At 36.4% G+C, this 60,948-nt stretch overlaps 3 protein-coding genes across 6 annotated transcripts in view; all 3 read left to right on the forward strand.

Moving 5' to 3' along the window:
• LOC105430578 (uncharacterized) overlaps positions 1 to 9,534 on the forward strand; it is a 10,823-nt gene extending 1,289 nt beyond the window's left edge. The window contains exons 1-4 of one of the 4 annotated variants that reach the window (XM_089083871.1): positions 379 to 1,352; positions 1,930 to 2,119; positions 3,570 to 3,752; positions 8,010 to 9,534. In XM_089083871.1, the coding sequence (XP_088939997.1) occupies positions 2,063 to 2,119; positions 3,570 to 3,752; positions 8,010 to 8,192 (423 nt within the window). In that variant the 5' untranslated portion in view covers positions 379 to 1,352; positions 1,930 to 2,062 and the 3' untranslated portion in view covers positions 8,193 to 9,534. Of the gene's footprint in view, positions 1 to 378; positions 1,353 to 1,412; positions 2,120 to 3,569; positions 3,753 to 8,009 lie in introns of those variants that run through there. The other 3 variants (XM_089083869.1, XM_011644198.3, XM_011644200.3) reach the window with 3 other exon arrangements.
• Positions 9,535 to 26,317: 16,783 nt separating this feature from the next.
• On the forward strand, positions 26,318 to 56,676 carry LOC105430577 (ras-related protein Rap-2a). The gene is made up of 4 exons (XM_011644197.3): positions 26,318 to 26,662; positions 50,443 to 50,556; positions 51,962 to 52,388; positions 52,978 to 56,676. The coding sequence occupies exons 2-4, from the start codon at positions 50,459 to 50,461 to the stop codon at positions 53,281 to 53,283; spliced, it is 831 nt and encodes a 276-aa protein (XP_011642499.2). The 5' UTR covers positions 26,318 to 26,662; positions 50,443 to 50,458; the 3' UTR covers positions 53,284 to 56,676.
• A 558-nt stretch (positions 56,677 to 57,234) lies between these two features.
• On the forward strand, positions 57,235 to 59,713 carry LOC105430576 (uncharacterized). Its single transcript, XM_011644195.3, has 5 exons — positions 57,235 to 57,606; positions 57,729 to 57,886; positions 57,972 to 58,630; positions 58,703 to 58,808; positions 58,867 to 59,713. Exons 1-5 carry the CDS (start codon positions 57,317 to 57,319, stop codon positions 58,995 to 58,997), a joined length of 1,344 nt encoding a protein of 447 aa, XP_011642497.2. The 5' UTR covers positions 57,235 to 57,316; the 3' UTR covers positions 58,998 to 59,713.
• The last annotated feature ends 1,235 nt before the right edge of the window (positions 59,714 to 60,948 follow it).

Raw genomic sequence — 60,948 nt, forward strand, 5'->3', positions numbered from 1 at the left:
TTTCGAAACTTGCGAGACAAGAAGATAAAAGTTGTATTTCTATGTTGAACGAACCTTAGCAGCTATATTAATATTCTAACGTTTCTTTGTTAAAATTTGAGCTTAATAAATGATTTGAAATATATCGTACCTTTATATCTACGGATTATCAAAGTTATATACAAATTTATGTTTTTACTCGGTTAAAAGCTAGATATAAAAAAAAAAATAAACAATTTTATAAAAAAAAAAAAAAAATAAAGTAAGATACTTTAAGTATAATACTTTTGATACTTTCCAAAGCAATATAAATAAAGTTAAAAAAATGAAAACTTTTTAAAAATCCTTTTAAAGAAATTAACCTCAACTGCCTACACGCGAATTTTGCTTTCTATTCAATAAATATCCGCGAGCTCGTCTTTCCTTCCAAATCAGATCACGTCTATTTACCTTTTATCACGAATTTGATGAACGACGCGATTTTAGCAAATCACCAAGCCGCCGCACCGAGATTCCGCGAATCATTCCGACGAAAGGTTAATCTAATTTTGGCGAAAGCCGCGTGCTTTTCAATTCGTTGCTCGATGCGCGTATGTACGCCGCCCTCAACGGCGGCGGCTCGCACACATGTATGGTAGGTGTGTCCGTGGCTCATCGCGTTATTTGTTTATTATGCCAACGTTCTTGCCTGGCTTATATTGTGCCGAGCGTGTAAATGCGCGATCCGCCGTCGCTGCTCTCGAAGCTGCGGCGATACACAGATCCTCCGCGCTTTTCGTTTCTACGCCTTGCCGCAAAGTCGGACGGAAACCTCGCGACGACGCACCGAGTTATCTCTCGAATGATCGCTCCCGAACGATCGCGAACGAATGATATCGCGCACGTTAATACGTACGCGGCGCGCGCGAGTGCGAGAGAAACGGATCATCGCCGAACGAACGCTTGAAATTCCAAACGTGTAAAAAAAAAAAAAAAAGAACGCACGACGATTTTATCGCGTTTCATTTCAGGTTAACTGTGTGAATTACGGAATTTGCCGTATCTCGCGAAATAATATTCCCCGGGGAGAAGTGGCCGTCGTCCTTCGGTGGCTCCTTTTTCGTTTAATTAATCGCGGACTGTAAACTCACCGCGCTGCGCGAAAATGTGGCCGCTTTAATTTTTCCCCTGATAACATTCGTAAATTTGCGAATAAAATTCTGGTGTATCCGCAATTCACGCACAATTAGCACGATATAAGAGAATTTCGACTGTAACAATTATTCGACGAATATACGTAATCATATTACAAGAGGAGGAAAAAAAGTGAAAACGTTAATCGCTATGATTTATATGACATTTTTTTATAAATGCGCCTGAAAGTTGACATAATTGTGAGTTTAAATTTATGCCGGGTTAGCTGTGTGACACATTTTAAAAAAATAATTTGCATTTAATAGCAAAAATTTTAAAAATTAATATAAAATGTTAAATAAAATAATAAACATATTCGTTTGCATATTCCTTTTTTTTCTAATAACATTTGCTTATTACTATGATAATTAAACATTAATTGTTACATTAAATGTTAAATAAAGTAGCGTCATCGTTACGAGATGCGAACTCGATGCGACCGGCGGTTTTTAATTATACGGAAATATTTTACGTGCCCTTTTTCGCGCGTAGCATTTAATTAAATGTCGTCGTTTTTATGAACATAATGTCCATCTTAATATAATGACGTCTACAAATTTTACAGTGGAATTTTAGCAAGCTTTTGCTTGTTTGGACCTCTTCCTAGAAAGGAAAAAAACTTTTTGTAATACATCTTTTGGCATTCCTCGAGTCGAGTACGTGAAAGTGAAGCTTTTACGTCAAATGTCTAAAGGCAAAGGAGCAATTCCGGGAGAGAGAGAGTGACTTTTTATTTCGTTTAATTTGTCAGATAATCAAGGACGCTTATAATCGCAGATAAAAATTTACCGAAACGGCAAAGGTCATCTTATGACTCGGCGACGGAGTGTGTCACGTATCATCAAACTGGATCGCCTTTGTGGCAAAGTGAACTTTGGCTCGGAAAAAACTTTACGTTACCGTCAGTGCCATGCCGCTTAAATCGGAGCTCTCGTCGAGGGACAACCTTAATACCCTCGCACAGCCGGTTGGTTTCCTGAAAGAATATTCGCGATGGCGATGTTATAACCGCCTGGGTAATCGCAATATCGTCTCGTGTGGTTACGCGCCGCGGATTTTGCATGAAATCGTCGATCGAGGCGAAACGTTTAGACAGATCGAACTCGCATATATGCGAGTTTCTCCGCTTTATGGCCGCTCGACGGCTACGGCATTTCTGCTCGCGCGCCTTCGAAGCGCAAAATAGCGCTCGTTGGACGTTATCCCATTTCGCATCCGGCGCGTATCTGCTGCCATCCGGCGGAAATACAATTTGAATGCGATAGCGAAGCAAGGTGTTCGAGCATCGTCAGACTAGATTTACGCGCGAATTGTTGCGACTGCGCGATTTAAAAAGACAGAGAGAGAGAGAGAGAGAGAGAGAGAGAGAGAGAGAGAGAGAGAGAGAGAAGGAAACAGAGCGTGAATTATTGTACGTTAAAGAGTGTGGAATTAACGCGCGCGAGAACGGGAGAAATTGCGCATCGGAAAGAATGGGAATGGATCTGCCGCGCCAGAATTTAACGCTCGCGCTTCGCTCGCCTCGAATTGTCCATCGCGCTTGTCGCTCGCAGACGCCGCCGCGTCGCATAAAATCGGCGACGTTAAATAAATGAATTCTGGGGCTAAATGTGCGCCTTCCACCAAAGTGGCGCGCGTAATTTGTTTCGCACATCTGCTACGAAACCGAAACGTAGACTTCGCCACTTGAGGGAGGGGAGGGGGGGGGAGAGGATTAATTGTTTATCGCCTGGCGAAAGGTACGGAGCATTTGTCTCTGCTCCATAATTTTAATTAAGCAAAATTTATTCAAGCAAAATTCTTTCGTCTCAACGTTATATTTTTCGAGATGAAAAAAATGCCCTTTCACACCTGCCCTGCTAATTTCTACGATATTTATCATTTATAATTCATCGATTTTTATCATTTGAATTAACAAATTATTAATAAGACTTTATCATTTAAAATTTATTGTTAAAATTTATCATTTTGAATCCCACCGATATTTCATATAATTTTTTAATCAAGACATCAATATTGACGAATTATTTAATTTTCTTCATTTTTTTCCTCCTACGCTATCCTTGAGCTTAAAGTTAAATAAATACGAGTGGGAAGAATGAACGCGACGCTATTTGGGCAGCCAACGACGGGCGGTCAATCTTAAAAAAAAAAAAAATAATTCTCACGACTGTGTGAGCTGTTTCGTACGTACTATTTGCATTGTAAGAACAAATCGTGTTTAAAAGTGGCGACGTTTGCATATCGATAGTCATCTCAAATAGCGAGACACGTCATGGGGGATAAAAATAAAGATCTGTAGAATTTCCCGCCATCGATCCATCGAGATGCAAAGCGAATACTAATACAATACCATAATGTTCGCTTGTGTCGGAAAAACGTCGTTAAATATGCGCATGTAATATTTCTGTTGTCAGGAGGATCGCCGTCGTACCGGAAGATACGTCGCGGGTGGAACGGTTCTCGCAGTCACGTTGCTCGGGCTGCACCATCTACTTCTACGGGGTGCGTCCACCATAGCGGGGGTGTGCGTGCCCGCCGTCATAATGGCTTTGTACATAATCTGGGTGCTGTACTCTGCTCGCAGGGACAGGCGGAAGGTAGCGTAGGACTCGCTTTGTTGTCGTTCGCCACGCTCTTGCCACGCTTCGCCGCGATACGCGGCGAGCGAATTCGCGATATATTGCGAAGTCAACACATCATGGACACCATAAACCGTGAGATGCCTTTTCGAGATAAATATCGACGGGATATAATATATCGCCTACGGACAATCGCGCTTCGCACTCAAAATCGCGATCGATATTGAATCTAAAACTCAGCGGTCGCGCTTTATTGCTACACGCGCGACTGACATTTCCCGAATTTTCGTTCATTTTCATTATCACCTTTCACCTTTACGCGCCTCCCCACGTCCATCTCGCCGTTAATGGAGCCTAGAGGAAATTAGGAAACGCGCTGGTTCGCCTGGTGGCAGAAGGTGACTTTCACGCAAAACGCGAATGAAAAGAGTACTCTGTCGGCTCACGGATCTACTTTGCAAAATAATGAGTTTCTCGATTGATTGTCGCCGATTTCGTGGGGCGATGATTATGCCTAGAGTGAATTTTAAAGCGGATAGGGCGGTAAAAGCGAGGGAAGTTTGCGGAATTCGCTGTTGTTGCGATACTAACGGCTCAATAACATGGCCCGCAATAAAACATTCGCAACAAAATTATAAAATTACGACAAAAAAAAATGTTGCGTATCGCTCGTTTTGAAGTGCGGGGGTGCGCGTCACTTTTTACCACCCTTTTATTGATATATTGCAGCGCTCTCCGCATGCCCGTCGCGCCACTTTTTGCGCCGCGTTCCTCGTTAAAACTATATTTTACTATCTCTCTTCCGCGTTCTTTCACAAAATGTAATTAATTTAACGGATATAAAATGGCGCGCTATTTGCCATTTTCCATTTGCGAGGTAAGTCCGCTCCATATACTACATAATGGCAGATATTTTCATACAACACAAAGACTATTTTTAGAGATATTATTTATTAACAACATTACATGCGGTGCATAAATTTGATATTAAATTACAGAGATTCCACAACATTAAAAATGATATTTAAATTTTAATTAACATAAATATAATTCACGCAAAGGTAATTCATCACGACTTTAATACTCCATATTTGCCTTAATAAGAGCATCGTTATGAGTCATTTGTATAATTGTATAAATTTAAATTTAAAGAAAAGGAGCTATGATTTCGACCTTTCACGGAATTTTAGAAAACTTTGGGAATCGAGAGCAATTTTAGAGTCGATAAACCGGGCGAAACGTTTCCTCGCAAGATTCCATAAACAATCATACGATCTGAGCAAACGGAACCAAAATACCTGCAGCCGTATTCCGTTTCCTCCGCGATGGCAACCGGATATAAATTCCAATGGACCGGAACAGTCCCCAGACGTTACTTCGCTGTCGGACATCGGGATTACTTGATACTCATATTGACACGCAATGCGAGAAGGTTAATCTGTTGGGGAAGCAAAAGCGAGGTGACGTGAATAGGATCATCGATCCTATTATGGCGTCAATCAAAAACGAAATCGCGGGTAATACGCGAATCCAGACAGAAATAGAATCGTTCGTTCATTCGATCGTGATCCATTTGCGATCTATCCGTTAAACAACTTTTCCTGCGCTCTTTCAATCTTGTCTCGCCTCGTGCCGGCCAGCACGGTATTCGGCGTGTGTCGCGTCGCATCGACACATCGACGATGATGGCGCATAATGACGTGGCCAATTAAATTGGCGCGAGACCAGCTCGGCATATCGGGCCTGTCTCGAGATCGAATTACAGCGCGTTGTATTCGATCGCTTCCCGTCGATGCAATTCGCGACGCGATTGCCACAATCGGGCGCGCAATGCAACTGAGACAGCTCTCGCCAGACCGGGGGAGTGCATTTGTCAATATCCCTCGGCAGGATTTGATAATCCCCGTTCTCTCTCATGCGGAGAAAGAGAAATGCGAAACCGATTTTCCGTTTCGAGAGCGCGAAATTTATTTCGGAAAATTAATGGAAATCGCGAGGATAAAAAGAACTGTCCGCGGAATATTCCGAATGAACGCAGGTTTTCCGGTCGCCACCGTGAGGGAAACTTTGATTTTAATTGCGTATCTTTTGGTTCATTCAACGCACTGTTATTCCTTTCGAGAGTAGACTATCTCGCTGGGTAATACGTATACCTTATTCGGCTCTTTGGACAGTATTGTATGGCCGACGATAACCGCATATAAATGCACAATCGACGCGCGCTCGGGCTTGCCCGATGCATTATGCAGGCTTTGCCAATCATGCGTGGTAAATGTTGCATTGTCTCTATTTTGATATACGCGTACATAATTACGCCGCATGATGCTCGTGACAAGCAGTATACGGTAAACACGCGTTTGTACCAAACCCCCCCCCTCTCCCCCTCCCCCGTTATTCCCCCGCATAACCGTTCACTCGACGAATTTTCCGTGTCAGCCACAGGCACAATAACTTTCCACGCGGTTCGAGTTGAGTTGTAAATCGTAATTTGCGATTAATTAAAGAATCACCCGGGTTGAATATGCGTGAAAAACAAATCGCGACAGGATGACGTCAACAAAAATAACGAACGTGCAAATTGAACGTCGATGATAAGTTACGGTTTTTGTTTAAAAAGTTTCCCACGCGCGGGATACGTACGCGGAGAAATTTGTTGCTCGTTTATTGTTCATTTTAACATACCGATATTGTTTTCGCGTGAAATGTCGATTATCGAGTGCGGTAAAACAATTTGCGCGTCGAATGTTGCAGGCGGATGCTTACGCGGTAACTGCGATTGTTAAATAGACCCAGAACTAGGACAGAATCAAAGGAGCGAACGCAATTACATCGCGCGTTCCGCGTGTTTACATGATCTTGTTTGTCATTAATTTGTTGATTGCTCTGTGGCACTAACACAACCTCGAACTGCTTTTGTCTGTCCTCGTAATACATAATTGGAAACATTTTTTGAGAGAGAAAAACACTTAACATCATTTTGCGTAATTGAATTTTAAGATTATTGGATAAAAAGTTAAATTAAATAAATACGTATATATACGTAAATTAAATAAATATAAATAAATATACGTAATATCTAATAAAAGACTTTATTGAATCAATATTAAAACAAATGCATGAATGAATTTATTTATCAGCTAAATAAATATGAGATATTATCAGAATTTAACACGTCCATTCATGTAATAAATTTTAATTGATAAACTAAAATTAAACAAAATACAAAATAATACTTTATTCGAAATATCTTTTTTTTTCGAATCTTTCCTTTTCATTTTTCATCAGGAATCTTTTTTCATTTGTATAAAGATCATACGATTTTATCTCAAATTAGAATACATAAAGATATTGTTTTTAGACAGTACGAATATCTAAGGATCGATTTTTATGAGAGAAAATTGGCCGTGGCCTACACGTCGATATATATATAAAATATCCGTCGAATATCGAAAATCAAGTGAAATAATTTTGCTACGGGATTGGAAGAAGCGTCGGATGATACATCAGCGGAATCATAGCTTTGAACGATATTTTTAATTTTTACGGCAATAACATATATATGCGGGACCGGAGTGTGTGTGTGTGACAGCGTGGGCAATTAAATTGGCTCGGAACCAAAGCTGCGTCGCACGGATTGATCCAATTATGCCGGACGTCCGTCTCGACGCCGACGCTCGCTTGATGTTCGCACGGATTGTGCACTTCACGTACATGTCAGCGTGAACGTTTTGCGGTTTTTTGCATACACAATTATTGTGTGTAAATATATATATGTATATGTACAACATATATACATGTGTATACACACACATGTATATATATATATATATATATATATATATATACACATGTATATATGTTGTATATATATATATATATATGTGTGTATGTAGGATATTTCATCAAATATATCTCAAACTTGAGCACCTTCAATAGCTAAATTATACGCAAAAATTGATACGTATAAAAATTACATGATTATTTTAAAAGGATTATTACAATCTTCTCCATAAATATTATATAAAGTTGTGCTTTAATATTGTTAATTCAAAAATTATTTTATATTTTATTTTGATTTTATTTTCACATCAAATACGAAATATCTCGAAATATCTACGAAATATAAAGTATTCACTTTTTGATTACGTTACTTTTATAAAAAAAATATGAGGCAAGTCTGTCCGATGTAAATAAAATGTAGTTGCTTTAACAACATATTGCATTTTGTAATGTACAATTGTATACTTTTTACATATAATTGATTGTTAATTTTAGGCGCTAAGATTTGCCGCGGTGATGCAGCTGACTGAGGTGATCAGTGTCCCTTCCAGATGTAGATCCGATGTTATTTGCAAGGATGCTAACAGCGACAATGGCTTTAGGAGAAATTCGTCCAATTCTTACAAATCGCAGAGCATTCGTGAAAATCCAGCTTTCTCCACCAGGGATGAAGTGTGATCAAAATTTGAAAAATTGCGAATATGAACGTGATTTTTATTAGTAAAAGTGTTATACTGTTAAAATCAATGCTGTTTAAATTTTCGAAACTTTTTCTAAAAAATTTTATGTAAGACACATGTATGACATATACGATACACTTTATAATTTAAAAATTACTTATGAAATATTTTTAGAAACTTATTCTAAAAATTTCACATAAGATATGTAAGATATGTATGATAAATACATGACATACTTTGTAATTTAAAAGTTTCTTATAAAATATTCTAAAGTATGATAACTTATTTTACTATTTAAAATTTAAATTTAATACAATACGTTAAAATTGTGAGATTCTGCATTAGCTCATAAATTTAATATCCCAATAAAGAAATGCTTTTAAAACTGAATTTGAAAGCAATTTCAAAAACATGTTTCATTAATAAATAAATATAAAGTTGCTAAAAATCTTGTTTAAATTTAATAGTTTTATAAATTACATGTATTTCTTTATTAAAATAATATTCATAGATTGTGTAAGACTGCAATTATAGTTATTACTTAATAAGTTTGCTATATTTAAAAATATTCTTAATAAGAATAAAAATATTCTTAATAAGAATAAAAATATTCTTAATAAGAATATTTTTAAATATAGCAATATATTCTTTTTTAAGTTTATGATAAAAGTAGATTAAAAGCTATATCGGAAAGTTTAATTGTTCGAAATTTTATAATTAATTACAAAATACAAATTTACATTAGTTTTTAATATGTAACGTATATTTTATATATCGTTTAATATAATTTCAAAAATTTTCTGAGTATTTTATAAATTAGATTTTAAATTACACATTTGACATTTTAGATTACATATTTGATATTATTATTATTATTTTAGATTTAAGAATTAAATTAATTTCTAGTTCTCTTCTCTTAGCTAGAATTTTACGATTATAATCATTATATCATTACTATGGTCTTACTTATAATGTAAACATTTATACATATAAAGATTAACAATTAAACTGTTAAACAGTCTGCCTAATGAGTCATATTAATTCAAATGTCCATGATATTTAATATTAAAATTACGTTTAACGAGCGATGGTGGCGAGACACTGTATAAATTTATTTCTCAAGACGTTTGTGCAATTAAATGGTTTATTAAACCTCTGCGAAGAAAAAGACATGAAAGTGAATTCGTTATCACGTCCCGTGCTGCAATTCATTTTCGTTGCGCAATATAGCGATCAAAGAAAAGTACGTTTTTTACTATTTCCTCCTCATCTCTCAATTATTTTACGCAACTCAATTCGCAAGTTAGATACGCCGGTTTATTTTTACAGAAAAAAAAAAAAACCCGGTATTTTCTTCATTGAAAGCGAGATCGATTGAAGACGTACGCGCATAACGATGACGTTCGTAAACATTCGGCGGGCTATATTTCGCGAATTGATCGAGCGGAATTCTGCGCGAATCGCAGACGAACTGTAGCTCATCCGGATTCCATTTTCGCGTGATAATAAGATTCGTCTCGTTTGCGGTACGCGATTGCATCGTCTATCTCTTTTGAGAGCAAGTCTCCGTTCGTCGTCTATCTCTTTCATTGCGCACACCGGAAAGTGGGGTTTTTCCTCCGTTGTTGCTTTCGCGGACTGCGGAACGCAATACTACTCGCATCTTGTTTATCGGATAGCTCTTGTTGTTGAAAACAGAGAGAAATATATCAGGGGCATCGTCGCTAAGAAAACAATCCCACACGTCTTTCCGTAAAAAGAGAAAAATTTGTTGTTCAGATAATCGCGTTTTTAAAACTTGTGAAAATCGAATAATTATATGCGCGAATAAAAACATTCGCGCGTTTAATTAACCAGGCGTTAAATATTTATTCTAGCTCAACTGAGACGTCTAGACTATTGTTACAAGATCCCTGAATCACGTTCCATTTGCTGGCTTGATGACGTAAAACAGCTCATGCATAGTGCCGATGCGATCGATCGTGGAGAAGTCTGACTCGATGTCGTACTTAATTCGTTGTACTCCTTGTTATACTCTCGACGGAGGAAGTTCCGTATTGTTGTGATAATCAAGTTGTTGAATATAACCGGAGGTCTCCCGGAGGAAGTAAGGTCGCCGATTAAACTCCGCTGCGACGGAGAAAGTTCGAGGCGCATTCATGGAAAGGATGTGCCGAGTTATGGAAACTGCGAGGTTTGATAACTGATAAAGAAATTCATATATACTAATCAGGCTAATAGAGGCTGTATCAAGTTCTCTCAGATGTTCTCCGGAAGACGAGTCGAGAGGAACGGAAAGAGAAAAGCGCGCATACTATATTTTAATTCCCCGGGAAAGATTAAGACGATTTTATTCGTCGGAACATTTACGCTTACACCGAACAAGAACAAGACGGCGATGGATTTTATGTGACTCGTTCGTCACGCGAGCTGCGTAAATTCACGCTGATATCTAATAAACCGCATTGATTGAATCCCAGTGATTATTCGCACTCAGGGCGGCGCGTTGAAAGTCGGGTCATCCGGTTTAATGATCTCTGTGCAGCCGCAACATCCACAAGTAATCACGTACGCGATCGCTATAAACGCATGATTCACTTCCGTTGCATAAGCATGTGATTCTCGGCATTAAGCGAATGATTCAGACAAAACACATCGCACAGTAGAAATAGTTTCGTGTTGACGATTCGATATCCATTTCTCGCGGGCCTTCACCCGTTCCCGCGGAGGAATTTTTTTAATATAAAAGCGTTAGCGTTTAAAACGATTCTTTAAATAAATTTAAAGACACCGCGAAGCAACTTTGGCAAACAATTGTCAAAGTTTTACCTTACTATAGAAGATCTTTTTTTATAGCGTGCTTTCATTGCTATGCCTGATGCGAACTGCCACCTGCGGTTGAAGAAAGCTTTGTACAATGCCGTCTGCGCCTTTACACTCGGATATAATGGCGCCTCGTTGCTATTTTACAAACATAAATACCATATGAGTCGCAGAACATACGTACCTAGATTTAAAAAAAGTCCAACTCGCGCACATTTTATATGCGTAATAATATGTAGCGCAGCAAGGCATACTACGTAATAGAGCGGTGCAATATATTATGTAATTGCACTTCTATGTAATTGCAACATGTGTCGGGTTTCATTCCTTGTATTGAACAATTAATGCGACAATGAGATTATACCTTCTTGCAAATGTCAGTCTCAGATAACAATGAATATCAAATTGGTCGATTGAACTTTCTAATATAATAATTAACGGCCGTTACATCAGACATCAAGAAGGATGTATAACGAGTCGTTTTATTAACGACTTCGAAGTTGACTTTTAATCCCGAAGAAATATCAAATATTCTTTGATATTTCTTCGGGATTAAAAGATTCATTTACATTTGTAATTACAGAAAGTCTGATGTATGATATAAAGGAAGGCTATAAAGTTAGTGAAAATTACACGCTTGAAATAATTCTGATAATGTCACGATGTAAATAATGTCGACGTTTAATTATGCAACAGCTGTTCATTCGTAATCTTAATATATAACATTCAAGCATCATTCCTTCAATTATACACACACATATATATATATATATATATATATATATATATATATATATATTAAGAGAACATAAAAAAATATTACAATTTTATTTAGGAAACTATAAAATTCACATTCAACACTGTTTGCAAATAAAAAAACAAAAAATAATCATCAAAATCAAATCATCAAATAAAAGTATCTCTTTTATATATTATATATATATATATATATATAAAAGAAAAGATAAAAAATATTACATTTTATCTTCTCTTTTTATATATTATCAGATTTATTTGGGAAACTATAAAGTTCATATTTGTTTGATATCCTTTTAAATTGAAACAACTTTGATAAGTACGTCAAGTTTTATCGAGATATAATGATAACCGTGTATATACAGTCCCATCGCTTACAGTGTGATATTTAAGAAATAAAGCGCTGATAGCGCTTGGAGCTTGATATCGCGCAAATCTGCTTCTATAAGACGAACGAAGGGCTGGTTTTAACAGCGCTATGAAACTTTGTAATCCACCTCGATAAATCGACCGTTCATCTTACGCGCAACTCGTATATCAGCTTTACAACACGCTTCAACGCTAAATTCCATCTCTTTAATCACTGCTCGTAGTATCATCCTAATTTATGGATGGCAATCCAATTTTTCTTTTTTAGTTCTATACTAACTAGAAGGAAATCGTATGAGATGAGATAACTTTATGTTGTTGTCGCACTTCGTGCGACATTGTAATCTAAATATCGTATTTATAATTAATTATTAAGATTAAATGAAAATTTTACGTGTTAATATTATAATAAAACGCTAGCTTCGTAGTTACAATAATAAGTAATAAAAATGCGTCGATTTATCCAAATACAAATTAAAACTTTCTTAGGCCGATAATTATATTTTTGAATTTTCTCAAATAGAAAAAGATTGAACTTTTGTCAAATAAAGTTTTCCTGCATTTTTATCGATTAAATTATACGAATGCATAGACTGAGAATTTTGATATGTACATCAGCATTGTTTGCGAGTAAAAAAGACATCAAAATAAAAGTGCCACTCTTGTAATAACACAGTCAAATTGAGAGAGAAGTACGATAATTTTTTTGTGTTTAAAAAAAAAAACATGCGAAAAAGAAGTTGAACGGTACAACTCGTCGTGATCGTTAGAAAACTTTTTTCACGGTGGGCGAAGAGTTATTGGTGATTTTGTAACAGTCTTGACGCTGAAAAAGAAATAACGCTTACATATAACTTTGTCTCGTACACTGCTTTTACATCAGAGATGGTAATTTAAACACAAGGAAGATAGCCTTGGTTTTGCAGCAAATTATATCGCTTCCTGGCAATAGAGAGTAAAAGAGAAAAAGAGAGAAAAAAATGAGAGAGAGTTTTAAAATTAAATATTACCCCCCATGTAGTACTTTTATTATTTATTTACGAAAATTAAGTAAAGGATTAACAGTTGGATGTAAAATATTTAGATATGCGATCCAGATATTTCTTTTATTTATATTTCTTTATTTATCTTAAGAATTTGCTTAAAAGTTGATTTTTCTCTTATAAATTCTACAAGTGTAAATATAAACGAAAGAATTATTTTTTTATTTAATTTTAAATAAACTTTATCATTAAATATGCTTCTTCAAGTCCTAATATTTTAAATTTGAAAAATCTGTTACACAAAATAGTACTCTATTGTTTCGTCAAAATCATTTTCAACGAGAGACGAAAAGAGGTAAATAGGATGATGCGTAACGTGTCTAACGATAAGGCGTACATACGATAAGAGTATCTATCGCGACCTTTTGATTCATCTGTCAATTCAAAGTAGGTCAGCGTCTTGAGGAAACGGAAGTCACTGTTGTTGCTTTGATTTCTATACGCGCATCGCAACAAGATGCAGCTGCATCGCGGAAACAAATGTCCCGCGGGCATACACACATGTCACACACACACACACACACACACACACACGTACGATATCGTAAAATATACACGTTATACAGATTTATAACAATATGTCCGCGTAATATATATTTCTAGCACGGATCATAAGATGGGACGGGGGATGCTCACCCTCCGTTGCGTTCATTCGATTGAATTGGGGATATCGACACACGATGATGAAGCACGAAAAATGAATTCCGCTTCCCGAGCGGCATTCCGCAATCAGCAGCGACATACGTTTTTTATGGCACACATGTATCGCGTTTTTCAATACCGCGTAAATAAAATGCATTCAATGCGTTCGCGTCGTTTTACCGCCGCCGTCGCACATTTCTTTCCACACGGAAAGAACACTTTTGCTGGCAAATCTAAAAATTTGGCTAGATACAGATCTGAAAACGATTTTGTTGGGCCTTCAAAATTATTATATACGATGTTCAAATTAATTGTTCAGAAGAACAAACATTTTTGCAGTATTATATCATCGTATTTAAGTGTTCTACAAAATAATTTTGATGGGCCAACAAAATTATTTTCAGATCTGTATCCGGTCAAATTTTTAGATTTGCCAGCAAAAAGTGTTCTTTCCGTGCACGCGCAAGTTGTCGGACTGTTTTGTCTGACGCGGGAAATTATTGCGTGAGAGAGGCCGTTTTGTAGCACGCATCTTGGAGTGGAATTTTTCACGCGAGCTTGCACTTATGGAATTTTTCACGTCGCGTTATTGCGCAGGTGAGAAGGATCGCACGCGAGTTTCGCCGCTCGGCGTCAGGCTAAAAGCTTCTGCGAATTTGGGCAAAATGCGACAAATTGCGACAAACGAACACGCGATCGACTTGTAACTTCGCATTATCGTTTGAGTTAAAAGCTTTTAGAGTGCGACCGAGACGGATCGGAAGGGAAATACGAAATGTGTATTTGTAACATATTACATCGTGAAAGTGCGTTTTCGAAATTCCATGTATTGCCGTTTCAAAAAAGTTTCTCTGATATCAAATGAAGTTATATGAGAAAGTGAAGTGTGATGGGAATACGAATTACTCCCAGAGAACGGAATGACAATCTCCCGGCAGTTTGGCTAACAAGTTTGACCAAAGTATATTACAACAGACAAGTCTGGATTCTCAGCGCTCACCTTGGCATTCCAAGATTACCGCGCGAATTTTATTTTTATCCTATTTTTAACTTATAAATGTTGATCTTTTTATGAAGTGTAGACTAGTTCATTAATAATTCGAACGAGATGAAAACAACAACATCTAATCAAAATCACATCTATTCGAAATTAATCGAAATTAAGCTGTACAATCGTCGGGAAATTTTAAGCAAGCACCACGCGATTGTCTTCATAAATCTTGTTGCAATTTCTTCATTTTCATTTCGACGTTTCTTTGACTTTTATTTTCAAATTGATATCACGATAGTTCTACGAGTGGATATTTCCCGTTTTATCAAATTGTTCGACGTATGACAAATTCGGTCATGTCGCGTAGTAAAATTAATAATTCAACGGTTGACCGTTAAAACTGCTATAATATTATTACATTATTCAAATCAGCCATTGCACAAATCGCTAATATTCCATCATAACACATTTGTGTGTAGGTTCATCGAATTTATGTTTAATCATGGGGCACGTATAATTTAATTCCCAAATTGCGGTAATATACTATATAGGCAGTAGCGCTGATCGGTACCACTTCAAGTTATTTATATTGCATAAAATTGGATAATTGATTCTGTATAAAGTAGCATAATAGAAATACAACGGAATCACAAATTTGTCCAGAGTTTACGTAGCAAGGAATAATCCTCTTTCACTTTAGATCTAAACTAACTTTTAACAAGAATACCAGGAAACATTAATGTCTCACAGTGTAATTAATTTAGAACAGCTTGTAAATAAATTATAATAATTGCGAATGTGAAAGCTTTAGAATTTCTCTTTATCGTTAACTTTATTATCAATGCAAAATGCACCCGTGTATCTGCTTTATCGTTTTACGATCGTTTCCCCGAAGCAAAGTCTTGTCACTAAGATGATTTCAAAATGGAAAATGTCAAGCACGTAAACTTCTTCTAAATATATTTCAAAGAGTTAAATAACTTGTTTCTTTCAGTGCGGTCGATCTTACGCTAAATAAGAAAATTCCTTTCACGTGGGGAATTAAGCTGAGCGTTTTAGATGAAGTTAATTTTTGTTATACATAAAAAAAACATTTCTTATTCTCAAAGGATATTCTAAATTTTCATGTTTTTTAATAGCAAACGAATTATTAATAAAGAAAATATTTTACATATGTATATATATACACATACATATATGTACACAAAATAATATATACATTATATTTATCTAAATTAACAATAAAAAATATATCCATTTATTTATAATACGTATGTATAAAGTAACATTAACAATGACATTATTTTTATTAATCCTTACGTACGCAGTTGTAAAAGTAAATTCATCATGCAAACGAAAAAACGAGCAACTGGGTATAATTACTATTATTATGGTTATTATGGCTATTACGATGGAATGAAATTTGATGGCGTAATGCCACCAGGAGGAAAAGGATAGTAGTTTTAAGCTCTAACTGCTTTCATAACACAAAACAAAGAGCAAAATTAATTTCATCAAGAAACTGAAAAAAGTGCCGGAAGCGAAAATATCTTAATAATATAACGATAAAAAAAAATGGCATAAGCTGTACAAATCATAGATGCGTATTATTATAAAAAGTAATTGGTATCGACATATAGTTGCATTTTCCATATTTGTATTCATTTATATCGCGAATACCGTGTTTTCACGTCGCCTTTAATGAGGAGACCTTAACGACGTTTGCCGTGCAATTATACGTTAGCTTTGAGAGGTGTATCGTACACGTTGGCGCAGTCATTTTTATGGAAATGACGCAGTCCTGTAGGATCGAAAGGACACGTTAATGTAATTATATCTTAGTGGCGCGGCAAAATATTCTTTGTGAATGACGTTTCTATATTTACGTCCGTTTTCCGTTTTCCGTTTGAAAAGTAATGACATTTTACAAGAGTCTGCGCACCTTTTTTCGCGCAAACGTAATTTCTAGATGTGTACTTTGGAAGAGTTGCAAAAATGACTTGCATATGATATCACTAATGATATTATACACATAATATAATAACATCCGATACACATGTATTAAGCAAAATGTAATATCTTTTAACCTTTAAATTTCCCAGCGGAGAGATTAGCTTTTACAAAATATATAAGATTTCATCTCGTATATAAAATGGTATATACAATCGATGACATCAGTGAGTTTGTGAATAAAAGCAATTTTATTTCACAAAAATAAATACCTTGCGACGTTAATTTCTATTTACGTTGTTTGTTTTCACATTATGTTATTTATATTAAAAAATATTTTTAGCCCAACAAAACTCGTAATTTTTGTAAAACGTCTGTAAAAGAGCGTAGTATTTTTATAAACTATATTATGCACAAATTTTAGAAACATTTTAATGTGTAATTACTCTTCCTTAACGATATTACGTCGCAACAAGCATTTTTATTTTACCAAATGCTTCAACTAAAATTCTGAATGAAAATTTAAATTCCCTGTTAAAAATTGAATTAAAACATTTATTGTTATTTATATGCGTAATTTAAGCTTAGTTTACAAAGCTTTTTACTTTCACAACTATTTATTACACAAATGCTATTCTGACATTTTTATCAACGAGAGGAGATCAATCATCTATTTAGTGTTATCTTTAAAGACATATAATGGAAGTTTATTTAAATAAAAGCGGATATATTACAAGTATTATGGCGTTGCTTGAAATGGTGAATGTATTACTATTACCGGAGCTTTTAAAAAATATTTTTCATCATGCTTTTACGCACGCTAAATAACTGCGGTAACAAAACATCGCGGCTCAGAAGGAACAGTCGCTTTTCCACGTTGGATGCATTCCTGGAAGTTGATATGTCAACAGCATATATTCATCACTTTTGCTCTGAATATTTTGCTGCCGGAAGTAAGTGAGCGCGATATTAATGTGGCATTAATACAGGAATATCGACGTTACCAATTATACGCGAACAAATCGTTTTTCAGAGCTCGCGAGCTGTAACGCCCTGGAAGTTAGAAAATTGCGGAAAAAGTAGGATATTTTCCCGATCACGCGTATCCGCACGGATCGCAAAAAATCCGATTGAACACAGAATGGTTCTCAATAAACGGTTGAAATAAAACGTCCAAAAAAAGCACATAACGGTAGCCATCGAATATGGTTTATAGCGATTGGAATAGATCGACGCGAGAAATAAATGCAAAAGAGGGGAGGGAGGGGGGGAAAGGAAGAAGAGCTGGAAACTGGCGACTATTACCGTGCGAATGCGATCAACTGCGAGCCGAGTGTATTGCAACAGGTATCCACCAGGTTGCTAGGCTCGTGCAAGGCCAACATTGTTGCAGTTAATTAACTCTGTGCGGGACACGTAATTAGATCGGCGACGCGAATGTAACGATCTTTCGGAGCAGCACGCGAACTAAGAATCGACGGCCGCTCTTCCGCTCGAGGTTCGCTCCTCCTCGCCGGAGAGGAGAATAAATCGAATACGGGAATAAATCAAAACTGACGCTGACGTCACATACGAAACTTGCCATTTTTTTCTTCGCCGGTCGAACGTTCTTCAATCGTTCATCCTCCCTCCGGAAATTAACTGTCGGCACTTGCACATTCGTGAAAATTCGAGCGACGGTTAACCGAGAATCGCCCGAATGTCTCTCCATGCGTCACGTGCAGTAAAAAATTCACAATGATATGTGTTCTTACGAAAGTATGTCTTTTTTTTTTTTTTTTCCTTTTGTTTGCCGGAGTAATCGATGGAGCTGGTAAGGAGAGACAGAGAAGGAGAGACCGCGACAGAGAAAAAGAACACGCGAAAACGCCAACGTCGAGTCCAGGATATTCGCTTCTGCGCACAGTCTGAAGTCGGTAGCATGACCTGGCGAGATGCATTCTTTTTGCAAGATCGGTGCACGGATTGTCTATAATTTTTCCAATTAATCCCAACACTCCCAACTTTTTAAATATATATATATACACTAGTGCTTGTACGTTCCTGGACACTCTTTATAATATAAAACACGCACAATTTCTTGCCTAATTTTTTTATTTTGGCAACATAATTATAATTCGGCCTTTGTTAATTGCAAAATAATAAAAATATCTATCACGAATTGATATTGTTTGGAAAATTTATAATTTTATTTTATTTTAATTTTAAAAATGTTTGAGAATTTGATGAACGATTGTATATACGTAAATACGTATATCTTAATTAAGAGAATCAATTAATAATAATAATAAGATTTTGGAACGTATTCTTTGATATCAGCGTTGACTCTCTTAATGATTCCATACAACTGTTTAGTATCACAGTTTCGAGAATTTTGATATTAAATTTTCTGTAAAGAGAAGGAGAGAAAGAGTAAACATCAAATAGAGTCCCACATAAAATAGAAATAAAGTTAAGAAGAAAGTCTTGTTACCTGTCTTCAGACTCGTTGCTTAATTCACTAAAACTTCCCTTACTTTCTACATAAAACGTCTCCGCGATTAAAATCACTCGAGAAACTGAAAATCTTAAATTTTAGAAATTTAAAGTTATTTAAAAATTTAAAAAGCTTTACGCGTGTAGAACGAATATAGTTTTCACGAGTTTTTGCAACCGACTAATACCGTATAATATTTTTCTTCCTTTTGTTTCATTCACGTTAGCTTGAAATTACACACTAGAGGGTAGTTTCCAAGACGAGTGTTAATGAGAAGAGTTACAGATAGCTGCGCATTGCAATATATCGAGGCACGATGAGATTCGCGGCAAAGGACGGTCAAAGCGTGCTTAATTATTTGTGTTACGGGAATCCGTTATTTACCGACAACTCAGGACGATTTGGGGATTGAATGTGCAGGGATGTTTAGTGAATTAAAGTGGATCTGCCGTGGCTAATACGCTTGAGTTGCCAATAAGGTTACCAATGCTGCCTGGAATCATTAACGTTAATACAGACTAATAATCTAACATATTAATCACGGCATGTTAATGCCGAAGTAGTTATATGTGCACGGTTAATTCTACAAAATTCTCCTTAATAATAGATATTCATATGCACAGATGCGTGCACGATCCTGTTAATTGCCTGGGGATAATTCAGTAGGAAATACATGCGATATAATAATTATAAGTATAAAAAAATAGACATGCTACAGGGAGATCTCTAACGGTTCAATTTTTGAAGCGACATAATCCCTAATGATCGCCAGTGTGAACGAAACGGATTAGAACAGACTTGCCTGCAGTAAGCGCATTTAAGCGGACCTAAGGCCATGCAAAAGCCATGCAAAATGCTCAAATGGGGGATGCTTTCGTGTTTCTAGCAGCTTCATTATAATCAAAGAAATATCACCGTGCGATAAATCCGCGTCACGGCAGGTTTCATTTACCGTCACGTCCGCAACGCAAAAGACGCATAATACAAGAGTGAGTAAATACAATGGCATTTAACTTTGCGGAAAAGATTAAGTAATAAAGAAACGTCGAGATAACTGAATCGCATCGCTAATGAAAAGAATTTCCGACTGTAATGTAATAATAAACGAATTCGATAATGCCGGGATTAATGATATTTTATATTCCATAATCCCTGGCGGGACAGAAGCTTCTGCACAATTCCGTGATCTTTCGGGCCTGGGATTATTTAAATGCAAAATGCATTTTGCACCGTCGAATACACGGCTACTCCCGTGCACCGTCACGTTTTCTCGTATACGAGGAAATCTAGAGGAGATCCGTTGCGCTGTTACGAGCGGAGTTCAGAAGAGCTTGGCTTAAAGCGGTAAACCCGGCTCAAAGATTTCTTGCGTGGCCTACCGAGTAGCGGAGTTTCTTAAGCAATCTGTGGGATCTCACAACGTAAATGACCTCGCTGACAAATAATAGCTAACATCGAGGATAAGACACATCCTCGGCTGTTTGGGCCGAGAAAGAATTCTCAGGTCTCAGGAGGAAACCGTGAGGACGCCGAGGAGTCATCAAGGAACGCGATAAAATCAAATATTGCTCATCATCATTTATGTCCATCAACATTTACTCGGATGGGGGTTTATCGAGCTTCCTTTTTCTCTCCATTCGTGAGATATAAAAATACCCGCGATCCGGATACACGCAGGTTTCACCAGCCTCGTACCGCCAATAAAGTAAAGATTGCCGAATTACGTGGGATCTCCTCAGAGATGAGAAACGTTTCTCGAGTCGGCGGAAGGGAGAACATTGCGAGATGGAGGATGAAGCTCGCTCTTCAGCGAAGGCTTACAACGACGTATCCTCTTTAATCTCCCATTGGAAGAAGAGTTAGTTCTCTCTCTCTCTCTCTCTCTCTCTCTCTCTCTCTCTCTCTCTCTCTCTTCTCTCTCTCCAGAACGCGTGGCCTCACGCGCGCTCGTGCGTAAAAACTTTCGCAGGAATTTCGAGTAGCTCAGCGTTGCTCAGCCATGGGCCATTATCGAGCCATTGATTTTACATCGCTCAATCGTGCAAAAGCGCCCGTCAGGGCGTTCACGTTTTTGCCCGTCGCGCTATCATCAGGACGACAACGTTCGACAATTTGGTCCCTCCTGTTTTCTCGCGCGCCGCCCCCCGTAACATCGAAGTTACGGTTGTTGTACAATTCCTTTCGGCACCCCGCCCCCCCTCCCCCCTCCCCTCCCCCGCTTAGAACTGCTGCCTCGGCCTCGTCACTCATAGGAGCGAAATTTTAACGACGGCTTCTAAGCGTCGGCGCTTGAGTATATTCCGCGCGCGTAACGCATAATAACGTCGGGAACGCAGTAAAGATGCGTCTCAGGTACACGTGCAGTATTTACGAGTACGAAATTGGCTGAACGGAGAATGTGATCGGAAAGGGAGTATCCACCAAATTTTCACGGACGACAGGGAGGGAGGGGGGGAGGGGAGAGAATATCGTTTATCTATTCAAGGATGATGAGTATTTCCTTTTCCGTTTCACGGAATGGATTGAAAATGTGTGCGCGAAAAATGTTTAAACCTTCTGTTGTTACAAATCATCGAATATTCCCTTCAATACAATTCCACTCCGAAACATTTCAGCTGCCGTCATCTGTCTATTTGACAGAGATAAATAAGAGATTTGACTTTTTTAAAATAAAAAAAAAATATAATTTTCTTTGTAATAATAAGTATGTTGTAATATTTTTATGTAAAATATTTTTAACATAATTTTCACTCGACTTGACATACGTGTGCATATATGTCATAAAATAAAATAAATTCAACAAAAATTATAAATGTTAAATATATCAAAATTTTTATATATGTATAAAAATAAATGTAAATAAAAATAAAAATAATAAATAATTTTTATATATGTATAAAAATATAAAAATAAATTTGCAGTGATTTCAACACGATATTATCGTGTTTTTTTTTTGTTATTATTAAAATAAAAAATCACACACATATATATATACACAAAACAATTAAGCCATCTTTAAAAAATAGTAATAACCGAATATAGAAATAATAGAAATACTGAAATATACTGACATATTTTATAAACGATTTTTCCCATATAATTACATAAATTATGCAAAGGTATCAGAGATGTATGACTTGTTTATTTCAATTAATATATACAGATTTATTTATAAAGAATCAAAAGTTTCAAATTCAAATTCTATTCATTCTTAAGCTTGCGTCCAATGTACGATTCATGATTTACCAAAAAAAAAGAAATTACTTAATAACTAAGTACAGTTATTTTACACTAAGTTATTTTACACAAAGTTATTTTACTTAAGTTATTTTACAAAAATAAGTTATAGAATACATGTATATTGATTATACGTAAATAATCATTTAGTTGCAGATACTATATATATAATTTCCAAAAAAATGATATATGTTATGTCATTTTTTTTTTGAAAAATACTCACTCTAGAAAGAATTCTGTGCGGAAGTGTATTCGTGAAGTTGCTCAATCGCGTTTATTGTATCTCTCGTTTGATTTGTAAAGCATCATTCGCTTCGCAGCTTGCAAAGATATGCGTCACATAAGATGAATTGTTCAAACGCAGAAGAAAATTAGGCTTTCCCCTTAATGGAATATTGAGAGGACCGTTTAGCGAGCGATCATGCTAGGCGAGGCGGAATGCGTACAATCTGCGAGAATTTGTGGTTTCATGATGAAAAACGATTGGATGAGGTCGACAACAGCTCTGCTATTGAAGAACATCGCGAGAGCCTCTTCGAAGACTTATTCTGTCGGCGAATGAAAAAAAAAAAAAGGAGGATTGAAAATTCTTCATCAGATTAGGAGCTGCTTCACGGCGATACTTACTATACATTTCGAGAAAGCCACCGATATTTCTTGTCACGCTCTAAAATTCCACGATACTAAATAAAGAGCGAATTTTTTTATTTCAATACTTTCCCCAGGCGACTCGATGTTTCGCGATGAATGAATTATCCGGTATTGGAAAATGGTACGTTATTTACTACGTGACGTTACATAAAAATGGCTTCTCATTCGGGGAAATGTGAAAAAAACCTTACCAGATATTTTTAATTCGCCCCTTTCTCTTTTCTGAGACATTCGCTATTTTAAGGAATACTGTAAAAATCAGCCTGAAAAAAATTGCCTAAAAAAAAATCATCAATACAAAATTAATCGTGTGACTTAATAAGTGTTACAATGTAGTGACTTAATGAGTGTTTACAATGTAAAATTATGTCTATGAATCAAACTATTTCATCATATTAACATTATCCATCGCATCTCGTTGATCAAACAACGTTTATGCCTTCCGGTTAAATTTATTCTAATTATTAAAGATTACATTTACATATCGTTAATCAAGAGATCCCGTATCGGTTTTCTTCGGTTCAACGGCTTGGCTAATGCCCTCTCGATTTTCAATGTCGTTGCACTTTACTCCTAATGCGATGGAATTAAAGATATAGAGTGTCTATACATCGTCGAGGGAAAAAGTGGTACCGCGCTTCTCGCGATCTCCCAACTTCTGATTCTCGGAAGAGAAAGAAAAAAATCGGAACGCGGCGTCATTTGCGAAAAGGTCTGGCGCGTGGGCGTCAGACAGTGCGAGAGAATTAAATCCCCGTCGGAGGAAAGTTGTTGTTGAAAGTCGTCGAGATAATGTACTTCCGACGGAAGTACGCATTCGGGGATAAGTCAAATTCTTTCGGATGGCCGGAATGGACGGGCGAAATTTCGAGCGCGCATTGCGCGCGCTCGGCCTTTCTCTCTCGCATTCACAAAGCCGTGAAACATTCGATCGCAACAAAAGCGTACAACACACGTATAATGTCGATGTTTTGTCGTCGGCGTAGCTAAAATTTACTATGAGACTATGAGCGCGCGTTTATCGCACGCTGATGAAGTGTCACTCCAATGTGCCGCTTGAAGTAACACGTTATACATGAAATTTCATTTAAGCTGTTATAAGAATGACAGGGACTTTAATTTTTAACTATGCGCAACGACTTCGAGTTATTTATTTTCCAAGATTAATCTTTGTTGTTTGTGTCGCTCGCTTTAATTTTTCTTGCACACCTTCCGAATAATGCGAATTAAATAAATATACAGTAAGGGACGTTTCATTAATAAAATTTTATTTTTTCGACTTTTTTTCGATTTTCCTTTCGTGGAATATGAATGTGCGTGATACATGTTGCTGAAAACAAGTATCTTTTGTTTGAAATAAAATTTTGCAAATATTTGCGGTATCTCTGATTTGTAAATGAATCGCGCATTGAAACAAGAAGTTACGCAATAGAGGATTGAAACATATGGACCGAAGAAGCTGCTTTTTCCGTAGCTTTTTCTCTCATATTTGCAAAGCTGCATGGAATCGTAGAGAAACAGAAACCGCAAACGAATCGTAAGATCTTTTTTCTCTGCTGAACATTTTTCTCGCTTTTCTCAAGTAGTAGCTACATCGGTATGATCAGACATAAAAATAGACGCGTTGATATTTTTCTTTTTACATGGCTGTACAACGCAAAATGAGAGGTAGAATTTTACTCATATTATTATGCTACAATAACAACATAATAAAAATGCAATTCGGTAACGTAAATGTAATTAACTCGGAAAAATTGCTCGGAAAAACGTTAATATCGATCAGGCAAAATTGAAGTTTTGAATAATTTATAGGATGCATTGTAATCGCGAAGGTGAAAAAAATTTAATTGAAAAGAAGCATATATGACACATGATTTAATCGATGATACGCTTATAATGGTTAAAATGCCAACGTGAAAATCGTTAATTCTCATCTGTTTGCTGAGTTCACGTGAGACTGTGTATCGAAACTAATAGAGTAGTGCTAAAGAAGCCTCGATCTCAAAGTTCAGCGTGCAAACATTGACCTCGTTCCCAAGTGAATTAGTAACTTTTGAGGACTCGAGGGCAAGTTGATCATAACAATATGCTCACGGACGTTTGAGCATTTGATTTTCCTTATGATACGTGAAATATGCTAATTCAAGTAAAGTAATTTCTAAAACATTTAAATATATTGGAGAAAGTTACCCGTTCTTTATGAACAATATAAAAATTGATCGTACCGAACGCAAATTAAAAAATTGTGTAAACCTCACGCTGAAGAAAGTCACCAAACGATGAATAAACAAATTGGATCATCGAATAAACTCGAATTGTTTTCTTTTGTCATAGTCCAAAAATCATTCTGCAAATATTTTGTATCCAATAATCCAATTTGTTTTTACGTCGATGTATAACTAGATCGGTCATTTTAATTTGTGCCGAAAGGATTACAGTAAATATTTACCATAAACCAACAGTCTCGGCGAAAAATGTTGACTGTTGGGAAATAAAACTCGTTATGTTCTTATAATATACATATCCTTTCCATTAGTTCTAGCAATATTTTTTTCTAATATATTACATCTCGATGAGGTATCGGACGGTAGTGTCCCAAGCGGAAGTCCGATGTGTCCTCGCGAGCGACATTTCGTCGAAGATACCAGTTTCAAACGTTCATCTCCATCTCCGTCAGGTGTTCCATCAGATGCTTCCATAGTTGAGAAGAGACGAAGCTCCTGCTTTGTAGAAGAGAGAGAGAGAGAGAGAGAGAGAGAGAGAGAGAGAGAGAGAGAGGGAGGGAGAGAGAGAGAGAGAGAGAGAGAGAGAGAGAGAGAGAGAGAGAGAGAGAGAGAGAGAGAGAGAGAGAGAGAGAGAGAGAGAGAGAGAGAGAGAGAGAGAGAGAGAGAGAGAGAGAGAGAGAGAGAGAGAGAGAGAGAGAGAGAGAGAGAGAGAGAGAGAGAGAGAGAGAGACGGAAAGAGTGATAGTAAGGGGAGAAGAGAAGAAGGAGACAGAGAGAACGAGACAGGGAAAGAAAAAGAGGGGTAAAGAGAGGAAGGGAGAGTGAAAGAGAGAGAGAGAGAGAGAGGGAGGGAGAGAGAAAGGTAGCTGACGGCTGCACTCAGCGTATTCTAGAGCGTATCCAATGGTAGTGATGCGCAGGTTGAAGAAGGTCGGAAGGTTACGAGAGCGCAGACGCGCGAAAGCAGCGAGGATACCACCCGGCACAGTATCGGAGTACCGGGCCAGAGCTAGCTCGCCCGCATTGCCGTATTCGTCTACCAGCGTGTCAAGTCTATTCGACGAGAGCCACTTAGGGAAACGCAACATTCGGGGGTCGGGGTGTCACGTCGTCGACTTCGCGGCCTCGCGAGGGAGTTCCGATCTCGACGGCCGTCGGCTTTCGTCGAAGGGAATCAGCGTAGCCCCTACGTCGCCGATTCGGAGAAACTACGGTTTTCCCGCGCTCGGCACGAAGGCGACTTTCACCTGTTAGACGCCACTCTCGCCCTCTCTTTCTCTTCCTTTCGACGCGACCTGTTTGCACGTAAGTAGCGCAATTTTAGAGATCGATTTGCGTTTCTTTGAGGATCGACGACGCGTACACATATACATATACGTATATATGTATACATACACACACACACACACCCACACATTCTCGCCCACCTGTCGACGAGTTTGCGGATTTTTCAAAACACAACCGGATAAATATATGGATCTTTGAAACCATCGGGAATGCGCACGAGCGTGTGCATAAATATGAATGAACGTAGAGTGTGTGAATGGGAGAATTGCAATTAAGTATGAGCGTTCTTTTTTTTTATCTTTAAGTGTAACTTGGCATAATTGATATTAAATATAAAAACATAATTGATATTGACGATATGAATATTACATGTATACTGACTTTATTTTAATAAAATTTCTCAATTTTCACCAAATATATTATAATTGTTAACTAGTTGTTACTTTAATAGTATATATTGATTCTGTTTTATTTCTTTCAAACACTGTTGCAGAAAGTTAGTAAATCGTAGCAAAAGTTTTAAATGTCAGCAACTTCTAATGATTTTATTATTTTAATAACAATATGCTAATATGATTACTTGAAATAATTGTTATTTAGCAATCTAAACAAAAGAAACTGAATATATACATAATTTCTTATGAATATTTATGAACATTTGTAAGTTAAAGATTGCAAGCTTTAAAGTTTGTAATAAAACACATATATATATATATATATATATATTATATATAACAATTATTTCAAGTAATCATATATATATAGTAATCATGTATATATATATATATATATATATATATATATATATATACACATGCATGAAATTATTATCATATAATTTATTGTCATTATTATTTTGTAATTATATAATATTTTATTCAATATTTCTGGTATCTCAACCTTTGCATAATTTGTTATCTTCATTATTTTTCAATTGTATGACAATGAATATTATTCGGTATTTCTAGTGACATCAAGAATAAAATTTCGAAAGAGTCACATTAATTTTCATCAGTGGCTGATATAATTATTTTACGTATTCAAGCAGCAGTTTATTATATTAATATCATATTAATTAATAATTTCGGTGCTGCCGTTTTATTTTCAACATATTGCATGCCGCAATATTATTTCTGATACTCTATATATATATATATATATATATATATATGGATATTCTGGCTCGCATTACCTCCTGCGTTGAACACAGTTTGCTACTTCTTGCAACTCTGCCGAGTTATATATACATACGTATGCACATATGTATATATACATGGTTCATAAAAAATAATAATCCTCGCTGTCTACGTCCGACTTCGAGTACGACTCGAATTTTGTGACTGAAGCCACAACGGAAGCCATACGGCAATATGTCAAAATTTTTGGAGCTCCACATTGTGTAATTGTTACAATAATTAATCCTAACGAATTTTCTACTTTTTATCAATTTATTATAAAAATTTATAGAGATAAATTTCACCGGAGATTCCTTTATGTAATTTGAATTTAATTAAGACAATAATTTTTATTTGGTGAAAAAGTAGTTATTGATATGCGTTCAATTATCGACTTTATTTAATAAATAAAAATATTTAATAAAAGAGAGCATAAAAATCGTCGTACGGATTGTATAAGAAGATAACAGATAATCAATTACTTTGCTTTATAATTAGTACAAACGATTGCAAAACAACGAGTTTCTTATATAAGTGGTCTTTTAATAGAACTTTTTATTCCAAAAATAAAGACGCGTCGGAGTGAAATATTTCTCGTCGCGAGATGTTACTTTCGCTTCTGGCGGAAAATAACATTCGTATCTATTTTTTGTCGAGTCGAGTGAAACACGATCGAGAGGTATTTCTCTTTGTCATCCTGTTCCTCCGTATTACGCTTCCGTATAATGCTATGGCATTTCTTTCACGTCAATAGTAATACTCCTCGAGTTTGCCCCGTTCTTGTTGCTTGCGGAAATCGATCCGCCTGTCACACTTCGCCGGAGTCGAAGGCAGGACCAAAATTCCTGATTAAGATTCCACGCTACATTCAACGTCTCGCGTCTGGCTGCATCCTCGAAAGGAGGATATTCTCGACGCGACTTTCCCCCTCGCAATTTCCATTCCGCGCGAGCCATTCCGCGCGTCGGGTCGGGTGACGGAAACGCGGTAGATTACATCGTTTACCAAAGTCCTTTCAGACCGCAACTTTAGCACGCTCAACTGCGAACTGCGAACTTCGCGTTGAGCCGCACGTGCGCACCTTTAAGAAACCCGCGTTCGACGAGGTTGAGGCGAGGTTTTTCAGGCAAAAGGCCGCGTTAAAGACCTAGCCCGCTTAATAAAACGCGAGATCAATTTCACCGAGAGATCTAATCACTTCGGATTACGCCGTGGAAAGCAATCCCGACGGCATCTGAGACGGCGCCGCGCCGTGAGTCCCTTTAATAACTTAAAATTACATCGCATTTTGTCATCCCGCGCTCAGCACTGTTCGGAAGCTCAGCTCGGAGTTGCTCTCATTCCTCACGGATGGGTAATATAAACTAATATTGAGTTTCGCGTTGTAAACTTTAAGGGAGAATCGTATGTTCGTGGCGTACGCGAAAGATGCGAATAGGTGCTATTCCGGTGAAAAGTTTCTATATGGGGTAACGATATCTCAGATAGCTATACGCGTTTCGTCTAAAACTTGAATTGACTTTTTCAAGCGGTAGCTCGCTCTGGGCGAAAGGCAATAGTATTAAAACTCGAAATTTGCCGGCGAGGATGGTGCTACACTTTGAAAAACTTCTTCCCGAAGCTCGCGAATTTTTCAAAAATTCGCAAATTATAACAATCGAATAACTTTGACAATTTATAAAGACGACAATATCGACGATTATAATCGAGGACTAGGCTCGAAACGTAGCTCATATTAGGTATAATAAACGTGCACGTGTCCCAATTATTTAAAAGTTTAATTTTAAATGCAAAGGTTTAACGCAAGCGCATTAACATCGTAATCGACCCTCATCCTCTTCATCGTCCGTCGCTTCCGCCGCGGTAACTTAACTGTCCCATCTTATGTTCATTCCGCATGTATTAATGTCCATTAGCCACTCCATAATCTCTGCTGCAAAATTTAATATCTTTTTAGCATATTTTCGCGTGAGAGAATTTACAACTTCGCCCCGGGGTTACTTTGGCGCTATCTTAACGTCAATCTATCAACCAGCGACCTCCTGAAAGTTACGTTCAACGTAACGTTCCTATAGCCCATATAACTTTTGACACTTGAACGTACTAAGTAACACCGCGTAATTCCACCATTCATTTTTCCTTTCAAGCCAGCGGACCGCTACGCCAATCTTTTCCGGCGAAACGACAGCCAGAGCCAGTAATTAGCAATTATTTGCACGAACGATAAGAGAACTCGGCGCCGTTTCGAATCCCTGGTTTCCTGCCAAGCGGTTGCGATAAATTGCGGCACCCTCACTTCGCAAAACAATACGGAAATCTAAATTGGAAAAGGGCAAGAGGACATTTGCATGCACGCGAGGGAACAGTCTGATTCAAATTGTAAAATTGCTAGAAAATTAAATTACTAGACTTTTGCTTCTCCCCTCGACTCATATATATATATATATATATATATATATATATATATATATCATAGGAGCAATTTGCGTCTTCGCAAGTTGCTTTCGTTTGAATAAACATTTTTGGTCATCGATCTGTGTTTGTGCTTCTGTACCATAAGTACTATATAATACTTACATTCAACCGAAAAGATAACGGAATTCTGTACCTTTGACCGTAGAGATGCAAAAGTGGATGCATTTGCATTTTAATAGCGCATAATTTCGTCTACAAATAATTATCTTTTATCTTTATTGACATGCAAAATAATTATTGTTAATATTATTAATTGTTTTCAGTCAAGCACTTTCTACGTCTTCATTTTAAAGGGAGATAAAATACGAGTCCCCGGTAAAAAAAGAGCAGTTATTAATTGACGGAATGACTAGAACAAAGACACAGTTCTAATTAGGCCTCTTTCCAGAGCATTGGCATAAATAAAGGAAATTGTTTATATTGATTATATATACATGTTTTGCTTGTCCTGGTGGTGATAAAAACGATACGACTTGTGGAAAAAAGAAAATGAAGGAATATTTAAGCAAATATAAGCGAACATTAATTTCCAAATTTACACATATAAATTCGATAAAAAAAAAAAAAAAAATTATCAGACCCCCTAAGATCGAGTTGTTCGCCAAGTTACTTCCTTTATCTTCTAATTGTTCGAAAAATCATTTGTCGTGTAAAAATAACAAAATAGCAAGTTATTTTAATTCGTCTCGTAATCAAGATAATTAGGCCCTTATTCCTCGTCCCCTTTCGCGATCTGTAATTCATGTGTCGCATAAAGATACCTCTAATTGCTAATTAGATTGATTCTGTCAGCGAGATCTGTAGATAGGCGCGCTTTAGACATCTGTTGCGCGACGCGCGACACGACGTCGCCCTATAACGATCGCAGTAAATTGCGACGTGGCTCGGGTCACACCGGGATAGACTGAGTGATGAGCTTTCGGTAGACGGCTGATATATTGTAAGGAAAAAAAAAAAAAAAAAAAAAAATTACAACGCGATAATCGGATCGATTAGCGTAACATTAAGCATTAACAGCTCCGCGCTAAAAAATCGCGAAGCATTCGGAGGGTTGACTGTAGACATTGGGTGTGATTCGCTTAATCACGTCTCTTCTGATTTTTCAGTTTCGCTTTTCTCTCGCGAAGGGATGAATGAGAATGCCACGTTCAATTTCAAAAAGATGGATATCTATCAATTTTTATTCTTCCGATGGGAGTTTTGCAAAACCGTCTTTGACATTTCTTGTTTTTTAACCTTTAAAATATTTTCATATATTCCGCAAATCAATTTCAACGCATGGCTTTTGTTCTATGATACGAAAATAAAAAACTCGCAAAAGAAATTTCTTTCGCTGTTTGCAGTTTTGCAACTTCCAGCGACGGTTAAAGTGGGATATAATAAATAGAACTTAAGAAGAGTCGTATCTTTTTTTTTTTTTTTTTTTTTTTATTATTACTATTGAAATATCTGTCATATGAAATAACTCGAAAAATTTTTATTTTTCAAATTGATGACGACGAAAGAAGTTGATATATCTTTTTCACATTGAAAAAATGTTTCAAATATTATGGCTATCGATATCTGTGATGAAACGGTATACTACATCAAAATATTTTCGTATATTTCGTAGTACAATGCTTTTATCAATTGAAATATTCAAGATTTATGATAATGATACGCCAACGGGATAGATTCTGAAATATATTTCTACAAGTCCCCATCTTTTTTACGTTGCGAAATTTGAAATAAGTTTTATAGAGGGGAGAACAGCTCTTCCCAGCAGACTATAATTTTTATTCCTCTGGTAAAATTTGAATTCCTTATTATAGATTTATTCGAGCCCGGTTCAAAACTTGGTGTGTTACATAAAGAAGATTACCGTATTATAACAGTTATTCTCTTAAAAATTTTATAATGTCAGAATGTGGAACATGTCTCATAAAATCATGCTTTACTAAGTCGCGGTACTTTTAATGAGAAAATTTTGATAAAAGATTAAAATAACGTTAAAATTTTACACAGTTATCTCTCTCTCTCTCTCTCTCTCTCTCTCTCTCTCTCTCTCTCGCTTTCTTCTTGTCTATTTTATGCTTATCTTTATAATCTTTTCACTGTAGCAATAATTGATTTTTCTGTGTGTGTGTGTGTGTGTGTGTGTGTGTGTGTGTGCGCGCGCGCGCGTGTGTGTGTGTGTATGTATGAGATCGCGCGCGCGCGATATATAGCTTTAAAGGAAAAAAAATTGGAAAAACTTTTCTTGGAGCAGGCTTTTCTTTTATAAAGTTATTTCAACTGCAAATTAATAAATAAAGAAGTGCCATTAAATTAACACGCGCCGTCGAAGTGACTCCGACTTGTTTCATCGTTGGGAACTCCAGCCACTAATTAATTTCCTAAAGACTCGATTCCGTGGATGCTGATTAAAGTACATTTCGAGCTTAGCTCGCGCAGTCCAATCTCACGTCGGATTACGGACACGCCGCGATTAGTCGAGAATATAAATCCGAATTAATTTCGTCTTTAAATTGACGGCGCGTGCACATAGTAGGTGGTTTCTCGACAAATAGATTCATATCAGCGCTTCGATATATCGCATTTATCTTCACGCGCACGTAATCATTTCTTGCTCGCCGCAATGTAATCATTCTTGCTCTTTCGTTCTGTTTATATTGAAGGATAAAAAATTAATCTTTTAACCTTTCTATCCTAGATTAGATTAAACTAGAATTCCATTCTTCGCGATCTTTTGTAAATGTTAAATTATATCTTCCGCATTTCTCCGATGATATACATTTTTTCATTACACGGTGTACACGTGACTTGATAGTGTGTACGATAAATTCACGCTTTTTAAAAATACGGCGTTTCTGTGTGGGCGAGAACGTGGCGATGATTTGTCACTACAGCGACAGACATTTTGAATGAAAAATGATCCTCCTTGTTGTCATATTTGATTTCCGAACACTGGCTTTTGTATACTTATTCCTTTATATTCCGCTACGTAAACTTTCTTCTTGTCTTTGGCTAAATAATCTCTCTCTTGCATTTAATATCTGATAGCGGATTTCGTTATTAAATATTTCATAACTAACATTTCCAGAAAGAAATGCAATTAATATTGAGATGGATTAAATGCAATCACTTTGTTAATAAAATTTTATTACAATTTTATTAAAAAGATATCCAAATGTCTCTCTAATAAAATATATCGTAACAATTATTAATGCGATTTAATTAGTCGATCATAATGTTGTTATTTACAGTATTTAAACGCTTTGAAGAAATTTTCTTACGGTCTTTTTTAATTCAAATAATCAACTTTGCACAGATTAACAGATTAAAGCTACATATTTACATCGGATAATGAGCGGATAATTAAACAATTTATCGCAGAATATCATCTTTTGTTAAACGTTTCTGAACATATTTTTGGACGATGTTAATTCCATTTGTTACAAACGAATCAAATTGGCCAACCGAAATTTCGTTCGAAATTCGCGCACTGGACGTTCCATCTCCGGCTATATTACAGGGGCAATTTATCACACGTAGCGCGACAAAATTTTATCGATGATGAAAAATGACCGAAACGGTCCCTCTTTTTTCGTTTTTCCGTATCTCGGCCTATAAAATAAATATATACCACGCGTGGGCGCGTTTGTAAACATTAACGAGCGCGTACAACTGACGCGCGGGGGCCGTTAAAATAATGTGCCAGTTTAAATACGGACCGTACGAATAACAAGAGAAAAATGGAATTTTGTAATGCCAGCCAGAATGTAACAACTGTAACAGACATTACCTCGGAAGTCAGCAGTTCATCTGCAGATAATTCGCGCTAACAGCTCGAAAACGCGTTAAAAGCAGCAACGCCCCGCGTAAACTGTACAAAGAAAATGACTCTTTTTTTTTTTTTTTTTTCAGAGAAAAAAAAGTCACTTCCTTTGTACGCTTTGTTTAAATTTTGAGTGCTTACTACCTCGTTTAGCACAGCGATATACGTCCACATAATAACGTGTAGTTAAAATATTTTTGCTACGTTACAGCGGCGCCGTGTAAAATTAAATTTAAAACTGCGTAAAACGCCGGACGGAGAGATATGCTCAAAATAAAATAAGGGCATAAAGAGAAAACGTACGACCGAAGAATTAGTCATCCGCGATCGATCCCTGACGTGCTTACGCCGTTTTCAAAGATGTTTCCCGGCGTCGATCGTTCGGATTTTATGCTTTAATTAACGCTACTCGATCGACCTTCCCGATATCGCTTCGAAAGTATATTTCAGCACGAATGGCTGTTAGAGATATTAGAGACTGGTATTAGAGGTTAGTTCCTTCGTTAACCGGGAGTTCTTTTTTTCCTCCTCCTTCGACCCGCAATATCCCGAGAGTGCCCGAGAGTGCGCGAATCATCGCGCGATAATGTTTATCGCCCGTTTCATAAACGCGCTCCCGATTTCCCGAACGAGTTGCGTGTTGCTCGACCCATAAAACTCGCGAGCTCGCGGGCACAATATATTTCCGACCAGCTTTTATTTCGATTAGCTCCTTCGGGAATGCATTTCACTTTACAAGAGAACGCCCTCGTCGTTTCGGATTTACGTTCGGATTACGTTTTCTCCCTTCCTCCTTCGAATTATTCCGCGATTCACACCGTCGACGCGATAATACCTTTCAAATCGCGTTTTCACGACCCGATGTGATCATAAATCGGCTGCGCATCTGCCGTTTATTAAAATGATAAGATCTCCGGTCTTCGCCGGGAGCGGATCAATACGTTTTGCTTAACCTTTAAAGATTTAAAATAACCGCACGGATATATTTCATAAATATTTTGCTGTAAAAATGATATATATATATATATATATATATATATATATATATATATCATATATGATTTGCTGCGAAAGAAGCATGTAAAATTTTGTAGATTTCAGATTTTTTTCAAATATTCTTAATCTCACGGATATGAATATTTATTGCTTTTCGAGCCAATAATTAAATATTATAAAATTATAAAATAAAATTATAAAATAAAATAAAATTATAAAATTATAAAATTTAATTTAACGTATCCAATATAACGGAAATTAAATATAATTTATGCGTATATAATCTGCACCTAACTCAATATGTATAGATTTCTTAATTAGTACAAATTATAGGTTAAAATTATAAATTTAAAATAATGGTTTATGTAAAAGTTGAATGTAAAAGTTGAATGAAATATCAAAATCACAAAATTTATAGCATTATTCTTTCTATACATTTTTAATCAACTATTTAAAATTTTTTAAGTTTCTTTATCTCCGATTTATATTCACAGCGATTTCAAAAGTTTTTAAATACCAAAAGCTTTACCCGAGTTAAAAGAATATTTCCTTTTTTGTAATTGAAAATTTTATAAGCTTTTATGGCTGTTTAAAAGTTTAACAAATTGAGTAATAAATAAGTGCACTAAAAGTTATCATTTTATATTTTTCATAACTTGTATGTCATTTTATCGAACAATGAAAAGCGAAAGATAAATAATAAACAAATTTTAATAACATTTTATACTCACGCAATGGACGCTGTGCTGTTTAATAAAAAAATATATTTATAATATTTTCAATTTGTAATAAATGACATTGGCGATATATGTGTGAAAATCGGTTTCCAAGGTTGTATCTTTAATGTTAATCATGATGGAAGCTTGTTCGTTAGCTTTGTTGCGGAATGGGTTACACGTACATATGTACGACTGAACAAACTTTGTGAGCACATTGCGTGGGATCGGACATGACGCAATATAAGGATTAAAAGGAAAGCAAGATGGATGACTTGATAATTTCATGCACAATTTCTTTTACTTAATGATCTAATGTTATCTCTAAAAAGACACGTATACATACAATTGCTCGTTCCCGCGGGAATAATAAATATAAAAAAATATATAAAAGGACAAGGAAGAAAGTAAGTACAAAAAGAAGGAAACTTTATTTATAATATTTATGTGATATCTATTTCCATGAAAGAGAAATATGTCAGAATCAATATGTCTGTACAAATATTTCAATTATCAGAATTATTCGTAAATAACTTTGCTCAGATACGCATATAGTTATGAATAGTTACAGATAAATAGTTCCAAATATATACCGTCAAAATATTCATAAATTATGGCGCTGATATAAATGTATTTATAATTTGTCGACTAAATGTTCATAAATGAATATCGATTTGATTACTTTCGCTCATGAAAAAATAGAATACTACGTAGTATGTCTGACTAAGTGGGTATGTCATAGAGTGTACATTTGTATAACATATTAGTTTTACTAATAATTTGATTAAAATAATTTTTATATGATTTGAAAGAATTATATATGAAATGTAATGCTACATTAAATAAATATAACATTTAAAATGTGACAGATAAATGTATAAATTCTTTGGCTGTTAAATGATAAACAAAATTTATATAAAAAATTTTTATACATATACTTAAATAAAGTTGACTCATAATAATTATTAATCATCTATAATGTAGATTCTATATCGTTAAATATCATATTGCTATATCATATCATTATGCTAGATAGATATATGTAGAGCAAAATGTAATTCACGATCGAAACGATTCTGCTTGCCATAGCAGGTTGCAAGTCTATGCGCTGAAGAATGTTAATTTCAGGTCAATCGATAATACGCAAACGATCGCTTGCGGTCGGCTGCGCAATGCATTTTCTCCGCAATCTATCAGCAAATTAATCATTAGACCTAATGTTTGTTGATATGGAATCTATATTTGGCATCTGTAATCGGCGCTGCGCATAACAATGCGTTAACATATTTATTCTCCCTGCTGGCAGATGCAAAATAATAACTATTGAGTTTGCCATAGTTGATTATATAATACACACACACACACACACACACACACACACACGCGCGCGCACACACACACACACACACACACACACACATATATATATATAAAATGTGTGCGTATACATATGTATGCGCGCTCTGTGTGCACATGACTATTATTTATTTATTGTGTCCAATTAAGCATGCATCTAATTTTGATGTAAAATGAATAAAGCTCGATTGTTTTCAATATGATTGAATAATGATCAAAACGAAATTGTATGAACAAATAGTACGAAAAATATATTTATTTTATTTTATACAAAATACTCTCTTTTAGTATTAAATATAGATTAATTATTATCTAGGAAAGTCGAAATATTCTACAAGATAAATGTGAAGTTTGAACGTTGACATTTTTTTCTCCAAATAAAATTTGTATTTATTTATGTTTGTTTTTATTCTTGATTGAATTGTGATATACAAAAGTTATCAGTGTGACTTATAATTGGCGATTCATCAGAAATTTTTTGTCGTAAATTTTTAAATTTAATTAAAGTTAAACTTTTTTGCCGTAATGTTGTAAATCATACTCAAACACATTAAGCGTAACATGCAATTATCACCGATGTGGTCATAGGAAGTAGTGCGGTTATGAGCCCGAATGTGCGCTTAATGTGATTTATAGTTAGGAATATTTACGATTCGGAAAGGTGTTATGAAAATAGGTCGGCAGGAATTTAATGCCATCATGAATATACTCACCACCGACATTTGCACAACGGCGTCCGGTCTTAAATCCAAATCAGTGCGAGAGTGATTTTATGTAACTGGAAGGAAGTTACATGATTATTATGAAATGAGAGAGAGAGAGAGAGAGAGAGAGAGAGAGAGAGAGAGAGAGAGAGAGAGAGAGATTTATATTAAGCGCACAGTTATTTTAATGAACGTAACACGAATGAATATAACGATTGTAACTATTGTTATATCATATATTATTATTTCTATTTATCAGACTTGTCATTAAAATCAAATATGCGAATTTTAGAGATCCACAGAGAATTATAAAATAGAAATAAAAGCTGAAATCGCATATTCAAAGTGGACAATGGACCGTAGAATCATACGGGGGAAAGAGCAGTTGTTGGACCGTTACAAATGTGACTTGCACGCAATGACCTGTGAAAATGTGCGAAATGTGTGATCCGATACGAAAATATGCTAAATTATTTTTTTAAATTATAAATAAAAGAATGAATATAAGATATTTGCTTAGGAGATGTGTATAGACTCGATTGTCGAAATTATATTTAAATTTGTATCACATTATTTTACATTCAAATCTCATTAGAGATACGGTTTTTGTAAAAATCTAGGTGAAATACAACGGCTATTACAGCTTTTATTTTTAATGATTTTCGATGTTAAAGTTGAGAATATCGAGAAATGAACGTAAATCATTTTATCGGTTTGCTTTTTTAGCAAAAGAAAATATTCTCTCTCTTCTCTCCCTTAAGCGCGTTAAAACTTTCCTTCAACTTTACTCGGGACGACCTCGAGACTGCGTACCGTGGTGTGAAGAATTGTGCGACAGAATCGACTTCCCTTATACGGTGAATGCATTTTATATTCAACTCACGAGGGCTTTATTGTTTCCCCTCGCGAGTGGATTTAGTGGGAAAAACTCGTCGGGAAAATGTTGTTTGTCTTTAGCTGTACCTGAAGCCGGTCGATCCGCTGAACGTTGAATATTCTCCCTGGCTTAAGTTTCCGTATTTATTTTCGAGCGACGATTCTCTTGCAACGATACAAAAGATATTCCTCGTCACGCACTACGTGGTTTGGATACTGCAATTATTAAATGGGAACGAGTTCAAAACGATTGAACGAATTGAGCACAAATAAAAATTCATTAATTGCACAAGGATGGATAAAAAAAGCGCGCGGCGTATAAAATTAACGTATTATATAAATAAAGATGGAAATTTCTCCAAATTGTGCCGTAACGTTATATTTTTAAGATTCTTGGTATTGGCGATAGACGATAATCGCCTTAAATTAATTTATGCTCTTTTAACGTCCGCCAGTCCCGCAAATGCCATAGATCGGATCATGGTCGTTTGAATAAACGCGAATGAAACACGGAACGCCTGTGCAAGCCGGATCCCATGTCGGCGTTGCCGGCGCGTTTCTCTTCCTACAAAATAATCTCTCGATTTATCCGCGGTCGCCGTGCAATTTAATTCTGCGTCCGGCAACACGATTACATCACGCAATTAATCCCATATTCAGTGACGTAATATTCAATTTCCGCGAGTGTTAGCGTCCTGCTTTATGATGCACGTTTGTCCCACCTACATTTTTCGCATTATTGAATTTTGCAATTTCACGGCCCATTTTCCGCACTTCCGCGGTGCGGCAGCGTAGCATTTATCGAATAATCCGCGTGGATTGGAAGTTGCCGCAAGAAACGACGAGCGGGAAATCGAAACGTAAAGTTCTAGTAGCAAGTTTCAGTCGCGAAGAAAGAAGAGAGACAGAGAGAGAGAGAGAGAGAGAGAGAGAGAGAGAGAGAGAGAGAGAGAATTACATGATTGATGCGCGATGACAATTAAACGCGGCGAAAATCAATTGCGGTTATCGCTGAATTCGAATATCAGCAATGAGGTCGATCGTAAATTTGATTTGTTGGAAAACACGAAGAGGACTAATCTCTATGGGAAAAGAAGCTTCTTTGGAACGGTGTTTTCCCGATGTTAGACAATAGCTGTGTGCTTTCGGGATTTTTCCTCGAATAATCGGAGAAAAAGAATAGAGGAGAGACCAGAGAGAGAGAGAGAGAGAGAGAGAGAGAGAGAGAGGAAAATACTAAACTCGCATTTTCTCCTCACATTTTTCGAGAGTGTGTCGCGGTGTGAACACCGCTTCTCGAGTTTTTGCTCGCCTTCCCGTTAACAAACAGGTGGCATTTCCATGTGAAAAAAAAACGTTCCCGCGGTATTTTCTGTCTCACGCCGCGCGAAAGTTATTCGCGGCCGTTCCGCGGGAATAAAGAGAGGCGCGCTCAAGTGACCCGTTAATAATATCTGTAATTTATGCCGTCCCTACGTGGCACTCCGTACTTATCGTGTGTCACGTTGTTCGCGTCGTTATCACGGCTTAACCTAAATACAGTCTTACGGTCTTGGGACGCCGCGTTGACACTTACACTGGATATCGGGTGTTGTTTACGCTGTCCGGGCGTTACCCTGTCCTGGGCGAGGGCAGTATTTATTTGTCAGTGAACATTCTTTTAGATATCGACTCGGTACCGGTGTTTTCAGAGGAAACGCAAAAATAACTATTCGAAAACACACCTTTTCACGTCCCTCTCGATTTGTCCGTTTGCGCGTCGGTCGTTTCTATAAAAATTTGTTGACCGAGTTGTTCGCCGCGGAGCTTCGATTCACTGCCTAAAACTAAAGCCGATTTCTTTGCCACGTCGACGCACTTTTGTGGCTTTAATAAAAGCACGCGATGGTAGAAGCGAGCGTAATCGAGAATCCTTTTGCCTATTTGTGTAAAAAGAGAGGGGAAAAGAATTCTATTTCGGGCAAAGCGCGTCGCGGATTTTCCTATAGCTCACGCTTATAATTGATCTTTCTTTTCCTCTTTTTTTCCTCCCGTCCGAACCGACATGTTATGTCATACATGTATGAAGAGAAGATTTTCAGCTGAAGAGACTCTCGTGAAATACGCGTGCAATTTATTTTGTCGGAATGCTGGGTTCAGCAGAACTGGCAAGCAGAAATAGTTTCGCTTCTGTCGTATATAACATCCTGTAAAATCCCGCGTTATATCCGCGCCATAAATTTAATTTCAGAAGTTGCGATCATTCCGACAGCTCTAAAGGTTGCGAGGGATTGAAACGCGTGCAGTCGTGTTGCGCATACACATCCACGCAAACACGCGCACGCAACGGGATGCAACGAAATGGCGTCGGGGACGTGTCTGCCTCCTCTTCCTCATTTTGACATGCAAGAAGCAACGCTTGTTATTATCGACCCGTTTCGCGGTCCAAATTGGAGCAGCGAGGACATTACTCCGGTTTCGGCGGTGTTTCGGCGACGGTATTATTCTCGTCACGGAGCCGTCGACCGTCCGTCCCTTCCCAGTTCCGATTTCCAGTTTCTGATTCCGATGTTAATGGGACGGACCGAGCGCCTTTTTCCTTTTTCGAAAGGCGCCCTGGTTCTCTCTTTACCGGACCGACTTCTATAAACTTCCACTTCTGTCGACCTTTTTACGCGTGATTAATGTCGAAATGGCTTTTCCACACGGTACAATTTACCGCCGCTGCGCTATGTGAATGTGTCTGATAGTGGGAACCCGTAATGTATATGTGTCTGTGCTATCTCGAAGGGATGTACGATGAATTATTCGATCCGATTAATTGCGCCCCAGGATTGATCACACGCGCAGGATGTAACGTGGTTAACGGCAAAGGATACGTGTAATTTATACCGAGAACGCCAAACGGTTATCGGTTAATTTTTGATTGTCGATTAATCGCTCTACAGTCAGATAATTTTTAATATTAAAATGAAATTTTTTTTTTTTTAAATGTTAAAAGTAACTGCAATCATATTCCGCTAATATTTGAAATCGAATGTATAAATTTTTACAAATTTTTAGCTGATAAATATGTGTCGCGCGTGGCCGCAATGTTGATGGAAAACACCGTTAAGATGAAATACCGCTGTTATTGAATAAAAGATATTCGATTCTATGAATATTCGAATAACAATGTGATTCTAAAGCTTATAATATACATTGGAAACAAAGCTTCGCATATATTATAGCATATGGAATGCCTTTCAGTTCGTTACCGATTTATTCCAGTTCGTCTCATGGGAATTTGCGTAGAAACAAATAAAAATCTATATATAATCCAACAAATAAAAATCTATATATAATCCACGACTTTATGCAGAAATACAAAAGGAGTATTCAAATAATAATAACGATGATAATATATTGGAAAAAAATTGTGATTTACGGATATTTCCGTTGGGAAATACACGGCTATACTTTATCCACGCTGTCGAGAAAAGGGTCAATCGTAATTCAAATTTTTATACAAATTATATCGCTGTCATTTCATTCCAGTTGAAGAATTTGCGATTTTTCATGAAACGTTATTTCCAACTAGCGGTACTCCCAAAAATGGCGAATCGATTATCGGAAATACCCTGGCCCGATACGTTCGCCGCACGTTACATAACACCGTATCGCCGCACGTATAGCAGCCGCATGATTCCGACGTGGCGGGATCCCGCGGGACTTCCGTAAAATTCCCACCGCTTGGAATCACTCGCGGGCTGGGTTTTTGCCAACTCGCGCGCGTGCAACACGCGGGGGTTTCGTAGGCGGCGCACGTGCTCTCAAGTGCCACGTTGCGAAATCCGTGACGGTCGCGTCCCGCGCACGTATTTCCGCTGGCGATTTGTGTGCGGAGGGACGCGATGAATTCTCACGCGTTGCACGGAACGTCGATCACGTCGGGGAACGATCAGGGTGGACGATTGCGGGTGGTACGAGATGATTGCGCGCGCGCGCGCGCGCGCGTTCACGCGTACATACGTACGTATGTAAAGTGGAGCAACGACCGGCTCCATGCTGTCGGGCTTCGTCGTTCTATTGCACCGATCCAGTTTACATGGCGGCACAACGATGGCGTACCATCGTACCCACCTACCTACGACGACGACCATCGTCGTCGATACCGTTTCTTCCTCGCTTTCTCCTGACTTCCCGCCCTTTTTTTCTCGTTTTAGTCTCCGACGTCCCGTCGCGCGCGACGCGGGGTTGCCAGCACCCTTTTCTCACCCCCCTCGGCGTCGTCTTATTTCCCTCATCGACGATCGTCGGTCTTCCCGGGGCGATGCCGGTGCAAGCCGTCGGCGACGGAGTCACGTACGTGCGTTTTGCCGTCAACGAGATAGCGCGATTCCCGCAACGTCGATTTATCATCGCAGACTTAGATTTATTAAATCAGCGTACATTATCGCTTTAATGGATATCTTCCATTGAGAAAAGAACTTATTGCAACAAGTAATTTAGTCTCTTTAATTCTTCAATTTTTACAAAGGATTTTTTTGTCGTCTTGATATTTGTTTATATTTTACTTGTATTATTAGCTAATAATTAATTACATTTGAATTTCTTTTTACAACTTTTTACAATCACTTTTTTTTTATATAATGATTTGTATAATCTATATAAAATGATTGTTGAAATAGTTGAAATAGTTGATGTTCCACTTTTCCTTAATGGGAATAAACGATGGAATCCAATTACAATGTTTCGCATAATTACCAATATTAAAATCATTTTATGTAGCAAAAGTTACACAACTAATTTTATGTAAAATATATATGTAATTCGAAAACACGCGTCGCATTAAAACTCGCACGAATTACATTTGACGCAAATGCGCGCTATACTATTAATGTACGTCATATGTAGTTATTAACAAATTCTTGCACTTAATTACAGCTTAATGCGTAGACGTTAAGTACGTAAATCGGTGAAATACGTTCTATATAAATTCCGAACGTTCCAACAAAACAATCTCAACAACTACGATTATATCAAAGTGCGCGTATAAAATATTGTTTCTGCATCATTTTGTAACTTACTTTAAAATTATGAGAAGTTGATTAGAAAAATTCAAAGATTTACATTTCATAACTTTTAACAAAATAGGTTTACTTTTTCGTAACGTTAATTCCATGTTAACGCCAAATTTTGTTCTGCTGTCAACTTTTTATATTATCAATCAGTGAAATCTTTTTTCATAAATTATCGATTATAACTTGGCTGATACCGGGAAAGTCGCATTTCCGTCACGTGTTGGTGGTGAAAGGCTACATATTTAGGGTTTAAGGGATCTATGGTGAATGTATGAGCTCAGCAGCTTATGAAAAAATTACTGAAGGAAAAGAGAGAAGGGAAAGGGAGAATTCTCTGAGGATATCATATTACACATTTTTTTCCCGAACTGTAGCACAAAATAATTTTATATTTCATATATAATCATTTCATAGTTTCATTTATTTCTTACATTTTTTTATATCATATTTTTTTATATCATATATGATTAGTAGATTTGTAAATTTTCTGACAAGATTGAAAAACAAACGTTGTTTAATGAAATGAATAAGTTTGTTTAATGACGTTGTATGAATATCTCGTGAGAATATCTCTTATCAAAAATCGTAGCGATATTTTTAACGGAAGTGTTAGAGCATTAATTAAAACGAGTGCGGCCAGGAAATGCTCTGTGAGAGATTAAAGTGACGTAACGCGTGAGAAATATTTAAAAATGTAACATTCGCAGAAACGAAAGGCTCCCAAGCTCGCCCAAGTCCCCTTGTAAAAGGCAAAAATAATAATAGTTTAAACCCGACTATTTTTGCGACGTCAAGTGTAGTTGCTAAACCGGGTTCCATGTTTCTCGGACATTATTTAGTTCCGAAAACATTTTCGTTGGAAATTATTCGCTTTGTCCTTCGCAAAAATCTCGCGAAAATAGAACGTGCTTGCGAAAAAGGTCGCCTCTTTACAAAGTGTATGCAAAGGTCTTACAGGCTATATTTACCGAAAGAATTTCTATTCTGTGTTAGCAATCCTGAAAAAGTACAGGCCTCAGTTCGAAAATCAAGCTATCGTGTCTGTTAGGTCGTACACTCACAATTAAATTGGAAACGATTGTCGAGAAAACCTACAACATTCTGACATTATTATTGCTCGATTATTACTTAGGAACTTTGTTTCTCGTAAACAGACCAACAAACGTACATTTATGAAACTAATTCAATTAGTAGTGCGATAAATGAAGTTGCAGACAAACTATCGATTATTAATTTAACGAACAACTCACATATGACAAAATATCATAATCTCATCTTTTATTCATATTCAAAATAGAATAACGCATAAATAAATTAAAAGAAAAAAAGTTTTTTTTTTTTGAAAAAAAACATTTTCTGTCATCTATAATACAATTATAAGCAATTTATGTATATACAATAACTTTCTCTTTATTTGCGTGCGACTCAAAATTGCGTCGATTCATCAATTCCATTTTAACAAACCTCAATTTTGAAAATTACTTCGTATTTCCATGATTGATATCTATATCTACACACCGCCTGTTGCCATACATTTTAGAAACCGTAATCTTTCTTAATTAAGGATACCTATTTAAATCAATTTCGGTGAAATGTGATGAAAGATATTTGTCTTAGTCAACGAAACTAATAATGATAATAAAGATGTCCCTGTACATGACTTCAATTATGAATTACTTTTAAAAGTGTTATTTCTGATAATTAAAAACACGTTATTAAATTACTGGAATTATCAACTAATAATATTCATCTCAATATTCAGGTATTAAATCGCTTTTTAGCACTTTTTAATCAATTTTGCTTAATTTTCAAAATTCATGGGGATTAAATTTGTCATTACGCTCTGCTAAAGTTTGACGGATAATATTATCACACCTAAATAGGAAAGCGAGAGATTCAAAGCACGTTCGTTCGCGTAATCCCCGTAATAGTTCACATAAACGACAAATAAGAAGTCCTGCTTCGGGCCAGGGGATTAACCCATATCACTCTTACGGTCCCCCTGCCCTCCAGTAGAATTTTCGGCGGTTTTTTACGACCTCATGATATGTACACGAACCCTTCACAATAAATTGTTGATGGAACTACATAAAATAAAAATCAAAAATTTTGATAAAATAAAAAAACCATCTTCAAGCATAAAATCGACGTTACTTCCATGAAGATGTTTCATAGTTAGATTTTTTTAATTTTACAGATATACCTGGATATAAACATTTATTAATATTAATTATACGAGTGTAATATACGATGAGTAAGCTCTTGATGTTAACTCAAGATAATCTCGTTGCGAAAATCGCGTTAAAAAAAGTTTCTCTCTCTCTCTCTCTCTCTCTCTCTTTCTTCCTTTTTCAGTAAAGGAAGAGCATTAAGCACAATTCGCATGTTTAATCAAAGCGACCGGGATTTATTTTAGAAATTGATGGCACGGTACGTGAAACTCTCGGATGTAAAGTATCGTTGCGTTTACGTCACCGCGTGCTACTTGTACCATTCACCCGCATTAGTATCCAAAATAATTTGAATATCGATCCGAGATGTATAACCCGCTTTCGCGTAATGTCGTAAGTTGTTTTCTTTTTTTTTTTTGTAACCCGCACGACGCTCGCATTTGCGTGCGATTGTGACGAGAAGAAAATCGCACGTCATTATCGTTGCGCACGCTCGTGTAATGAAATAAAAATAGTCGTCCCACGTGAACGATATTAGTGGAACAAGATTTACCTGATAATACCCACGTTAGCTGACGCGAATTTATTATTAAAACGCAGGGACATTTCGACGGGAAAGATGCGACCCGTGTAAATCTCTCTCTCTAAGCTGGATCAGTTCGAGACTTGGGGGATAATTTGATCATGATGATGAAGTTCTAACGATACTACCACAACGATATTACATTTTCTTTTACGATCTCGCAATTTCGTAGGTGTGTTCGTGTCATTCAATCCTGTGTGTGTGTGTGTGTGTGTGCGCGTGCGTGCGTGCGTGCGTGCGTGCGTGTGGCGTGCGTGCGTGTGGCGTGCGTGCGTGCGTGCGTGCGTGCGTGCGTGCGTGCGTGCGTGCGTGCGTGCGTGCGTGCGTGCGTGCGTGCGTGCGTGCGTGCGTGCGTGCGTGCGTGCGTGCGTGCGTGCGTGCGTGCGTGCGTGCGTGCGTGCGTGCGTGCGTGCGTGCGTGCGTGCGTGCGTGCGTGCGTGCGTGCGTGCGTGCGTGTGTGTGTGTGTGTGTGTGTGTGTGTGTGTGTGTGTGTGTGTGGTGTGTGGAATACGTGGAATGACTTTCTTGTTACGAAGTGTATCGTAAACATGTGGATCACAATATTGATAATCGTCATGTCAGGTGTGAAAGAAATATTTCATGTGAAAATCGTGCGAGAGAGAGAGAGAGAGAGAGAGAGAGAGAGAGAGAGAGAGAGAGAGAGAAATGCGACCTTTTGATATATAAATTTCCAGTTTTAAATAATTAATATTACTTTCATATTAATAACGTTATGATGTGCGTCATAAAAATTACATGAAATCTAGTTTATTTATCTTTATAATATGCATGATGCAGAGGAAGAGAGAGGGAACATAAGAATTCAAATTTTGTATCAACACATTATGCCGTGCATTAAAACTTTGTATTTGCATTTATATTACGGTAGACAGTTGAGATTTATGGAATTTGTGTGACTCGCCGGTCCATCGTGTAATGAAAATGTTGGCGAATACCCAGAGTACATTTTATCGTCGCTAACGTGCGATTTGCCGGACGGAGGAAGTTATTGAATGGCTTTTGTATAGGAAAAAGGAGATTGAGCGGATGTCCGAGAACAACCCTTGTAATTGCTCTCCTTTCGATCTGAAGTATCCCGGATGGTGAGTTCTGACGAGTCCCACAGATCGAAAAATGCTATTGAAGATTGGATCGTAAAAATACTTCATCCACGCACTTTAACGAGACATTAGCATTACCTTTGAGAATTTATTTTTTTTTTTTTTCTTTCTCTTTTTTTTTTTTTCTTTCTCTTTCTCTATTATTACGCCAGTAATTTCCTCTGAAATTGGTGACGTGACCGTTAGAAGGAATAAACGAATTTTGAAAATATTCTAATTGGACTATGTATTTTTATGACACATCGATTTATTTTGTCTTTCATCTTTGTTTCCAGACTCCAGAGTTAACAGGTTGAACTATTTCAGGTAGAAATAATGATTTTTATTGTGTTTAGTTGAGACACAGACATGAATATACATATATTTTGTTACCGTATTGTATTTTTCAAATTTTGTCACGTGTCGTGCAAAGTTTATGAAGCGGAAAAAGGCATGAAATGTAATGAGAGTGTCGTTGAAGTACTGGGATATCGAGTCGCGGGCTCTGTTGAAGGATCGATCGGAGCGCTGGCCAAACCCGCGATTATTGGCAATCGCGAAAAAAGCCAGTTAGCGGACGACTCGATACCGCTGATACCGCTGACACTGTCCAGTCTGTCGCGTAGCGGTTATCACGACGGTTTTCCCTATCGATCGCTTTTGTCACTCGCCAAGATAGGATATGCAGACTTGCGCCCGTGCACCACGCGGATATCTGTTATCTCAATGGGAAATTACGTTACGGCTATCGATCCGCGGTAAACACCGCGATGGGAGCCGTTTTGCGTGTTTATCCGTGGCGAATCGCCATCGGTCGGTTCTGAGCGAGATTGAAAAATGTCACTTCCTTTACAGAGGGAAAAAGAACAAAGGACCGCCTACGTGCGGCGTTCCCCAGATGCGCCTCTTTCCGATATTAAAAAACTCCGGACACGTTTGCAGATTGATAAAGAACGGGGATTCGAAAAACGCTCCGAGATTTCATAATAAAGACGGACAATATATATATATATATATATATATATATATATATATATATATATATATATATATCTGTAATATTTCGAGGAACACATCGCGCCAATATTTCACAAATGGAGACTTTACGTAATAAAAATATATGAAACAATACTCATTTCGATAATCACGATGCTAATTATTTGCCTTCTTACCAGCGATGTAATTTTTTTCCCCCTCAAATTATGCAAGTCTATCTATAAATTACGGTCGCGTTAATTACGGACGAGATAATCGACGAGGGCTTTAAAGATTTATTTCGGGATATCTCGCAGGAACGCTGTTTTCATCCGGCTTTATATCCTCCGTGAATATTTCACATCCTCGTAGTCCTGCGCATCTTCTTTTTTTTTTTTTGTTTTACTCTCTGAGCAAATTTGCATCTCGGCGAATGCGAAAACAGAGGTGGACACGACGAGAGGGAGATCGCTTGTCGTCGGTGTTTTCGCGGGCCTCTTGATTAGCTTCCTTCAATCAGTGCGCCTGGTCCTGCGGTCGGGGCGGCAATATTGGTGGTGACCGCCAGGATAAAAAGAGGTCCTTGTACGTGCTGCGCTTTATACGTCGAACACGTACGTTCGATTATTTAGGATGGCAGCTTAAGCCGCCATCTCGCTGTGTGCCGCGGCTGTTCAAAATAAACTTTGTAGCGGGACACGAAAGATTAATGATGTAAAGTGGAGGCGGGATCGCCGAAAGCGTTGTGTTTCGTGCGCAACAAAAATGGCTTGCGGGAAATGGATTTACTGTGTTACAGTTATTACGCCGCGGGGGGCGTGTAGTCTCTCGTAGCGGGATTACGAGAGCGAGTTACTTGAGCGAAATTCTTTTTGATGTCGGGCTCTGTATCATTTCAAATTAAATGCGGTACAAAGGGATCTCGCTCACGAATAGCGAAATCGTTTCGTTATTTAAGTCACGGACGAAGTCGCGAATTTTACATTCCTCTTATCGTTAAGACGGCAAATTTAATTCCGTACGTGCTGTACGCGTGGATAGCGAGCAGCTTAACATGCAAATGATGGAAGAATCCGGCCGCGCATCGTTAAAATCACCGACTCTGCTGATCGATACTCGAACGCGACATATGTCATTAACTGAGCCTTATCAACGGCAAGTTTCCACTCTCGCTTGTATTAATCGAATGCTAGACCATATGATGGATCTTTCTCTCGTGACATTATATAACGCAAAATTTTAAATTATCATTAAAATGTCAATGTCATTTTTGCAGCATCACAAATGTGATTTTACAGAATATAATACCCGACGGATAATCTTATGAGTCGTATGATTCATAAAGAGAACACTGATTATATATTTTTATATATTTTATATATTTTTTTATTATTATATATTTTTCATAATAAACTCTGTAAATCGGAAAAACGAGAAAGTATATCAGGTTTTTCACTTCACTTCCATTTTTCTTCACAGAGCTGTGATAAAATTAAAGAAATGATAAAAAGTGTTCAGTTACCACGATACTTATTAACTTTTTTCTTATATTTCTTTTCCTGGGTTTTTTCCAATGTTAATATATATATATATATATATATATATATATATATATATATATATATATATAGGTTTTCAAAGAAAAACATCCATGAAAAAGGGCAAGCTTACAACAACGCACGTTATTTGGCATAAGGATTAAAATTGAAAACTTTATTAATCTTCCTTGTAATTTTTCGTTAAGACACGACACTTTTTATTTCTTATAAATAAATTCTTTTTCTAAAAAAGGAAACAAATTCTTGTTACCAGAAATCCCTTGGCACAAATGATGAAAGGGCGTCATCAATTTCGCCGTCGCTTCAGTCTACAGCCCTCGGCGCACTTGAAGGAAGGACAAGAGGATGGGCCGACGAAGAATGTGAGGTAATGCGAGAGAGTTTCCAGAGTTCTGACTTCTACTTCTCACTAATTCACTAGCTTGTAATTAATTGTCAATAATTAAGCAATTTTGAACTAATTAAACTCGCATTGACTACTCTTCAAAGAACAAATAACATACATACAAACATATGCAAAATTTCCACTTTCGAGAATTGTTATTCATATTCGTCATAATTTTTAACGAAGAAGATGGCACATTTATGTAATAAGAATTAGTGGAACAAAGTAAGCCAACGTATCGTATTCACCTTTCAAGAAGAAAGAAGCTTCATCGCACGTTGAAAAGAGTTGATATTAATCTTTTCATCCTTTCCCTTTGAAAGAAGCGTCATCTCCTTTATGAAGATGTATTCTTTGAGATAACATGCAGATACGTGTATACGTGTGGACTGTTCGATTTTCGATATTGTATCTCCTTGGCGTATACACGAGGTCCACACAGAGGAGACGTTCGAAGTAATAAATCGCAGACCGGAAAAATTGCTTTCAGCGTGAAAAACCCGCTCGAGTCCGTGCGCATGACGCATCTTCCTTTCTCCTTGCGTTCTCCGTTCTTCCTCGTCGCCATCCGTTCCCCGTGACTAGCTCTCGGGTTACAGCCCGAGCTTTAATTTCGCGGCGAATCCACGCGAGAAGGGAAGCTCGGCTTTTCCGCTTTTGTATGCCCGTCTATAATAACCACGTCTGACTTCTCGTAATAAGCGCGGATGATTACGAAGACGTAGATACTTAAAGGCATCCGATGCTATCTGGTGCGTGTAAAAGCGACCGACACGACCCTCCCGCGCACACCACACCACACACACACACACACACACACACACACACACACACACACACACACACACACACACACACACACACACACACACACACACACACACACACACACACAAGAAGCATCTCTAGGCGCCGATAGTGCCACGAATTCAGGACACCCCATACAAAACATGCGGTATTCAATACACGCGCTTCTGAATTGCGAGGATCCTTCGTGTTCATTAGCGTAGCATTCTCCTTGTCGGATGATTGTCTCTCTTAAACGGAATGTGGTATCTCCTCCGCGCTTCCGCCGCGCGGTACCGCGCGGAAGAAATTGTATCCCACCGTTTCCGTTAATAACAATCTCTCTTGTAACAATTCCCTTCCCTCTCTCTCTCTCTCTCTCTCTCTCTCTCTCTCTCTCTCTTCCCCTCGTATTTCATAATACTACGGTACAATATACAATGATATGTTTAAAGAGGCACGTTTGAATGGTATAACGAGAAATATCGACAAAACGCCTACTCGAAACTTATTTTCCTTAATTGTAATATCTCTTTGCGAGGCTGAATTTCCTGTATTTCGAGTAAAATGCGAGTTAATGAAAACGACGTTGCCATTTCAGAAATGACAGACTATCGGAAGCGGACAGCGGCGGCGGTGGAAAGTCGTCCGAGAGCTCGATCCGGCATAAAATCGTGGTGATGGGCGCGGCGAAAGTCGGCAAGTCGGCGATAATTAACCAGTTCCTTTATAGCACCTTCACGCCGAAGTACAAGCGGACCGTCGAGGAGATGCATCACGGGGATTTCAACGTTTCCGGGATTCATCTGACTCTCGACATTCTCGACACGTCCGGCTCGTACGAATTCCCGGCGATGAGAGATCTCTCGATCAAGTCGGCCGACGCCTTCGTTCTGGTTTACGACGTGAACGACTCTAATACGTTTCTCGAGGTCAGGACACTAAGGACTCAGATACTTAGTACGAAGGGAGCCGTCCCGATTGTGGTCGTTGGAAACAAGATCGACCTCGTAGAGACGGAACAAGAGGTGAGCTTCGGCGGCAATAAAATAATGATCGACTCTTCTCCTTCTACGGAATTTTCAGGATTCCGGGCGATTTTTTTGTGTCTTCAGAAGATTTATTAAATAAGGTCGCACGATAAAAGAATTCATTTTACTCTTGAAATTGGAAGAAAAATCTTTTATAATGTCGGAAAAAAATGGGATTTATCGCGTCACGTTGCTCTGGAGATTTATGTCCTCGATATCTAAACTCCATTAAAACTCGATAAGGGCTGAACCTTTTTTTTCTTCTATCTCTGTATAATCGCAGATTCGAGATTAAGAGACAGGAAAATTTCTATAGATAGGAATATTCCTAAATTCAATAATCGTCATGCCCGAGTGTTTTGAATTCAAAAACTCGATCGCGTGAAAAATCGCGTGAGAATCTCGAACTTTACGCGACTTTATTTAATTCTAAATTTCCAAATATTAAAAATTAAATGTCAAATTAAAATCGCGCATGTATACGACGGGAGGAAATTTGAACGGCCGAAAAATGTGGATTAACTGCGCGTTGTTCACGTTGTTTGACTTGATTTGAGTATCCAACAATAAAAATGGGGGATTGTAGGTGGAGACCGAGAGCACGAGGGAGCTTGTAACCATGAAGTGGGAGAACGGCTTTGTGGAAGTATCCGCGAAGGAAAACCTAAACATTTCTCAAGTATTTAAGGAGCTTCTCATCCAAGCCAAGCTGAAGTACAATCTGAGTCCGGCGCTGCAACGTCGCCGTCGGCAATCCCTGCCGCCTCCTCAGCATTTGAACTCGCGCAGCAGCAGCAGCAGCACCCACGTGCCGTCCCCAGCTCAGTTGCAACATCTGCAACAGATCCGCGAGCGTTCCGACTCGAAAAGAAATTCTTGCATCCTGTCGTAAGGCGAGAACTCCTCCCTCCCGGCGTTGCCCCGCGAGAAATCTTCCCTGATAATTCCACCGATACCGGCCGATGCGTCCAGTCCCGCAAAATTATCCAATTGTTACATACAGCAGGCGATTGATTGAGATCCGAATTCATTTGCTACGGACTACGGATATGATATAGACTATGAATATCGATTAATGATAAACGAATGATAATCGCGGAAGTTGGACGGAAATCCTCGTGTGAATCCGCGAAAAATGTTGCGACAATTCGGTATTCGTCCATAAAGTATGAATTATAAAATTATAATTTAATAAGCGAGACCACGAGAATATACAGTATTTCAGAAAGGTTTCACTCTCTCTCTCTCTTTCTCTCTTTGGTGTCATCGCTTTCATGTATCAAATATAATGGACCTTCTATACGAGCAATTAAAAAGTTACTCAAAAAATACAGACTTTGTATTATATTATATAAAAATATGGATATTATTGAAGCGATTTAAAAGAATAGATATCGTTGAATTAAAAATTAGGCAAGAATCGTTGAAATGCCAAATCTATTATAATATCATATCTATAATTTCATATCTTCTAATTAAAAAGGTCTTAAATTTGTGATATTTAAACTTTCTGGAATTAAATTCCTAAATCCTTTCATTTTTCATTTGTACAAGAGATATTGTACAAGACATATTGCAAAACTCTCTCTCTCTCTCTCTCTCTCTTTTTCTATGTCTAAAAACGCTAGAATTTTGTCCTAACAAAATATTATTTAGGAAAATAATATTTTAAATATCTGGATATAAATATTACATACAAATATATTCAGGGTTTTTTACTTGTTTTCTATAAATATTTTTGTCAATTCGATAGAAACAACATGTATGTAAGTCGTTGTCCTGACAAAATAAGCCAATTAAAATTAAACAGCAATGTAAGTAATAAGAAAAATACCAGTCTCTTTAAACTTCGTAATCGCTTCTTTCAATCTTGTGATAACTGTCTGTTCGGATAGTGAGGACAATTTCAAAGTGTGTCAATTTTTATTACGGTGTTACATACACGAGAAGAAGACCGCTATTTGGTTCATCAAGTATAAAGAATATTTTATAAAAATAGATAGATATGTAGATTCTATTAGTAACTTCTTGTAACTTCTCTTTACTTGTCGCGAGACTGATCTGATAATGTCGACAGCAGATCGATTAAAGGGAGATCGGTTAGAAAGATGCAAAATCAAAATGATCTTCGTATTGACGTAAGGTGAAGAACTAGAATTTATGAAGCTTTTCGGAAGAGGGTGCTAAACAAGTATATAGAACTCTAAGTAATATGGGAGTTGTTTTGTTACTACGCTATTTGCATTTTAAGGATATATTGTCAAAACTTGATAATAAATATGACATCAAAGCGATCTTTCTTCCACATTGTCTTTTGACTGCGATTGGAACAATGATCTAGGTAAAAATGAACCAACAAGTCGCAACAAGTTGCTCGTCTACCGGGTTTATATAAAGATAATAATAATTCCGAATTAATATCGTATTATGTAGTTTTATTATTACAGATATATCGTGTTTCAGGGTTACTTCACACTGCCCGGCCTTTTATTATCGTGAATTACACAAAAATTCAAGAAGATTACGCTATATGAGACCCTATCAAAATATAGTTATACGTATACAATAAGAATTGGTTCTTCTTATAATATGTGTACGAATATATATTTTGTTAAAATTTATTACAGATGTACACATTATCCGTGCCGAACGCGTCTATTTACTTGCAATATCAGGAGAACGATAACAATAAAGGAAGAGGGAATGAGAGAAAAAAAATGTCGCAGTATTACGCACGATCACCTAGATATATAAAACTTTGCGTATTTATACGTGATGTGAATCAAGTTCTTCTATATAACGACTAAAGACAAAGTATTCTTTCTCTAGTAAGACATTAGATGTTCCGAATATTTTTAGGCTCAGCATGCTAAATATAAATACGAAATAACTGCAAAAGTCTGTACCTCGAATTCACGTATCGAATCTGTATCATATTTCATGTGTCGGTAATAATTATAATAGCAGGACATTTTTTTCGTCAACTTCCTAGTTTATATTACGAAAAAAAGATTTAATGTAAATATTGTCCAAATTGTATATTTTATTTTCGAGCTAGAGCATTGTAGAACAAAGATTTTTTTTTTTAAATATGTACTCGACAAATGCAAAAAAAATATATATATATATACCTTATAAATTAAACAAGTCGGTTATTTTAAATTGGATGTGTGGAAATTATCACTAATCTGCTAGACAGTTGCTGAAGCTAATATTTATACAATATATTTTCAAGTTTCATGGCTACTAAAGCCATACAAGATACGGTTGTGCTTGTTAGTGCACATTTAGATACATTTAGTACAAATTTGTACTGATTTCTTTTTTTAATCTTACAATTTTTTAATGTGCAATTGAGACACGCTAAATTACTTTTAAGAATTTATTATAAATTTCTATTATATAATTGATGTCTATTGTAAATAGAGAGATTTTATTATGTAATTTCTTTGTCAAAAGTTAACAAATAATGAGAGAATTAATGGCTAAATATGAGGTTGCATTTTTTTGGAAAATAAATATGTTTATTATTATTACGTAAAATTGAAATTTTATTATTATCTAACATTGTTGCCACACATTTTTATTAGGATGAGATAATAAAAGATACCCATACTTAGATATTTATATCGCAAAGACCACATTGTATCTTGTATTAAACATATTAAATATCTGTAAATATAAATTGTGATATATCTTTCTTTAAATTTATATTTTTTAATTTAATTTTATATGATTTTATACCATTATAAAATACTTTTCTATAATATTTTCTATAATATTTTCTTTCGTAATTGAAAATGTTAAAAATCAATTATAAATTTCAGTTAATCTGTTTAGAGTTATGTGGAAAATTATAATTGAGGATTCATTTGGAGAAAATGTAAATATATACATTTCATTTTATTTCGACACTGTACATTTCCCTTCACATGGGAAAGTTCATTGTTGATATTATATATACTATCTTGATAATTAAATATGAAACACATGATGTTATGTAATGTGTGAATGTTACAAATATTCTTATAAATAATCTGCGCAATTCTCCTACGAACGCGCGATGTAGAACAAGACAAGAATATAAATTAGAAACGTGACGATATAACGTCTAAATGAACTGCGAATAAAGCTGATTTATTTTATAAGTATAGTAATACGACTACAGAGCCTTTCCCTCCGTCTCTAAAGAATACATATGGTAACAGAGTTATAGATAGCTAGTATTTGACTTTGTATCATTAGATTATTGCAAATAAATAAATAAATAAAATGTGCAGTATTATCATAAGGGATCATATCAAATTATCCGTTTTTTTATTTTACATTAAAAAGTAACTTTTTATATTTTATCGAAGAACAAATTTAAAAAAATTAATACAAATCATAGAAGACATGTTCATTTCATTACGTCAACCATTATTTATAGGGATTTCTGTCATAATAATAATAATAATAATAATAATAATAAAGCTCATTTATATTTTTATTATTTGCATAACGCATTTATCACCTGTGTTCAATCGAAATTGTAAGAGAGAATAAGGGCGACATCTCACGAGAACTAATTTAATTTCTTTAAAAGGCCCCAAAATACTACTGTTGCAAGTTTCGAAAAAGTTAACAAGAAAGATATATATTACACCATATATTTATTTTGATCTTTAATAATATCTTTTTACATGAAATAACTCTAATCGAAAAATAATTTCGAGAAGAAAAGAAAAAAAAAAGAAAATTATCTTAAACGATCTTTCTTCGTAGATCTAAATTGTTATTCCAGATGGCGATACACTATTCAGTTTATCGTTCGCAGTTACCTTCACTCGATTCAAGCGATTTTGAATATAGGATGCGGCGCTCGAGTCGGCCATCAATCGCGAAGCAAAAATTTGTAAACGATTGACGATCGCGTGGTCATATTCATGTCGATTATGAATCTCGAGCAACGTTCCGTGATGACAACTGCGGAAGAAGTCACAATGAAGTATCCACATTTCCGATTAAAGATCGATCTGTCCAAATTCTTTCACGATGCGCGTCGATTTTGCTGGATCTTCATCGACGGGATGAAGATTCAACATATCATTCATATACAACAACACATCAGTAGAATGTTCAACATCAGGGAACCATTCCATTTATTGCTAAACGATATTGAATATCTACCGCCAACAGAGGATGTGCGTATACTCAAGGAGAATGAGACGATTCTGTTAGTATGATTATTGACATGTTTTGCAATGTGAAATTTTATTACATTTTGATATGCTTTGTAAACGTAGTAGTTGTTTTGTTAATTTCATTAATTATATGTTAATTATCACTGATCTGCAGGGTTGTTCCTGGTTCAGGTATAAATAATGAGATTATCGTGGAAACGAGCAACAATTCTGTGTATGATAAACAGTCCCAAATAGCAAATGTTAACACAGCAATGGTTGTACAGAATGTATCTAATGATACTTTGAATAATATGCAACCAACATCAATAAGTTAGTTGATTTTATGTGCTGAAATATAAAAATGAAGCAAAATGAGATATTTATTTTTTAATCACTGATATTTTTTTAATTTTAGACAATGCGACAAAAGATATGACATTTTATAGTGTTATTAATGATACAATGATTGATCATAGTAAAGGAGATACAGATTCTAAAACTACGGATAATAATAATTCATTCGAGGATTGTAATATAATGGATTCTATTGTATCCGTTGCAAAAAGAAAACGGACACGAAAACGGAAACCAAAAAATCGATCTCAGTTTGTCGCATCACTTCTTAATGGTATAAATGAAGAATACAAACAAAATGAACCAACATCAAAAAAGCCAAAGATAATAGATTCTTATATTATCCCTTCTGACAAACATATACGATTTGATACAGAAGATGAAAATCATATTGCTAAACAAATAGTACAAGAAGTGTCGAGAAATGAATCTTACTTGAGCAAAGCTTCGTCTTCCAAAGATCTTTCTGCGTTGTTATCATTAGGGCATAGTTCAACGCCACTTACATTTATAAAGAAGTTAAAAAACGGAGTTCGAGCAGAAGGCATATCAAATGATGAGACAAACCAAAATTTAAATAAAATTACAGAAAATAGCGAAAAAGATTCATGCAGCAAAGAAATTAATAAAAAAGTACAAAATAAGAATTTTCGTATGGACTTGGAAAAGATTCCTGTTATGACCAGAAAACCACAATTTAATGATATTATTTCCTTTAGAGTATATATTATATATTATAACTATAAAATTAACTATATCTTCTTTTAATTAAATTTAAGTATTAAATTTTAGACTTTAAAGATGGGTACAGATTACACGCCTCAAGTATCCAATACTATTATCAGTGAAGTAATAGGTTTTTGCCCAAAGTCTACAAATTATACTCTGAGGATAATCGGTAGGTAACATTGTATGCATTTTTAACTATATTATAAATAACTCTGTATTATTTACAGATGGCAGGGAAGAAATCCAAGTACCATTCGGAAAATTCTCACTCTCAGAAGACGAGTTTGAAAATCATCCTGATGGAGATACATTTATACTGAATTATACACAGATGATAGAACCACGACTAATTTCGTAATTTTTTTTTTTTTTTGCTTTACATACTTGTTCCTATATTTTAACTTTATTTGATTCAAAGCAAATATATATGCAAATATGCATGTGCTTTCTGTTTAAATAATTTATATATTCTTATATTTGAACAAAGAAGTTCTATTTGAAATATGTTTTTAAGGTAATTATATCATTTTAATGCATTGCTTTTTTCCAGATTTTTAATAATTTTGACGTTTATATTGCTATGTAATTTAATTTTATAATTAACACTGAATTTATAATACAAAACATATTTGGACAAGCTAGATTTATGTATAAATTTAATATTATCTACATTCAAATGAAATAGTGGTCAATTTTTTTTTATTTTATTATCTTTCATATGTGCTTTAGGGAAAAAGATCGAAATGCTAAATGAATATTATTGCATAAAATGTAGATAGTATTTATATATAAGAGCTTTCAGTTATTTTAGCATTGCAAATAATTTACAAAGAAATCTTATTCGAATTGTTATTTTTGTGTATTATAAGGTTGTCCGATACATCCGATACATCTATTTTTATTTAATTACAAAACTTATAAATTTTCTTTGTAATTATTATGTAATTATTATTAATGTTAAATTTCCGATTATTCAATACATTTTTCAGATGTAAAGTATAATAACTTTAAGTTAATAATAAGGTTTGAAAAATGTAATTTTAAGTGGCAATATAGATTAATTATGCATGAATACTTGCGAAGATTGTTACGTTTATTTAATTATAACTATAAAATTAAATTATTATTATGATCATTCCATTTTCCTCTTTTCCGATCCAGCATCCAATGATTTACAAATTTGAAAATCGAACGTGTGTTCACTCGCAACAATGTGATCGCAATGCGATTGTCACACACACGTGTAGCTCGAAGATATATGTATGAATGTCAATTATTCATTATTACGTGTATGCATAAAACAGTGGCGGTTACAACCGAATATCCGAGTTTCAATACCGCATGAATTTTGATGTTCATTGGACTTTCAAAAACGCGGGTATTTCGCCGCATATGCGCGATGACTTTAGTTGACCTGTCGCGCCACGAAGTGATTCTGTCGCGTGTTTTATCGTTCAAAGGCGAGTCGCGCGTACGAAGAAACCACGAGGTGACTCCGTCGCGAGTATTTCGGAAAAGGAAACGTTCGTCGTATCGTCGATCGACTCGATTAACAATGATCAGCGAGGTGGCTTTCGCAAATGCAGACGGTATAGGTTTTATCGTTGGAAGTTAGCTCCGACATTTCGACAGCTCGGTGAGTAAATGAGCGATTAATAATGATAATAATAAATACGACGATGATGAGGATCGTTAAGGGTGATGACACAACTGTAGAAAATAAAATCAATGGACGCTTGGAGAAGTTGTAGCTGGCGTTGCTTGCGTTCGAAACCTAATCTGACATTTATGTCACGATATATCGCGCTTATTTCGCGATATATTCGCGGGATTTAAGAGTAAAGGCAAAGAGCTGCCTGGTGAAATTTTCGAGCGGAACGCTAGAGAAAGGCCATAAATTTCAGAACTTGGATCTCTCCTATGATTTTTAAATATATTCATACGTGTCATTTCTCAAAAGACTTATGAAGAAATCTCGCTCGACGGAGCACGCACTCGGTACGATTCTGATTCTATTTTTGTCAAAGATATTTTTCGAAGAGCGTTTCGATTTCATCGAGTCGAACGGCAATTAACTCTTCAGCCACCACCAGAAACTGCTGTAAATCGGCTAATCGAATTATAGTATTTTTTTTTTATTCGCATATAATAAATGAATACGAATAACAACAAGATAAATGATTTCGAAATGCGAGGGGGTAAAAAGGGGATCCGTTGTAGCGTTTGATCAGAGCAGAAAATCATTTACAGAGGGTAGCCGCTATAGTAACGCGTGGTCCCGGAAAGTCGCTTAAAGGGAAACCGTCAGT

The sequence above is a fragment of the Pogonomyrmex barbatus genome, unplaced genomic scaffold (assembly GCF_055798465.1).
Source record: "Pogonomyrmex barbatus isolate J1 unplaced genomic scaffold, ASM5579846v1 scaffold8, whole genome shotgun sequence".
Lineage (NCBI taxonomy): Eukaryota > Metazoa > Arthropoda > Insecta > Hymenoptera > Formicidae > Pogonomyrmex > Pogonomyrmex barbatus.

What these genes read in the sequence shown, in the direction of transcription:
- LOC105430577 (XM_011644197.3), top strand. Translation starts at nt 50,459, where the DNA reads ATGATGAAAGGGCGTCATCAATTTCGCCGTCGCTTCAGTCTACAGCCC. An exon ending in GGGCCGACGAAGAATGTGAG is followed by an intron (nt 50,557 to 51,961) that starts GTAATGCGAGAG and finishes TTGCCATTTCAG; the next exon opens with AAATGACAGACTATCGGAAG. An exon ending in TCGTAGAGACGGAACAAGAG is followed by an intron (nt 52,389 to 52,977) that starts GTGAGCTTCGGC and finishes GGGGGATTGTAG; the next exon opens with GTGGAGACCGAGAGCACGAG.
- LOC105430576 (XM_011644195.3), top strand. Translation starts at nt 57,317, where the DNA reads ATGTCGATTATGAATCTCGAGCAACGTTCCGTGATGACAACTGCGGAA. An exon ending in AAGGAGAATGAGACGATTCT is followed by an intron (nt 57,607 to 57,728) that starts GTTAGTATGATT and finishes ACTGATCTGCAG; the next exon opens with GGTTGTTCCTGGTTCAGGTA. An exon ending in TTATACTCTGAGGATAATCG is followed by an intron (nt 58,809 to 58,866) that starts GTAGGTAACATT and finishes TATTATTTACAG; the next exon opens with ATGGCAGGGAAGAAATCCAA.